Source organism: Nicotiana sylvestris, chromosome 9 (assembly GCF_000393655.2).
Source record: "Nicotiana sylvestris chromosome 9, ASM39365v2, whole genome shotgun sequence".
Lineage (NCBI taxonomy): Eukaryota > Viridiplantae > Streptophyta > Magnoliopsida > Solanales > Solanaceae > Nicotiana > Nicotiana sylvestris.
In genome coordinates, this window is record NC_091065.1 from 116,919,466 (window position 1) to 116,991,554 (window position 72,089).

The 72,089-nt window shown below is 40.0% G+C and overlaps 4 protein-coding genes across 4 annotated transcripts; 1 reads left to right on the plus strand and 3 right to left on the minus strand.

Annotated features, from left to right (window-relative positions):
* Positions 1–17,143: 17,143 nt before the first annotated feature.
* On the minus strand, positions 17,144–17,731 carry LOC138878101 (uncharacterized). The gene is made up of 2 exons (XM_070157758.1): positions 17,500–17,731; positions 17,144–17,406 (listed from the first exon to the last, which is right to left on the minus strand). The coding sequence occupies exons 1-2, from the start codon at positions 17,729–17,731 to the stop codon at positions 17,144–17,146; spliced, it is 495 nt and encodes a 164-aa protein (XP_070013859.1).
* A 4-nt stretch (positions 17,732–17,735) lies between these two features.
* Positions 17,736–18,206, minus strand: LOC138878102 (uncharacterized). Its single transcript, XM_070157759.1, has one exon. The coding sequence runs from the start codon at positions 18,204–18,206 to the stop codon at positions 17,736–17,738; it is 471 nt and encodes a 156-aa protein (XP_070013860.1).
* Positions 18,207–33,436: 15,230 nt separating this feature from the next.
* On the minus strand, positions 33,437–33,877 carry LOC138878103 (uncharacterized). The gene has a single exon (XM_070157761.1). It carries the CDS (start codon positions 33,875–33,877, stop codon positions 33,437–33,439), a length of 441 nt encoding a protein of 146 aa, XP_070013862.1.
* Positions 33,878–53,646: 19,769 nt separating this feature from the next.
* Positions 53,647–57,475, plus strand: LOC104245662 (zinc finger CCCH domain-containing protein 30-like). The gene is made up of 2 exons (XM_009801301.2): positions 53,647–54,040; positions 54,944–57,475. Exon 2 carries the CDS (start codon positions 54,955–54,957, stop codon positions 57,136–57,138), a length of 2,184 nt encoding a protein of 727 aa, XP_009799603.1. The 5' UTR covers positions 53,647–54,040; positions 54,944–54,954; the 3' UTR covers positions 57,139–57,475.
* The last annotated feature ends 14,614 nt before the right edge of the window (positions 57,476–72,089 follow it).

The window sequence follows — 72,089 nt, forward strand, 5'->3', positions numbered from 1 at the left end:
GGTGTATATATTGTGTATTTTTTGCTCTTAGGTCCTTAGGGGCTTTTTATTTATTTTTTATTCCCAAGAAGAGTCTAGGAGGGTCCCTAGGGTTAGCTTGATGGGTATTGGGTATTGAACTTAATGAGCTAATCTGAATTGGGTCAAAAATTGGGCTCTAAAACTCCTATAATTGTGGTCTAACACCTTAGTTAACTCCATTTAATTAATGATAAAATACTACATAATGCAAAAACTAATTTTAATTAATTACTAAACCATGAAATTATATTTTTTTGTATTTTTCCAAGATTATATAAAGATAAAAATAGGGTACTATTTTTGTATTTATTTATTTAAATTTATGAAAGATACGTGAACTAACATATTTTTGTAATTTTTATTTTTTGTGACGAAATAAAGTAAAAGAGTCAAAAATAGTTGAGATAAAGATATTAGGCCTAAACTAAATATTTACATGCTAAAATATAAAAAATCTTGGGGAGGGTCAAAAATTACATATCTACAATTTTGAATTGAGGTTTAGTTTGTTTGTAGGAGTGGAAAAGGTTAAAGCTTTGTAGGGTTTAAGCAATTGGGGCTGGCGGAAAAAAAAAGGATGAATCCAAATTGGGAACTTAGGGATTGTTGTAATCGTGATAAAAAAATTCTTTCTTGCTACCATTGGTGTCTTCACCGCCGTCATTCTTGCCGTGCGTCTCTCTTTCTATACGTTTTTTTTTATTTTTTACGGGGAAGAGAATGACATGTATCAAAGTAGAGAGAGAAAGAAAATAGTGTAACTGAATAGCGTATTTAGTTGCTTAGGGATAGGAGGTAACCAAAATTAGATATTTTGCTATAAAACATTAAAAGATATTTATAGAATATAATTTTTCTAAATGGTATTTTTTAAAAATAAATAAGGTGTTAATCTTTGCTATATTAGGTAAAAATTCCTTGAATTAAATGTCTTTTGTTAGCATTAGTATTAATTTGATTTTGGTATGGGCTTTATTTGACTTACTAACATTTATGGGCAATAAAACTTATTGGAATAACAAGAATTATAAGTCCAAGCATGAAACAATATGCTAAAAGATAAAACTCTGGAAAAAATTTAAGAAATATTTATAAGCTACACTATCATATTTATTTTCTTGGTTAGTAAATAATATTTTTATGTATTAAATATATTTAAAACTTCTATACATGTAACGTTGGCTTGGTTTGATATTTTTTGGTTAAAACCAAACCAAACCAAAATGGTCGGATTTTTTCCAACACCAAACAAAATCAAACCGAACCGTAATCGGATTTTTTCGATCGGTTTGACAATTATCGATTTGGTGCAGTTTATCGGTTTCTTTTGCACACCCCTAATGCTGGTTATGCCTTTTCCTTTCCAATTCTGCACATCTTTTTGAACGGAGTCAACACTTGTAGAAAAAAGAATGAAAACCTGAATCAAACAGTTAATAAAAAAACGTACAAGTTCTTTGACAGCTTAGTTTAGTTTGATATTAAATTTAAAAGAAAAACTTTCAATAATATTAGTTTAGTTTTGTATCTTCCAAAAAACAAACCAGCTCACATAAATATTTATCTTTGTAGAGATATGTTTAAAACTTTATAAATTTTAAGCCATGAAAAAGTTGTAAAAACATATTCATTGTACTTGTTTAAGTTCTTAAAACTATATTGAAGTTATTCTAGTGATATATGTTGTTTCAATCATTTAGCTCTGTTAAGTATGAAAGTATAGACTATATAAGTATGAGATTATAAGGTTGTTGTTTGACTTATGAAATTGAATAATTATCATGTCTCATGGTGAAATTTATCAATACAGATTTTTCAATTGATTATAGATTCATCAATCCATTCGATTATTGCTAAATATATATTTTGTATTTACTTGATTATATATTAGTGAAACTTATTTATATTTAATTTGATATACACACTAATAGGAGCAACCGCTTTTTGATTGGTTGGATGTCTATGATCATGTATAATAGTAACATTTGTATTGAATAACCAATGACTAATTCCATCATTTGACATTTTGACTTAGTATTGAAATAGCAAGTCATGTGTCATGCCTTATTCTTTTAAAGAAAAAAAAATAGGTATATTTATCAATTTTTAATGATGCAATATCATCCTTATAATAATGGTTATTGTTATTTAACTCTTTTTAAGGTTCAATGGCAAGAAACCTCCACCTCAAACCCTGAGGCTGTTTTTCCGAATCACCAAGAAAGTAAAAAAAAAAAAAATGGAAAACTCTTGGGAGGGGTGAAAAAAAGAAGTCTTGAAATTGGCATTAATTCGGAGTATCAATCTTCAGATAAATTAATCCTTGGAAACTTGGTCGAGTTCCTCATATAACAAATACTGAGTGTTTATCCTTAAAATCGGATAACAATTAAACTTAGAAGTGATTTTAAGGATACGTAATTTCACCTAGTATTAGTTGATAAATAAAATGATTAATATTGCAAATAAACAACAAAATAAAGCAAACCAGTATTAAAATGCAATTCAGCCCTCGAGCTAGGTCGCCCTCGAACTGAGAGTAAAATTATGAAATGAACTAATGAACAAGAGAATATAAGAGAGAAAGAGTATTGTATTGATTTAATATGCGTGAATGTAAGATGATTACAAATGGTTAAGACCCTCTTTATATAGTAGAGAAATCTTATTTACGGTACAATTCTAATTACAGAAGGAAATCACATGATTAGCTAAACAACCGCTCTTGATTTGATCTGTTCCGAGATTTTCGCCATTATCCACGACCAATAACGGATATCTCGTCTTTCCGTTATTATGCTATCTTTCGTTTTGTTTGATGTCTACCCCATTCGATCTCGATCATTACCGGTCTCGATCTCGACAGGTACCTCAAACACCGAACTCGGTATCTTATCCTCATACTTTGGTCTGTCAAGCCATGGGGTTTATCCTCGATCCATCCCCTAGTCTTGGTTAATTAGTAAAATTGGGTGGACCCGGTTTTAACCGTATACAGATAGTCCCCTTATTTTTTGGGATGTAATGACAAGAAACGAATTGAGTTTCTGAACCGGGCCTTGGTTTACCATGACATAAGCATTGTGACACAAGCGGTAGTGGTGACCGAAACGTCTCATCGGTTCAATTTCCTAGGCATTTAAGGCGCATCAGTTGCCGATCAGCCACTAGCAACTTTGAACCGTCGCCGTAAAACCCATAAATAGGCCTCTCTCCTACTTTTTCAAACTTTACTTTTGATCTTTTCTTCTCTAATCTTCAAAGATCTTTGCATTTTCTAAGTTCTTCTTCTGCAAATCTTCAAGTTTCATTGCTAGCTTCTTCTTAAAATGCCAGATATCCTAATCCCTATTCTTCCTCGTTCAAAAATGGCTAAGACCTCTAAGACTGTCCCTCACAAAGAAACTGCCTCTTCAACAAAGTCCGCTGGCGTCACCGCCGCGGCGAAACATCCCCTTGCGGACTTCATTCTGACAAAGTGTACCACTGCTGCTGATTTCAAGGTGGAGAACACACCCTCGACACCGGGCCAATGTGAACCCATGTTGAGGTACATGTGTACGATCATCAAACGTCTCCTTGAGAAGGTGAAAGAGGAGTGCAACTGGGTAGGCAAGGATGTAGTAGTGCCTAGCCCCGAAGAATCCATCACTACTTACAAGGAAAGGTACTGAGTGTCTCTACCTACCCCTTCACAATAAGTCCCCTAGACCCTATCATTGTTGCCTTTTGCAAGAGGTACGATGTCACTTTGGGCCAAATCCACCCATCGTTTTGGAGGATCGTGATGCTCATCAGTTTCTTTGTAAGCAAGATCGAGGGACATCCTTTTAACCTCGATCACCTCATGCGTTTCTATGGTCCCCAGCTTTATCGTGGAGACATGATCAAGCTTTATCGCCGAGCCACTAAACCCCCATTCTCGAGTATAGATGAGACTTGAGATCGAGGTTGGATGGGTAGGTTTATCTTAATAAAGGCTTCGAATCTAATCCCTGTCGAAGATATGTCGTTCCCTAAAAAGTGGAACATGAAACGTAAGTACTACTTAACCTTTTGAATATCTATTTTTGCAATTCTGTTTTCTCGTCTTCCCCTCATCTATTTTTTTTGTGTGTTGAAGCTAAGGCCGTTGTTCCGGAAATGATCCCCGACCTAAGGCAATGGGTCGAGGGATTGGTGTTATAAAAAACTTATTCCGAGCGAGCTTGGATGGAGTTGTCAAGGGGCCGATAGGAGGCCTGTAACCATGGTAAGTTTCTTTCCTTGGAAAGGTTTTCAATCGGCTTTGTTATTGTACTTACTCATCTTTTTCATTTTGTAGGCCTTGGGAAAGACGTGCCAATGAGGCCCCCCTCTGCTGAAGAAGAGGCACTCATTTCCCCGTCTGCCCCGAAGTAGGGCAAAGAGAAGAAAAGAAAGGAGGCTCCGAGTTCCCCAAGCCAAGAAAAGAAAAGACCGGCCAGAAGGCCCTGTAAGCCTAGGGAGGATGTTACCCATATAACTCTGGAATCCGCTCACCAACTATTGGATGAGACTGAGGATGAAGACGACGAAGAAGAAGATTCTGGGTTGGTGCCTCGTGTGCGAGCTGGCACCGAGGTTCAAAGAACCATTGGACATGCAGGAGTCGTAGCTGCTTCGCCGCGATCTGATGAGCCAGAGCCGGAAAGAGTTGAAGATGCCTCATCTCGAGGTGGGGAGACCACCAAAGAGGTGGTCGAGGCTGGTGTAGAAACCAAGCTCGAGGCTCCCCGAAATGAAGATGATGCCTCTAAAGACCCACTTGGGGCAATAGTGATCGGGGACTCCTCCTCATTCCCTCCAGTTCCGAATTCAATGATACGTGATTCTCATGCTGCAGAGATGTCACAAAGAGGGGGCTCACATAGGGGAAGATTTTTTCCGTGGCTATTTTGCTGATGTAGAAGATATCATCGGTTTGGGTGATTTGAGCATACCAAGAAAGAGCTTGAATGAGGCTTCCTTGAGCTATACACTGACCAACCAATTCTCGGCCCCCAGCATTGACCCCGATCGTAAGCGGCCTCTTATTCGATCCCGGAAGATACTCATTTTTTCTCTACCCCCATAAGGGTGGCGAGCTATCTTCGATGCTTGGTTACCGAAGAGGATCAAGCAAAAATGAATGCAGTGGACGTTGCCTATTTGTTCAATGAGGCTCAGCATGCTCTGAATCAGGTAAGTTCAAGGGCACTATCTTTTTATGACTTTGAATTGTATATATCAGTAACACTTTCTTCCTTTGTCGTAGGATTCAGTGCTGCATCATGAAGCCTTTCTCCTAATCAGAGAGGAATGCAAGGTCGAAGTCCAAGGTCTCACTGAGAAATGCAATACTTACAAGCTTCTTAGTGAGAAGCTTTAGGTAGACCTGGTGGAGGCTCGAAATGTGCATGAAGAAATGGCCGAGCAGGTATTTTGAGTTCTTCATAATAGTGAGGATGAGTCGGAAATAATAACTAAAAATCACATTCCGCAGGTTCGACAAAGGCTCGAACAGATCAAGGGCCTTCAAGAGCAAATAGATAAAGTGTGAGCCCAGGCCAAACAGTTCAAGGGATGTATGGATATTTTGGCTGCACAAAAGGAGATCGTTCAAGCATAGCTGGATTCTGCCAAGTCATAGCTTTGATATGTAAGGGACAATGCCTCGATCCAGGTGAAGAAGGTCTAGGAGCTCGAGTCCAATTTGGCCAACTTGGCCAAGGAGCTCGAGGTTGACAGATCTGAAGTGGTCGCGGTCAATACTAAGGCCTAGGCTACTGCGGCTCAATACAAAGTTGAAGCTGAAGCCACCCTCGATCAGGCCAAGGGCATGGTAGATCATTCAAATGAAAGGCTCGAAGGGAGGCTCTCGAGGGGGTTCTTGCTCAAAGTTTTGACATATCTACTGAACTCGAGATTGCCAAGGCTGAGGAAGAAAAGGCTCAAAAGTTAGCATTTGCCTATAAGGATTCCAAGGATGTGAGCGGATTTGGTGGAGAAGACTCTGAGGGCGAAGAAGCTGCTCCCAAAGAAGACTAGGCATTTAGGATTAGTAGTGTTTCTTTAAGGTCGTTTTGGTATTTGTAAGAAGTTCAGATTGGGCCATGCCGGCTTTGTAAATTTTTTGATACACAAAGGATCTTCTTTCCCTTGTCATTTTTGTTTTATTTATGCCTTATGAAATTACATCCATAGGTTCGAAACTTAGGCAATTTGGACCGAAATCGAACTAATGTTGAGTGAGTGCTCGCTCGAACTCGAAGTAGGGTAACCCTTAGGTTTTTTAATTGAGCGAGGATGATTCCTCGAACTTAAAAATGAAAGATGGCCCTTAGGCTTTCGTATTAGGCCGATGTGGCCTTGGTGAAAAGATTGGCTTTTTTCCCTTTTTGGCTTAAAAAGTTCATTGTTAATTATAAAGATTTGTTATGCCTTAGCATGAAATAAGGAATTGTTTGAGAGTTCAAACAAGTTTGTATTCATTCAGGTACTCGAGGCTTGATATTATCGAAGCCCTTTGTCATTTTGGCGAGGGTAGACTTTTAACCGGTTTATAAGAATATTCGAAGGCCTAATTTATTACGAAATTCGGACGTCTCTGAACCGTGTTAATTCGGCCATAGCCTTTTTATTTGGGACTTGCCCTTTGGGATTATTATTCCGTTTCACTTCAAGCTTGACCGAAGTGTCAGTCCTCAAGTGGGGTGGCAGTGGCCTGTAAAAATCGAGGGTCGCCTTTTAAGGTCTTATGGTCTCAAAGTTTTTATAATTCGATCTCGTTTGTTTTTCGGACGGTAGTCCTCGAGCGTGGGGTTCCATTATGATCGGCTCTTAAGCTTGTTTACACAATAGATCAAGAGTATGAAATTGTAAAGTAGAAAAAAATTTCTAAGGCATGAGATGTCGGCAGGGGAAAATACTTCTTTTAATAGATGATTATACATGCGTACATGTTTGATGTTAGGGCTCGAGTAACCTATATGGGAATGGTTCATTTGACCATTTGGCCCATACAAAATTTACCTATCGAGACCCCGTTGTTTCGAAGTAATTTCCTTGCAACAAAGTTGACATTCGAGGGCAATGCCCCTCAGTATTCGAGGTTGATTGTAAAGAAGCCTCGGATACTGTTGAATTATTCTAAGTTAGCACGATCAATGATATCCTAGTTAAAAACCTCACCGGAAAACCCAATTGGGACAAAATTGGTCTAAGGGAAAAAGAGTGCAACGCATGCTTCAGACCTAAAGACTTCGTGCTGAAGGATCCATCGTCGTTCCTGATCGAACACCTGCAATTGGTTAGCTTAAAATATAAATAAAAATGGAGAAGGTCGTACCTTAGCAGTAGTATCTCTTTAGGAATGATATGTTCCAATTGTTTGGTAGTTGTTTTCCGTTCATCGTGCCGAGCTTGTAGGATCCCTTTCCGATAATATCGAGGACCTGGTATGGTCCCTCCCAGTTTGGACCCAATTTTCCTTCATTGTGGTTTCGAGTTTTGAGGGTGACTTTCCTTAGCACCAAGTCCCCTATTTTAAAGTGTCGAAGATTGGTTCTCGGTTGTAGTACCTCTCTATCCGCTATTTTTGTGCGTCCAATCAAATGAGGGCGGCCTCGCATCTTTCATCCAACAATTCTAGGCTTGTGTTCATGGCCTCGTTATTTGATTCTTCTGTTGCATATCAAAACTTGAGGCTCGATTCCCCGACCTCGATCGGGATAAGAGCTTTGGCACCATAGACTAAAGAGAACGGTGTTGCCCCCATATAGGATTTTGATGTTGTGCGGTACACCCTAAGAACCTCGGGCAATATTTCTCTCCATTTTTCCTTAGAGTCGATCAATCTTTTCTTAAGATTTTGAATGATGGTTTTGTTGGTCAATCCGGCTTGTTCGTTCCCGTTGGGATGGTATGGAGTTGATAGAATCCTTTTGATCTTGTGATCCTCGAGAAATTTAGTTACTTTGCTGCTGATGAATTGCTTTCCGATGTCGCACACAATCTCGGCAGGCATCCCGAATCGACATATAATGTGGTCCCAAATGAAGTCTATGACTTTTTTTCTATGACTTTCTTGAAAGCATGTGCCTCAATCCATTTAGAAAAATAATCATAAATAAAGTAAACTGAGCTTTACTTGGGGTCGATGGTAGAGGGCCGACGATATCCATTCCCCATTTCATAAACGGTCATGAGGATAAGACCGAGTGGAGCTGCTCCCCGGGTTGGTGAATCATTGGTGCATATCGCTGACATTTGTTGCACTTTTGAATGAACTCTTTTGTATTTTTCCATATCAGCTCAATATTACCCTGCTCTGATAACTTTGTGGACCAGTGATTCGGCACCGGAGTGGTTCCCACAAGTGCCTTCGTGACTTTCCCATAGGACGTAGTCGATGTCTCCTGGCCTCAAACATATCGCCAATGGCCCATCGAACATCCTCCTCAATAGCGTTCCATACTCGGCCAAAGTGAACAGTGCTACCTTCGTGCGTAGAGTCCTCGACTCCTTCGGATCTGATGGGAGCTTCTCGTTCTTCAGATATTCAATGTACTTGTTTCTCCAATCCCAAGTCAAACTTGTAGGGTTTATTTCGACGTGGCCCTCTTTGATTACTGATCTTGAGAGTTATACGACAGTCCCCGAGTTAAGCTGGTCATCTTTGATCGATGACCCCAAGTTTGTAAGGGCATCGACCTTGCTATTTTGCTCTCGAGGTATGTGTTATAAAGTCCAATCCTTAAATCGATGTAAAGTTACCTATAGCTTGTCTAAGTACCTCTGCATTCGATCTTCTCGGATTTCGAAGGTTCTGTTGACTTGGTTTACTACAAGTAGGGAATCACATTTGGCCTCGATGACCTCTGCTTCCAAGCTTTTAGCCAGCTCGAGACCTGCAATCATGACCTCATACTCGGCCTCATTGTTAGTTAACTTTGAAGTTTTGATAGATTGTCTAATTGTGTTACCCGTGGGCGGCTTCAAAACGATGCTCAGTCCGGACCCTTTCACGTTCGAAGCGTCGTTCGTGAAGAGGGTCCATACCCCCGATGATGTACCCGATTTTAATAACAGTTCTTTTTTGACCTCGGGTACGAGGGATGGCATGAAGTCAGCCATGAAGTTTTCCAAGATTTGAGACTTGATGGCTATTCGGGGTTGGTACTCAATATCGTACCCACTGAGTTCTACGGCCTATTTGGCCAATTGACCCGAACGTTCGGGTTTATGCAAAATATTTTGAAGGGGATAGGTAGTTACAACACATATTGGGTGACATTAGAAATACGATTTTAATTTCCTAGAGGCGCTGATTAAAGCAAACGCTAATTTTTCTACGTGAGGATACCTAGTTTCGGCCTCGCCTAAGGTCCGACTAACATAGTATACAAGGAATTATGTACCTTGTTCTTCTCGGACTAGGACCCCACTTACCGCTATTTTCGAGACCGCCAAGTATTAGTAAAGTTGCTCGTTCGCTTTGGGGGGTGTGAAGCATGGGAAGGCTTGACAGGTATCATTTAAGTTCTTCTAAGGCTTGTTGGCATTCCGGGGTCCATGGAAAATTGCTCTTCTTCTTAAGTAGTGAGAAATACCGCTGACTTCTATCTGAGGACCTCGAGATAAATCGCCCTAGGGCGGCTATGCGCCCGGTCAGCCTCTACACGGCCTTCATATTATTTTGTGACTTTGATATTCTCGATAGATTTGATTTTATCGGGGTTGATCTCGATCCCCCTATTAGACACCATGAAGCCGAGAACTTGCCCGAGTGACCCCGAATGCACATTTTTCTATCGTTAGTATATCGAAAGTCTCCTGCAAATGTTTCAAATGGTCCTCTGCTCACATGGACTTAACTAGCATGTCATCAATATAAACTTCCATAGATTTCCCTATTTGTTCTTTGAATATTCGATTTACTAAGCATTGATAAGTTGCACCAGTATTCTTTAATCCGAACGACATTACATTATAACAATAGGTGTCGTATTTAGTGATAAATGAAGTCTTTTCCTGATCCTCCGGGTTCATCTGTATTTTATTGTACCTGAAGTAGGCATCGAGAAAACTGAGAATCTCGTGGTCGGCCGTGGCATCAATCATGCGATCAATGTTCTGCAAAGGAAAAGAATCCTTAGGGCAGGCCTTGTTCAAGTCCTTACAGTCTATGCACATTCTAAGTTTATTTTCCTTCTTAGAGACTACCACTATGTTTGCTAAACATTCAGGATATTTTGCTTCTGATGTCGCCCAAACTCACACCACAAATATTGGCAGTGAGGCGGTCGAAACAATAATAAAACCCAATGCGAGTCGGGGTCGAATCCTCAGGGAGGTACAATTGGAATTAGGTATATATTTAGTGCAATTGTATGATGTGCCTCAAATTACACTTCCACATTCTTGTTTGTTGTTTTTATATTCTACTTTAAGCTATTGATTGCAAATATGAAACTAGGAGACAATATTTTTAGTTTTGGTTGTTTTTCAAATGATAAAAGATCTAGGGTCATGACTTCCACCTAGGTGGCTACCTAAAGTGGTTGTAAACTCTAGGGCAAGTTTGATTAGTCGGGGGTGTAATATAGCAATCACACGCGATTACCCACTCTATACCTCTCGGTAGTTTGAGTGATTTTGCCATATTTGGCTTTTTCAAGTCCAAATAGGTATTGCACAAAACAAGTGATATATGCTCAAGTCGGGTCGTACTATCTCTAGATTGACCCTTTAATTGGGGCTATCAATTTCTTGAATTCAGCCCAATTTCTTGTTAGCCAAGTGTTCCTAGACTTAGTCTCTCTTTCTCAAATAGAGACTAAGCCAAATAGGCATGAATCAATGTTTGCAACCATTAATTCTTGAATTCAAGCATGAACTTGGCTAAATATCACTAACCAAATCAAAAACAAGTCCTAAATCAAATACTCATTAAGTACCCACACTAGGGTTGGGCCACAACCCTAGCTAGAAATTTAGCTACTCATGAAAAATGAAGAAATACAAAAAGAAATTAAGATAGAATAAATAATAATTGATTAGAGGAAGAAAATCTAATGTTTCGAGGTTAATCTAGTACAAAAATTACTCAAAACAGAAATGAAAACGGCTCAGGTGCTCTCCCAAAACTAAACTTAACCTAAAAATGATAAAAAGTTATATATATACTAAGCTGAAAATATCTGACAAAAATGTCCCTGCGGAGATTGTGCTGACCGCACATTTCTGAGTGCGGCTGCACTCTTGCTTCTGCACCCGCACAGTTATAGTGCGGTCCGCATTCCTTGAACTTGAGCTCTGGCATTTGCTGGACTTTTGCGGACCGCACAAAATAAGTGTTGTCGCGCTCTTGATTATGCGGTCGCACAAATATGGTGCGGACAACATTTCTTCTGTAAAGTTTCATCTCCCTGGCCTTTGTCTTCTGCGGACTGCATAATTTTGAGTGCGGACGCACAATTATGGTGCGGTCCGTATGCCTTCAGCCTTCCAAATACCCAACTCTCTAAATCTCCTTGTCTGCGGCAGTACAATAATTGTGTGGTCCGCACTGTAGACCTTTTTGCCCTGTTTTGGTTCTTGTTCACTTTTGACTCCTTTATGAGTTGATTTTGACTTCTTTGGCTCATTCCCAATATTCCCATACAAAAGCATATTTCATTAGTTCTCGAGAATACCTTTGAGCATTTTTGAGCTAAAACACAAGTAAAAGAAAGCAAATAAGCGGTCAAAATTCCTATTTATCAACTCCCCCAAACTTAAGCTTTTGCTTGTCCTCAAGCAATTAAAGTAATTCCCACCTCCACTAGACAAAAGGGAAATTTTAGCTGGCCTAGGGTGAATCAATCATACATCGATTGGGACCAACAATTACCCACAACACATATGAATTATCAACAACGCAATGATTTGACTTTTTGAGTACAATAGTTCTAATGTGACACTAGAGCATCAAGAGTTAACTCTATTCATCAAGGAAGCTCACTCTTTCATGTAGATCATTGTGGATCCCAAACTCCTCCTCCTCTACTCTCCATTAACAAATCTCACTTTAGAAAGTAACACTCGAACCAAAGATTGTGAAAAGTTTGCTCATCTCTCTCAAAAGAATGCCACAAGTCCGGCTCTAAGTACCATAAGCTTGACCCTCATGTAAATCACAACTAATGTAAGCTCACTCAACTTGAAATCATGTAGGGATTTTTTAATGAAGGCTTTTTGGATCAAGGTATGTTTTGATGAAATAGAAGGTTCATCTTTCCTTAAGCACTCCATTTTCTCATTTTGGCTCATACTTTGTTGACTCTTTAAGTCAATTTCTTTTTCCTCGGGGGAACTAGAGAGACGTAACGTCACTCTTTCTTGGTTATGACAATCATTTTTATCCTTTTCTCTTTACTCCATGCCTTTCATTATTATTTTCTTTGAATCCCTTCAACTTTCTACCTTATTCACTTTCTTTTTGGCATTTTTTTCTTTTTGTTATTTCTTGTTTTCTTTGCCTTCCCTTTCCTTCATTTCTTTCTCTTCTCCTCGTCTCTTCCCCAAACTTATGTTTTTGCCAATTATTTCTCAAGAATGCTAAGGAAGATTGGTGCCAAGAGAGGGTCATTACAAAACGGATAAAGGCTTGTAACATGGTTATTGAAAGAAAAAGGGTTTAGGCTCAAATGGGTTGACTAGGGATATCACATTTGTGTGCTATGGATGATTTCAAACTTCAAATCGGATCAAGTAGAGCCTACATTCATTTTTCAAGCCAATCTACACTTAGAATTTCGCCTAAAAAACATTCAGGGCAAGTTCTAGACTATAAGCATGGGTACTTGGAATTGCAATTCAAGACCTCACCTCTCATGTTGTTGGATTGCTAAAGAGAACGGAGTCGAAGGGCCACAACAACCCTAGTTAAGATTGAAAATCCAAATGGCTCGACTGAACCACTCAATGACTACTTAAGTCAACACAAGAGCCAAAAGGTCACAACTAAAGTTATTTTCTGCCAACAACTTGTTTTTAACCATACGATCATAGGTAAATGTGTTGGTACCAAGTGAAGCATGCTTGAGATCCTTTTATTCATTACTACTATATTTTCCTAAACATAAAAGGAAACGGACTCAATCCCTTAAGAAGGTTTTCACGCCATTCATCGTTGGGAAGAGCCACCCGGTTCACACAAAATTCACCTTTGGAAAGAACCGTGACATTAAGAAAATCAAAGGCTTATTGTTCACACAAAATGTAAAAAGAAGCTAACAAATTAAAAAGAATCTACTAAAATAAATAAGAAGTTAAACTACTAAGGAAAAACAAACTAAATAAGTTATGAGTAAACTACTGAAAGTAAAATAAATATACAAAATGAAGTAAAGTGAATATATATAAGGAAAATGAATATATACATCAAATAGGGAGAATATATACATACCAAAGAGAAAATAAAGATAAAGGAAAACTAGTGTAATAGTTATTACATGCCAAATGTCAATGTCAATCAATCAAAATAGACCACCCCCTAAATGAAAATAAGCATTGTCCTCAATGCTTAACAAAAATAAGAAGAGTGAAGAAAACTCCCTATGTGGTATCGGTCTCCATGGCATCCACAGCACCCTCGGGCTCCTCTAGATGTATCTCATCATCACCTGGCTGAGGGACAACAGGGTTGCTGAGCATCTGGATCATCTTCTCAGCGATGTGGGCAGTCGCAACCGGCTCCTCAGACTGGCCGGCTGCTATATGTGATGCCTCTAGTACTGCTGTTGCTGCCTCTGCTGTTGGGGCTGAAGGTGCTCCCTCCATAAGTAAGTCCACTGGAATCTACGATAGATGTGATCTTTTAAATATCTTTGCTCAGCTTCTCCATCGGCTTCTTCGATGCCTGAGACCTCCGCATCTTCTTGACCTGTTTGCCCAAATCCTTAATGACCTTCCCATGCATCACTAGAATCTCTATAATGGTCTTCTGGTTGTCCAAAATCTTCTTCAATATTTCCTTCACTGATGGAGGTAAAATGTGGCTCTACTGGGGCAGAGGACTGTGCTGCAACAGCACTGGATATGTCAGTCAGCTTTGTAGTAGCTGCCTGCATCTAGTTGTTGAGACTCGCCAATATCTGGGAGACTCACAGCGTAATCTGAGGATATGTAGATGAGGTTGGAACTGATAGTCTGGCAGAGGAAGATGGTGGCATGTCTACTGTCCCGGTGAAAGGGTCGGCTGCTATGAGAGGTAATATAGATGCTGAAGGCTCAGCAGCCGAATCAGTAACCACTATCGCTGGCTCCTCAGACTGGCCAGTGGAGGCAGTAAGCTTACCCTTGAATTTTGGGTTGTCAGCTCCCTCAAGGTAGTACTATGAGAAAGGCTTTTTTGCCTTTACTTCGGTATCATAATGTCTCGGCTCCACCTTTTGTCCTTGAAGTATTCTGTGAGGAAGTTCAGGTACGGATATGATCTTTCACCCTTTTGGATAGCTAAGTGATATTGGTGGACATGATGGTACCAATATTAATCGGATACCCAGCCATAATGGATGCCACCAAAACTACACGGGGAAGTGGGAGGTTGTTCTCATTGAGTCATGGATCAATGCGGTTGCACAGGAATGTCTGCCACCATTTTGCTTCAAAGTTTAGAGGGTGGCTCGGACTATTGGAACCCCTGCTGTGAGCCACAAAGGTGTTGACCCTCGGATTGCCAGAATCTCATCTAGCCACGGACGAGTTGCATCACCCATAGCTAGCTTTTCCAAGTATTGCACTGTTTCTACTTCTTCAAACCCCCTCATATGAGTTCGGTGCACATGAATCAAAGCGAATTTTCAGATTTCACACTTTTGTCACCTTGGTACCCTTTTTGATGTGAGCTACATATGCATAGAATTCCTTGACCAGGTTCTCATTTGCATCTATGACGTTGTAGGTGAACCATTTTCATCCTTTTTGCTCCTGGAATTGTCTAAGGACATTGGGGTTCTACTTGCTCAAATCCTTCATCAAGAATTGTCACTCAAGAGTGAGTGACCTCTGCGGCCACCATTCTCTAAATTTTGCAAAGGCATTGGCACTGACAAATTTGCCTTCCCATAGCTCTAGGCTCCTTGGCCTCTCTAAACCTCCCACTGTAGTATCAGCCCCTCTCCCATCATCTGGGACATCATCATCATCATCTAAATTGATTGGAGCAACTGGAGTATGTGAGGAAGAGGGCTCAGAAGCTTTACTACTCTCTTCCGAACCTTCTGAAGAACTGGCAGGAGACGATGATTCGTCTACCAAGTGGAATCTACCCGAGACTTGCTGTGATTGGGCTTCCGGCTGTGCTTGGAGAGTTCGGGAGCTCTGTTGGCAGTAACTTTCTTGCTTATTGCTATTTGGATGGCAAGTGGCAGGTTACTCTTACCTCGACCTCAGCCTCGGGAGGGTTTTGCCTTCCCTTTAGATTTATCTCCTCTGCCCCGAGATCTAGCCATTATCTACAACATATAAGTAATAGAAAGCAGTTAGAATTGAAGCTCAGATGCATGCTGGATAGTTGCAATAAAGTAGACTCAAAAAAGGCAGTGCAGACTCACAAAAAGTGAGTGTAACCACATACTACCGAGTGCGGACGGCACAGAAGTGAGTGCGGCCACAGATTGCCGAGTGCAGACCGCACAAAAGTGAGTGCGGCGGCACAGCCCCAGGTTCAGACTACTGAGTCTCTGATGTTTCATCAATACGGACAACACAAAAGTGAATGCGACCGCACAAGTCCACTGCGGACTGAACAATTTTAAGTGCCGCCGCACAATTCATTCACACACATGCCCTAACTCAGAGAGCTGCGGACCGCACAAAAGTGTGTGCGGCCGCAAAGCTCAAAGTACGGACCGCACAAAAATGATTGCGGCCGCACAATTTAAATTTATGCGACACTGGTTTTAGGATTCATGCAATTTTGTTCACAAATTCGACATGGTTTGAGCAATTAAACATGATTAGCTACTTACCCAGGGCCCAATTAACACATACAAAGCTACCCATTTGATTTTGAAGCACATAATAAGGACATTTGACATTTATAGGCCAAAAATTTACTAAACTAATCAAAGAAAACAAGAACACAATTTAAGAAGAAAGAACAAAAATCTAACATGGATTGAACATACCAGTAGTGAATGATGCAGGTGATGATCTAACTTGAAAAATTAAGAGAAGATTTAGAGCTACTGAGATATGCATTGTGTTTGCTAGACTTCAGGGTTCAAATAGCATATAGCGTAAACAGTTGAGAAAAGCTATATTTATACTTTTGACCAGCCGAGCCCAGAACTAACCTGAGTGCAGCCGCACAAGTTTAAGTGTGGTCCGCACTCCTTACCTGTACATCTAAAGAATTGTTGCGGTCCGCACAAAAGTGAGTGCGGCTGCAAAATTTGTGCAAACCGCACAATTTTGTATGTGACCGCAATTTGTTAAGGAATTTTGACATGCCAAACTTTAGAGACCATGCATTTGTGATCTTCCAGTTATGCGATCGCCTCTGGTGCGGTCTGCACTTTTGTGATACTTAGCCAAATTTTTCATGCACAGTCCCTGCAATGCACACCCATTCCTGCATGCACTTCAAAACTAGTTAGCACAAAACAAAGCATATCTAATATAAAGAAGAAAACTAAGAAAAAGAAAAAGACACATGGGTTGCCTCCCAAGAAGAGCCTGATTTAACGTCGCGGCACGACGCAGATTACCAATCACTTGAAATGAAGAACCACTACAATGTGACCATCATCAACCTTGCCAAGATAATGCTTAACCCGGTGTCCATTGACTCTAAAAACCTGATCATTCTTATTTTTTAAATCTAGAGCACTAAAGGGGTTACATTCACCACTTCAAAGGGGCCACTCCATTTTGACTTCAACTTGCCCGGGAACATCCGTAACCGGAAATTGAACAATAGCACAAGATCACCTTCTTTAAACTCCTTGTTATGAATGTACTTGTCATGGAGGTACTTCATCTTCTCCTTGTAAAGGTACGAACTTGTGTAGGCATGATACCAGAATTCATCAAGCTCATTCAAATGGGCCACTCTTAGGTTTGCGGCGACATCCTACTCAAGGTTCAACTTTTTCAAAACCCACATGGCCTTATGCTCAAGTTCTACTGAAATATGACACGCCTTCCCAAACACTAATCGATATGAATACATCCCAATCGACGTCTTGTAGGCCGTCCTATAAGCCCAAAGAGCATCATCGAGTTTTCTTGACCAATCCGTCCGGTTGGCATTCACAGTCTTTGACAGAATACTTTTGATCTCCCAGTTGGAGACTTCAACTTGTCCACTTGCTTGAGGATGGTAGGGGGTCAAGACTTTATGAGTGACACCATACTTGGTGAGTAAGGTATCAAAAGCCCGGTTGCAAAAATGCGAACTCCCATCACTAATAATGGCCCTAGGAGTACCAAACCTTGTAAAGATGTTTTTCTTCAAAAATGCCACCTTACTTCTAGCTTCATTGTTGGGTAAAGCTATGGCTTCAACCCATTTTGACACATAGTCCACATCTACCAAAATGTAAGTATTTCCACAAGAGCTCAAGAATGGTCCCATGAAATCAATACCCCAAACATCAAAGATATCAATCTCCAAGATGGTGGTGAGGGGCATCTCATTCTTCCTTATAAATCCCACCATCCATTTAGCATTTATCACAATGCTTTACAAGCTCACTAGCATTCTTGTAGAGAGTAGGCCAATAAAATCCGCAACTCAACACTTTTGTTGCCGTTTTCGCTCCACCTTGATGACCACCATATGGTGAAGAGTGGAAAGCCTCAAGAATTCCTATTTGTTCTTCTTCCGGCACACATCGCCGAATCACACCATCGGTATACATCCGAAAAAGATATGGCTCATACCAATAATAGTTCAAGCAATCCCGTTTGAGATTCTTCCTTTGGTATGAAGAGAAATCATTCTGTACAATGTCGCTCCCAAGATAATTGGCTAGATCAGCAAACCATGGCATCCCGGTCATTGAAACAGCTAGGAGTTGCTCGTCGAGAAATGAATCATTGATCTCAAGGCCGTCATGTGGCCTCCCCTCCTCCTCCAAGCGGGACAAGTGGTCCGGTATCACGCCCCAAACTTGGGGAGGCGTGGCTGGCATCGGTGCCGCACTGGCCTGAGAGAACCACTCTGCAACTCTTTTTTTCTTTGTAATTATCATGGGCCAACATGGTCACAACTTGTAATGTATAACTATAAATGGGCAACACTGTATCATTGTACCATATTTCTTAAAACATGAATACCTATGGGTCGTTAAGGCCTCTGACATACTGTACAAAATAAACCTCTATCTACAAAGCCTCTAAGATTATTTGACATCAAATGGGACAGGGTACCGGCCTACCCATAAGTTTGTAGCAAAACTCTGACATGATGACTCATAGATTCGGCTACACTCCGAATGTGGTCGAGTCTTACCTATCTTTCGTTGAATTATGACCTTGTCTACAATGAGGGCTTGTCAAACTGATTGTCTATACCTGCAGGCATGAATGCAGCGTCCCCAACAAAAGGACGTCACTACGAATAATGTACTGAGTATGTAAGGCAGAACTGAAACATAACAGTGAGTCAACATTAACTAGAGACATATAAGAACCAACCTGAATCTCTGGAGTGCCACCATATATGATTATACTTACATATATAATGCTTCTCTTTGAGACTATTCCTATTATCCGTATCGTATGATGCACGACTGCCCAACTGATCAGTGGTAACTGTCTGACCGGCCGTCGCGCACTGGTAAATGTATGACTGCCTATCCGGTTGTAAATAATGATACATAACGGCCTAACCGGTGGTAACTGCCCGACCGGCCGTAGCCCGATGGTAAATGCATGTCTGCCCAATCGGTCGTAGCACGGTGGTAAATGCATGTCTGCCCAACCGGCCATAGCACGGAAGTAAATGCATGTCTGCCCAACCGGCCGTAGCATGATGGTAAATAAATATGTATGACTGCACAACCGGCTGTAGTTCGATGGTAAATGCATGACTGCCCGACCGGTCATAGCTCGATGATAAATGTATATGCATGAAGATGCATGTATCGCTATATCATAAACATTAACATCTTTATCATATACCTCAATAGGGAACTAGATACATACTTAGACATGCTTGAATATCACTTTACGTGAATAAATAACATAGACATCCTTAACTGCTAAGAGTAGAACCACTTATAGAATATCATTACGTTTACGTATCGTTACTTGGATCATGCCCAAAAGAAAGAAAGATTAGCCTTAACATACCTGAGCCGATTCTCTAGACAATCCCTCTAACACACGTTAATTGTGATAACATGTAACGGCGGATCGAAGTAGGGGAAAATCTATATGATATTCTTGTTGAAGTAACTCACGTTACTATGAAGATAGATATATTTCTCTTTTGAATTTGATCCTAATCTTGTATAACTTTTGTTGAATTTTAGAAGTTTTTCATGGTTTTATCGAAGATGCTATGAAATCACATTACTTAATAAGAGCTTCCCATCCAACCTTAATAAGGTAATGATACTTCTTTAATATTGTTTGTCGGTGGGCCCCACTTGTGGCTTAGTTGGCAAAGAAATTCTTTAAATTTTTGCCACCTTTTATGTGACTTTAAGAGTCACCTTTTCCTAAGGCAAGAGCTGCCACGTGATGTTTTATCCAAAAACCTTAATTAATTAGCTAATCTCCCACCAAAAATTATTAATTACCCCAATTATCTCAAATTACTTAAAATACTACTCACTTTTAACATACTTTATACATCTTACTATCATGGTCATGTGGTACCATATAAAATCAATACATACACTATTATTTCATTAAAACATCCATGTAAAAAATGCACATATTTTCTCAACTTCTAGTTTTCCTAATCTCATATAAAAAGTAAAAAAAATTTGTACGTTTAATTCTTAAAATGGCAAAATGATAACCTTATTTTCTTGTGAGAAAATAATTTTTATCTTTACAATAAAGAAAATCTCATAAACTTTCTCATATTATGTGTATAATTCAAAGTACTAATATTGATAAGTATATAAAATCATTTTTTTCCAAACTATTTTACAAAAATGTTCCACTCAAATTACCATATCAAATGTATAAACTGTATCAATGTTGACATACGGAGTCTTATAATAACATAGTCACAAATCTTTTATAACCTCATGAATCATCTTAATCCCTTCAAGCCCATATGGATTACTACGACTTATACCAATATTAAAGTACGAGATGTAACATCCGCCACTTGATTTTCACTACCCTTGCGGTCTTGAATCTCTAGATCAAAATCATGCAATAGAAGCACCCACCGCATTAACCTTGCCTTGGAATCTTTCTTGCTCATCAAATACTGAAGCGGTGCATGGGCTATGCGAACAATCACCTTAGTACCCATCAAATACGGCCGGAACTTCTCCATAGCAAAAACAATAGCAAGTAGCTCATTTTCGGTCACTGTGTAGTTGACTTGGGCATCATTCATGGTCTTGCTAGCATAGTATATCGGATGGAAGATTTTGTTGATTTTTTGCCCCAACACCGCTCCAACCGAAACATCACTAGCGTCACACATGAGCTCAAAAGGCAAACTCCAATCCGGTGCGGTGATAATATGAGTAGTAATCAACTTGAACTTAAGCAATTTGAATGCCTTCATACAATCTTCATTGAAATGGAACTTGGCATCCTTCTCCAAAAGTTTGCACAATGGGTTCACCACCTTGGAAAAGTCCTTGATGAATCGGAGATAGAAACCCGCATGGCCCAAGAAGCTCCTCACTCCCTTCATGGATGTAGGGGAGGGAGTTTGGAGATCACCTATATCTCTGCCTTGTCGACCTCTATACCATGCTTTGAAATTTTGTGGCCAAGGAAAATGCCTTCCTCGACCATGAAGTGACACTTCTCCCAGTTCAATACCAAATTTGTGTCCTCACATCTAGCCAATACCCTATCTAAATTATTCAAACAATCTTCAAATGAATTCCCAACCACAAAAAAATTATCTATAAAGATCTCAAGAATATTCTCCACCATGTCGGTGAAAATAGTCATCATACATCGTTGAAAAGTCGTCGGTGCATTACACAACCCAAATGGCATCCGCGAGAATGTGAAAGTACCATAGTGACAAGTGAAAATGGTCTTCTCTTGGTCCTCATGAGCAATAAGGATTTGATTGTAGCTGGAGTATCCATCAAGAAAGCAATAAAAAGCACGTCCGGTCAACCTATCAAGCATTTGGTCAAGAAATGGAAGCAGGAAATGATCTTTCCGAGTGACTTTGTTGAGTTTCCTATAGTCCATGCACACTCTCCAACTGGTGACGGTTCTTATTGGGATCAATTCATTCTTGTCATTTGTTACAACAGTCATGCCCCCTTTCTTTGGGACACATTGCACCGGAGAGGTCCACAAGCTATCAGAAATGGAGCAAACAACCCCGACATCCAACCACTTGATTATCTCCTTCTTCACCACCTCTTGCATTGCTTCATTTAGCCTCCTTTTATGTTCAGCGGAGGGTTTGGCACCCCCCCTCCAAAATAATCTTGTGCATGAAAAAGGTGGGGCTTATGCCACGGATATCCACCAAAGTCCATCCGATTGCTCTTTTCCTCCTTTGTAGCTCTCCAATGTGGACTCTACCTCCATGTTAGTTAAGCAAGAATAAAGGATAACCGATAAAGTAGAAGAAGGGCCAAGGAATTCATACCTGAGATGTGGAGGCAATGGTTTTAACTCCAAAGTGGGAGGTTCCTCGATTGAGGGCTTTGTTGGAGGAGTCTTTCGCTTTTCAAGATCCAAAGATAGCTTGCGGGGCTCATAAGTGTACGACCCCATGCCTTGTAATGCATTCACACACTCCACATAGACTTATTTCTCCTCAATATCATCAAGATTGAGCAAAACGGCTTCCAAATTATCCTCAACATTTATTGTGGCACTAGCATCATCAACAATCACGTCGGTGACCAAATCCACGAACGAACACATTTCATTACTATTCGGTTGCCTCATAGATCTGCACATATGGAAGACCACCTTTTTGTCACCCACCTGAAAGGTGAGCTCACCGGCTTACACATCAACAAGAGCCTTCCCTATAGAAAGGAAAGGCCTACCCAAAATGATAGGCACCTCGTAGTCCACTTCACAATCAAGAATCACAAAGTCTTTTGGGAGGATGAACTTGTCAACTCGAACCAGCACATTATCAATAATACCCAAAGGCATCTTCATTTTTCTATCTTCCATTTGCAACCTCATGGATGTGGGTCTTGGTTGCCCAATTCCTAAAGTTTTGAACACCGAATAGGGCATCAAGTTGATACTTTCCCCAAGATCACATAATGCTTTGGCAAAATCGGCACACCCAATAGTTTAAGGGATTGTGAAAGCACTCGGATCTTCTAACTTAGGAGCCATTGAGTGCACATATAATGATCCGGTTGGTCGTTTTGAGAATTAACACCCTGATCCCCTATTAATTGCTTTTCCCATGTTTATTTCTACTATTGTAAGTTAATGGGAGGATTCATTTGGAGTTTCGAAGTGTTTTGGGATACTTAGTCCTTAAATGAGAGCTTAAGCTTTAGAATTTGGATCGTAGTCAGAGCAGTGTGGAGACGGCCTCAGAATGGAGTTTCGTCAGTTCTGTTAGCTCCGTCGAGTGATTTCAGGCTTAGGGGCGTGTTCGGATTGTGTTTTGGATGTCCGTAGTTTATCCAATTCCGAAAGTTGGAATAGCTCTGGAGTGTTAAATGTGACTTGTGTGCAAAATTGGGAGTCAATCGGGCATGGTTTGGTTGGTTTCGGCATCGATTATAAAATTCTTGGGATTTCAAATTCATTAGGCTTAGATTTGAGGGTGATTCATGGTTTTAGCATTGTTTGATGTGATTTGAGGGTTGGACTAAGTTTGGATAATGTTTTAGGATTGGTTGGCATGTATAGTTGAGGTACCGAGGGCCTCGGGTGAGTTTCGGGTGTTTAACGGAATTGGATTTGGACTTAGGCATTTTTTGTTATTGTTGATCCTGTCATAACCGCACCTGCGTATATGGGACCACAGGTGTGGTGCCACAGAAGCGGCTTGATGATCGCAGAAGAGGAAATAGGCTAGGGCTTCAAGAACTGCAGGTGCGGCTGGGTGACCGCAAATGCGGAACTGCAGATGCGATCAAGTGATTGCAGATGCGTCCCCAGCCCGGTTAAGTGAATTTCGCACTTGTGATACCTTTTTCTCAGGTGCATCCCCCTGACCGTAGATGTGGTAATCGCTAGGCAAAAATAAGAAATTTTGAGGGTCTGAAGTTCATAACACCAAATTTGATTTTTAGCTCGGGAGAAGGCGATTTTGAGAGGATTTTGAAGAGGAAATAAGTGGGTAACGATTCCTAATCCCTTTCTAGTTGTATTCCATTAATCTAATCTTAGTTTTGTCATTTAATTTCGGATTTGGGGTGAAAAATTTGAAGAAATGAGGAAAAGTTCCCCAACTTAAAATCTGAGTTTTGAGGGATATTTTGGCGTCGGATTTTGATAATTTTTGTTCGAGTGTGCTCGTGAGTGAATGGGTGTTCATAATACGTAATTTTTACCCGATTCTGAGACGTGATCCCGGAGAGGATTTTTGGGCGTTTTTCTATTTTCTTATCTTAGTTTCGATTCCTTTAGTTAAATCCGTTGTTTGTAGTTATATTTATATTATGAAATTTATTTGATTAGATTTGGGCCACTCGGAGTTGGATACTCGTGAAAAGAGCGTGATTTCGGATTGATTTTGAGCCGGTTCGAGGTACGTGGCTTGCCTAACCTTGTGTGGGGAAAGCTCCCCTTAGGATTTTGGTACTGTTGTTATATGAGTGTCGTGTACATGAGGTGACGAGTGCCTACACGTGATAATTATTGAAAAACCCTATTTTCATTAAGTAAATATCTGTATTTTTCTTGTAATTGAGCAATACTTGTACTTGAAGTCTCTTGTTTAGTTTAGGAAAATCATGCTTATGTGATTTAATTGTCTTACCTGCTTTAACTGCTTACTTGGATTCTGTGCAGCATGTTTAGCGTAGAAATTCCTGTTTATTCTCGAATAGAATTGTAGATTCTTTTTGAGACTATTGTATATTTACTTTGGGACTACAGGATGATATCTCAGGAGATCCCCCATGCATGTTTACTTTGGGACTACAGATCGGTATTCCAGGAGATCCGTCTGCACTTTTACATTTGGGACTACGGGACGACATTTCGGGAGATTCCCCTGTACTGAATATTTACTTTGGGACTACTGATAACTAGGGATTTTAACGTGTTTCATGCTCCTTCTTGCTTATGATTTTATTATAAATTGTTACAAAATAGTCCCAAAAGGCTCATAAGTTGTGCTTGATTGTAGGTTTGATCGACAAAGTGACGAAATGTCAAAGATCGTGGCAAAAGAAGTGAAACCTTCTCAAGTATCAAAGACAAGGCAATCTAAGAGCAAAAAAAGGGCCTAGTGCGGCCACATTCGACTTTGTGCGGTCCGCACTAGGTGGTTCAGAGAGTTGAAAAAATGGGCTTCAATTTTGCGGTCCGCGGTGGAGGCTCGGCGACCGCGCTATCATTATGTGCGGTCCGCGGAAGAGAGATTTAGAGAGGTGAAATTTGCCATGGTCCAAGCTGCGCGGTCTGCAGTCATACTTGTGCGGACCGCATTAGAGATCTCCGCGGCCGCGGTCCATTATACGCGGTTCGCGGAGCCCAAGTTCAAAGAGCCCATAATTGAAGTCCAAGAGCCTAGCCCAGCCGTGATCCATTTTATGCGTCCCGCTCTGACTCCGCAGGGGTATTTTTTTCCAGATTTTCCAGCCTAGTATAAATAGAAGATTTTGCCATTTTTAGGTCATCAGTTATTTTCCAGAACGTAGCTGCGCTCGTGAGAAGCTATTGTGTAGCCATTTTTGGCATCTTAACTTAGCTTTTACGATAGATTCTCTGTATTTACATTAGCTTTTAAATTAATATGTCTTGTTCTTCATCTATTTCTCTATTTTCTCCTTCAAGCATGAGTTGTTAAACCCATTAGCTAAGGTCGTGGCTCAACCCTAGTGTGGGTAATTGATGGGTGTTGCCATCTATTGTTAGATTGACTATGTGTGTTTGTTATTTGGGTCAATTTTATGGTTTAATCTATGAATTGGTGGTTACAAATACTGGTTTGTGCTAAGTAGACTTGGTTCTTCTTGAGAAAGAGAGCCTAAGTCTCCAAAATTGACCCAACAAGGAATTTGGATGGACTCAAGAGAATTGATAGTCCCAATTGAAGGGTTAAACCTCGAGAGAGTAATTACCCAACTTGAACTCTAGCTGCTTGAGCTAATTTGCCTACCCATTTGGTCTCGAGAGAGTCAATTGGGCAAAACCACTCTCTCTACCGAGAGGTGTGAGAGTGGGTAAAATTATGCAACGGTTATAGGATATTTCCCCATTCATATCAATCGAACCTTAGAAGCATTTACCCGTCAATTAGCCACCTAGGTGAAAGTCACTACCCTAGTACCTTTCTACCCATTAGATTCAACTCTAGCAATTTTCTTATTAGCATAATTTAGTTCTAATTAGTAATTGATAATATTAGTTTGTTAAAGAAAATACAAAAGATGTTTGGAAGTGACATTTGGAACAATTACACAACTCTAGTCTTGATAGATACTCGACTCCATTCCTATTGATTTAGTTTATGCCTTTTTGATTTCCTATTGGTCTATATATAACTTTACATTTAGTTACTTTTATCGCGCTTTTTATCTTTCCTTTGGTCTGTATATAAAGTTTACATTATTGTATATATTCATTCCTCATTGTATATTCAATTCCCCTATTGTATATATTCTTTCTATTTTCGCAAAATTTTTCGTTTTTAGCTCTTAATTATATTTGTAGCTTTTTGTTTCGTTTTTGACGCTTTCAATAAGCCTTTGGTTTTTTTAATGCCACGGTTCTTTCCAAAGGTGGAGCATTGTGTGAACCGGGTGGCTCTTCTCGATGATGGATGGCATAACAACCTTCTTAAGGGTTTGAGTCCATTTTTGTTTTTTGATTTGGTAGTTTATAGTTAAGGGTACCTCAAGCAAAGCTTCACTTGGGCCTAGAACATTTGTCTTTGATCCCATGGTCAAAGACAAAATGTTGTGTTTAGGATGGTGAAAGTCGTGACCTTGAGACTCTTGTGTTGACCAACAATCATCAAGTGGTCTTTCAGGACCATTGTGTGCTCAATCGTGTCTAAGGTTGTTGTGGGCTCCCGACTATATGTCTTTAGCAATCCTTTAGCTCGTGTGATGAGAAATCGAATTGCGAGTCCAAGTCCTGAGCCAATTGTCTAGAACTTGTCTTGAATGTCTGTTGAGGCGAAATCTTAAGTGAAATTTGACTTGAGAAGTGATTATAGGCTCTTCTTGATCCAAATGATAGTTGAACAATTCCATAGCCTACCAATGATATAATCCCTAGTTAACCCTTTTGAGCCTTAAGCCTTTTTCTTCTAAGAACCAATGCTATAAGCCTATACCCATTCGAAAATATACCCTCTCTTGGCACCCGATCTTTCCTTGAGCAATGACAAAAGTCTAAGTTGGGGGGAGAGACGAGAAAGGGAACAAAGTGGTAAAAGGTACAAAAGTGAAGAAAAGGAAGGCAATGAAAAAAAAAGAAAAAGAAAAAGAAAGCCCAATGTGAAAGAATAAAAAGGGATTCAAGAAAAGCAAAAGAGAAAAAGGTGTGAAAAAGGAGAAACGTTTTGAATTGCATAAGAAAGAGCGACAATGTGCCTCTCTAACCCCTTAGAAAGAAGTGAGATACTCAAAGAGTCAAGAGAATTGTGCCAAATGAATAAAAGAAGTGTTTAAGGGAAGATGAAACCCATTTAGACCAAAACATTCCCTACCCTGAACCAAAAGCCTTCACATTGACTCCACAAAAGCCCTATATGATCTTGAGTTGGATAACGCTTGCATTAGTGGATACTTACATGAGGGGCAAGCATATGGTACTTAGAGCCGGACTTGTGACCTTTCCTTGAGAGAGACGAGTGAATTCCCATTAACCTCGATTTGTGTTCTAATACTCTAAAAAGGTGAGGTTTGCTTAGGGAGAGTTGAGGATGTGTGAGTTTGGATTCCACAATGACCTAAGTAATTGAGAGAGTTCTTTGATGTAATGAGTCAACTCTTAATGCTCTTGTGTCACACTTGATCCATGGTTTTTCAAAGTTTAAATGTTGTTAATGATTCATTCGTATTGAGGGAAATTGTTAGTCCCAATTTATGCTTGTTGAGATTACTTTAGGATAGCTGAAATACTTGGATTTTCCCTTAAGGGGTGGGTCTTATTTTGTTTGCTTGAGGACAAGCAAAGGCTTAAGTTTGGGGGAGTTGATAACTAGGGATTTTAACGTGTTTCATGCTCCTTCTTGCTTATGCTTTTATTATAAATTGTTACAAAATAGTCCCAAAAGGCTCATAAGTTGTGCTTGATTGCAGGTTTGATCGACAAAGTGACAAAATGTCAAAAATCGGTGCAAAAGGAGTGAAACCTGCTCAAGTATCAAAGACAAGGCAATCTGAGAGCAAAAAAAGGGCCTAGTACGGCCGCATTTGACGTTGTGCGGTCCGCACTAGGTGGTTCAGAGAGTTGGTAAAAATGGGCTTCAGGTAACGCGGCCGTAGTACATATTTCGCGGTCCGTGGTGGAGGCTCCGCGGTCGCGCTATCATTATGTGCGATCCGCAGAAGAGAGATTTAGAGAGGTGAAATTTGCCATGGTCCAAGCTGCGCGGTCCGCAATCATACTTGTGCGGACCGCATTAAAGATCTCCGCGGCCGTGGTCCATTATACGCGGTCCGCGAAGCCCAAGTTCAGAGAGCCCAGAATTGAAGTCCAAGAGCCTAGCTGGTCGCGGTCCATTTTATGCTGCCTGCGCTGACCCCGCAGGGGTATTTTTGTCCAATTTTTCCAGCCTAGTATAAATAGAACATTTTGCCATTTTTAGGTCATCTGTTATTTTCCAAAACATAGTTGCGCTCGTGAGAAGCTATTATGTAGCCATTTTTGGCATCTTAACTTAGATTTTACGATAAATTCTCTGTATTTACATTAACTTTTAAATTAATATGTCTTGATCTTCATCTATTTCTCTATTTTCTCCTTCAAGCATGAGTAGCTAAACCCATTAGCTAGGGTTGTGGCTCAACCTTAGTGTGGGTAATTGATGGGTGTTGCCATCTATTGTTAGATTGACTATGAGTGTTTGTTATTTGGGTCAATTTTATGGTTTAATTTATGAATTGGTGGTTGCAAACACTGGTTTGTGCTAAGTTGACTTGGCTCTTCTTGAGAAAGAGAGCCTACGTCTCCAAAATTGACCCAACAAGGAATTGGGATGGACTCAAGAGATTCCCCTGCATATTTATGATTCGGACTAGGGGACGATATCTTGGGAGATCCTCTGCACATTTACGTTTGGGACTATAGGACGATATCCTGGGAGATCCCCTATTGCTATCTCTGTGTACTGAGTATATTTTGTCTGTGATTTTACTCTTTATCAACCGTTAGTATTTTCAATTATACTGTCGCACTTTATATTGTTTTACCTTGTCTTATATATATATATAACCGTAGGGCCCTGACCTTCCTTGTCACTACTTGACCGAGGTTAGGGTTGGCACTTACTGGGTACCGTTGTGGTGTACTCATGCCCTTTCCTGCACATGTTTTTCGTGTGCAGATCCAGGTTCTTCTGCTCAGCCATACTATCAGTGAGGCAAGATGATTTTCAAAGACTTCGAGGTATATCTGCCGCGTTCGCAGACCGAGAAGTCCCTCTCTATTCTCTCTTTTAACTACAGACCTTCTGTAATCACTTTATTTAGACTTCTGGAGTTAGAACATTATGTAATTCCTCTGGTTTGTGATTCATGAGATTCCGGGTTTTGGGAGTGTTAATATTGGCCGAGAGTGTTATTATTGTATATGCCGAGTGACATTTTAAAACTTCTCTATTATGTTACCTGTAAATTGCTAGTTTTGTATCTTTATTTCCTTTTTCTACAAATTGTTAGGCTTACCCAGTCGTAGAGACTAGGTTCCATCACGACAGTTCACGGAGGGAGAACTTGGGTTGTGACAACACAATTTCACTCACTTGACGTGTCATATTGATTGTCTTACAATTCATCGATCTCTTCTTGGTTACCAAATCCTTCATAAATTTTGCATATCCTGCATTTGTTACAATGCCTCAACCAATGACACATTAATCGACAAACTCTTCATCATATCAATAAAATTTTTGAATTGGTTTTCACTGTTTTGCTTTGCAAGACTTTGAGCGTATGGAGGAGGAGGCCTTGGCATTGGTGCCTTAGCCTTTGGCACTACCGGTTTTGGCATGTCAATCACGTATTCCCTAGACGGGTTCACTTCTTCTTGCGTCTTCTCCACACTTTCATCAATATCAATTCTCACTTCTTCATTAGTTTGAACCACATTGCTTGGGATTACATCTTCTTGAACCACAACATCTTCATCCACGATTTTTCTTTGATTTGAGGTGGTTGAATCTCCACCTTTTTCACTTCTAGTAGTCATGGCCATAGCATGTCCCATATTATTTCCACCATTCGGGTTCACCACCGTATCACTAGGTAGTGCCCTCTTAGAAAGAGTGTTCAAAGCTAGCGAGATTTATCCTAATTGAACCTCCTAATTGCAAATAGAAGTGTTGTGAGAGGCTAATTGAGAATCGGAGTCGGCATTCTTATCCATCATCTGTTTAAACATATTCTCAATTCTACCCATTTTATTATTAGAGGAGCTCGGACTTTGGGAAGGATAGGGGTGGATTGCTCGGTTGTTGGAACATTGGAGGCCTTTGAAAACCCGCCCCCCGATGGTTGTTGTTGTTCAACCCTCCTTGATTATTGCCTCCCCAATTGCTTTGATTGTTGCCACCCCAATTGCCTTGATGATTACCTCCCCAATTGCCTTGGTTACCTTGATTGTTCCAATTGCTTTGATTATTATTGCCACCACTCCAATTGCCTTGGTGGCCTTGGTTGTTCCAATTTCCTTGATTTCCTTGTGACCTCCATTATTGTTGATTTTGTCCTTGAGCATTGTTTCTTTGGCCTAGATAATTGTTGACATGTTGAACTTCTTCTTATTGCTCATTAAACGAATCACCTTGATCATAACCACTATCATCTTGCATGAATTGTTCCGGACGACTTTGCATTTGTTGACCTTGTTATTGTCTCTTGTTCATCATCATATTTACACCTTCCATTGCATTCACTTGTTTCAGCCCTTGAACTTGTTGAAGCTGAGCTTTGGCCAGTTGGTTCATTGTGGTTGTCAACTCAGCAATAACTTTCCCATAATCATTAACTCATTGTGTAGGTGAATAACATTAGGTTCACCTTGCGGAACATTGGCTCTACTTTTCCACACCGCTGAGGTATCCGCCATCTCATCAAGTATTTCGTAAGCTTTGGCATACGGCGTGTTCATGAAGTTCCCACTGGCGAGTTGATTAACCACACATTGATTTGTTGTGTTGATCCCCCTGTAGAAGGTTTGTTGGATCATGGCCTTGGTCATATCATTATTTGGGCACTCGTTAACCATGGTACAATATCTTTCCCAAATATCAGGCAATGGCTCATTGGGTTCTTGCTTGAATGCAAGAATCTCATCCCGAAGTGTCGCCATATATCCCGGAGAGAAGAATTTGGAAATGAATTTTTCCTCCAACTCATTCCAAGTGTGGATGGAATGATTGGACAATTTCTCTAACTAGTCCATTGCTTTTCCCCGAAGAGAAAAGGGAAATAGCCTCAACCTCAGCGCGTCTTTAGAGACATTTGTTTGCTTGCTGCCCCAACAAGTATCGACAAATCCCTTGAGATGCTTGTAGGCACTTGGATTCGGAGCCCCGATGAATAATCCTTGTTGCTTAATTAGTTTAAGCATCACGTTGGTGATTTGGAAGTTGCCCGCCCTAATGCGGGGCTGGACTATAGCACTTGCATAACCCTCATTCGGTAACTGTCAGTGGGCTGCCGCTCTTGGTGGAAGTGGGGGAGGGACAAGATTATTATCTTGAGGTGGGCGGCCTCATCTATTTGCTTGAGGTTCAAGAGTAACCTCATCCATTTGGTCATCGTCCACCCCCCCCCCCAATGGCACATTTCTGATGGGCTCGTTGTTGAGAGCCATTCTTGTACCTATAATAAATTCAAAAATAAAGTTAGTGACTCAGAAGGAAAAGAAGACAGAGTACACAAAAACCTAGACATATAGCTAAATCCGTTTAACTCCCCGACAATGACACCAAAAATTAACGTCGCCCAAACTCACACCACAAATATAGGTAGTGAGGCAGTCGAAGCAATAATAAAACCCACGAGTCGGGGTTGAATCCTCAGGGAGTTAGAATTGGGATTAGGTATATATTTAGTGCAATGTATGATGTGCCTCAAATTACACTTTCACATTCTTGTTTGTTGTTTCTATATTCTACTTTAAGTTGTTGACTGCAAATATGAAACTAGGAGACAATATTTTTGGTTTTGATTGTTTTTCAAATTATAAAAGATCTAGGGTCGTGACTTCCACCTAGGTGGCTACCTAATGGGTTGAAAACTTTAGGTAAAGTTTGATTAGTCGGGGGGGATAATATAACAATCACACACGATTATCCACTCTATACCTCTTGGTAGTTTGAGTGATTTTGCCCAATTTGGCTTTTTCAAGTCCAAATGGGTATTGCTCAAAACAAGTGATACATGCTCAAGTCGGGTCTTACTATCTCTATATTTGACCCTTTAATTGGGGCTATCAATTTCTTGAATTCACCCCAATTTCTTGTTAGCCAAGTGTTCTCAAGTGGAGACTAAGTCAAATAAGCATGAATCAATGTTTGCAACCATTAATTCTTGAATTCAAACATGAACTTGGCTAAATATCACTAACCAACTCACAAACAAGCCCTAAATCAGACACCTATTAAGTATCGACACTAGGGTTGAGCCACAACCGTAGCTAGAAGTTTAGCTACTCATAAAAAATAAAAAATACAAGAAGAAATTAAGATAGAATGCATAACAATTGATTAGAGGAAGAACATCTAATGTTTAGAGGTTAATCTAGTACAAAAATTACTCAAAATGGTAAAGAAAGCGGCTCAGATGCTCTCCCAAAATTAAACTTAACCTAAAAATGACAAAAAGTTCTATTTATACTAAGCTGAAAATATCTGACATAAATGCCCATGCGGAGGTTGTGCAGACCGCAGTTGCACTCTTTCTTCTACGGCCGCACAGTTATAGTGTTGTCCGCATTCCTTGAAATTGAGCTTTGGCTTTGCTGTACTTCTTCGGACCGCACAAAACTAAGTGCGGCCGCGCTCTTGATTATGCGGCTGCGTAAATATGGTGCGGGCCGCATTTCTTCTTTAAACTTAAAGTTTCATCTCTCTGGTCTTTGTCTTCTGCGGACCACATGATTTTGAGTACGGTCGCACTTGTCCTTCTACAGTCACACAATTATGGTGCGATCCGCATGCCTTAAGTCTTCCAAAAACCCAACTCTCTGAATCTTCTTGTCTGCGGCCGCACAATAATTGTGCAGTTCACATTGTAGGCCTTTTTACCCTGTTTTAGTTCTTGTTCACTTTTGACTCCTTTATGAGTTAATTTTGACTTCTCTGGCTCGTTTCCCAATATTCATGTACAAAAGCATATTTCATTAGTTCTAGGGAATACCTTTGAGCATCTTTTAGCTAAAATGCAAGTAAAAGAGAGCAAATAAGCGGTCAAAATCCCTACTTATCAACTTCCCGAATTGACCCTATTTTGAGAAGTTTAGTTACCTCGTTCTTGATGAATGTATGCTTAACCTCGGACTGGGGTCTTCTCTTTTGCTTTACTTGACAGAACTTCGAGTCCAAGCTTAGTCAATGGGAGGTGATCTATGGTGGGATCTCTGTCATATCGAGATGGGACCAAGCAAAATAATGTATGTTATCTAAAAGGAATTGAATACGTTTTTTCCTGAGCTCGGGAGTTAACCCCGTGCCCAGGTATACCTTTCAATCGGGAAGATGCTCGATTAGTATGATTTGTTCCAGCTCTTTGACCGTCGATTTCGTTGCGTCAATATCATTGGGGATTATGAAGGTTTGAGGTATCATATAATCATTATCCTCGATAGTTTCCTGTTCCTCTTATCGGGCCGAGGCCAGTGACTGTGGTTGCTGTTTGACTTCCTACTTTCCATTTGACTCTGATCCTTTCGTTGATGAAAGCACTGATACCGGTATCACTTCGTCGATTGCAAACATTTCTTTGGCGGCGAGTTGTTCACCGTACACCATTTTGGCTCCTCCCGATGTTGGGAACTTCAGGACTTGATGAAGGGTCGAGGGCACTACCCTCATGTTATGGATCCAAGGCCTTCCAAGTAGTGCGTTGTACCTCATGTCACCCTTGATCACATGGAACTTCGTTTCTTGGATAGTCCCGGCCACATTTACTAGCAAAATGATTTCCCCTTTGGTGGTTTCACTTGCCATGTTGAAGTCGTTAAGTACTTGAGCTGCAGGCACAATTTGATCTTGTAGGACAAGTTGCTCTACAACCCTTGATCGAATAATGTTTGCCAAGCTACCTGGATCAATCAACACACGTTTAACTTGAATTTTATTCATAAGGATAGATATTACCAGTGTGTTGTTGTGAGGTTGTTCGATCCCTTCTCCATCCTTGTTGTTGAAAGACAAGGTCTCTTTTGGTAAGTAGTCCCGAGTCCATTTTTCTCTTGTAATCGTCACCTTGGTGCGTTTACCGGTCCTTGAGGAATATCGACCCCTCTAACGATCATGTGAATCATGTGTTGTGTCTCTTCTTACTCGCTCTATCTATTTGAATCTCTGATTTTAAAGCGGTTCTTGGCCCGATCACTTAAAAATTGTCGAAGGTTCCTCTCGTTGAACAACCGGGCTACTTCCTCCCTTAGTTGTCTGCAATCTTCTGTTTATGGCCATGGGTGCCATGATACTTTCATATTTGGTTTAGGTTTCTTTGGACCGGATCGATTTGCAGAGGTCGAGGCCACCTGGTATCTTTGATATGCCCAATGGCTATGGCGGAAGCATCTACGCTGAAGTTATATTCTAACAGTCGAGGTGCTTCTTTGGACTCGACATCCCTATCAAAACCACTCTTGCTCATGAGTCCTCGGGAGCTTTGTCCTCGATCATTCCTCCTATCATTCCAAACAGGGTTATGTCCAGATCCCATATTTCTTCGATCTCTCCCGTATGGCTGATATCAGTCTCTATTTGATCGTGATTCCCGATCGGCATCCCTTTTAACTCTATCCACGAGCCTGTTGGGATAAATTGAACAAATTGGAGCCCCAGTTGATTGTCTTCGACCCTAATCTTCGACTGATATCGATTATGTATATCGGACCAAGTGACGGCTGGATATTCGATCAAATTCTACTTTAATTGTTGTGAAGCTATGGAATTTCGTTTGTTGAGACCTTGAGTGAAGGCTTGAATATCCTAATCATCGGTGACCGGTGGCAAATCCATCCGTTCTATTTGAAATTGAGATTCGAATTCCCTGAGCATCTCGTTGTCTTTTTGCCTTACCTTGATTAGGTCCGACTTTCTAGTTGCAACCTTAATGGCTCCAGTGTGCGCCTTTACAAAGGAATCTACAAGTATAACAAATGAATCATTAGAATTAGGTGGTAAATTATGGTACCATATAATGGCACCCTTTGATAGAGTTTCCCCGAATTTCTTCAGCAACACGGATTCAATCTCGTCATCTTCCAAGTCATTTCCTTTAATGGCGCACGTATAAGAGGTGACGTGTTTGTTTGGATTTGTCATCCCGTTATACTTCGGAATCTCGGGCATACGGAACTTCTTTGGGATTGGCTTCAGAGCCGCATTTGGGGGGAAAGGTTTTTGGAAAAACATTTTGGAATCAAGTCCTTTCAATATCGGTAGTGTCCCCAGGATTTGGTCGACCCCAGAGTTATAAATTTCTACCTTCTTGTCATTTTCCTCGATCTTCTTTTCCCTTGTCTTGATCCGCTTTTGTATAGGACCAAATTTGGTAACCAAGGTAACTGATAAGCAAGACAAAAGACAGGGTCGACCACGATACAACGACTGAAGGTTGTCCTCATAAAGGCTGACGCAGAAGCGGACAGTTGAGATAGGATAGTAACGGTAACTTAGGTTCAGAGGTGGACATAAAGAATATTCCTTTGGATATTCTTTATGCTGTACTTTTTAGGGTTTTTGGGGAATGTCCCTTATAAATAGGAAGAGATAGGGAACAAAGAGGGGATCTGCCTTTCTGAACTGGAACATATTGTAAAAGTTGAAAGAAGAATATACGAAAGAGTTGTCTTATTCATTTATTCAAGCACACGTTGTTCAATCATATCCATAAATCTCAAAATCCCATATACATTTCACCTCTCGCTTTTCCACGTCGCCGCCAGAGAAAAGGAACAACCCAATCATATAATCATTGGGTGATAGTTCCTTTCCCATTATAATCCTTGTCATTACTTACATTTATTATACACTTATGTTATTACATATATTGTCAATCATAGCATATTAAGTTCACTGTTTAATGCTCCTGAACTCTACTCATTATACAAGAGCTTTATTATATTTGGTCTAAAATTTACTAAGTTCAACTAAGATTTGCCCTTTTAATTTATCATTAATTGGTTTAGCATTTATTTGCTCAAACAATTTGGTGCCGTCTGTGGGGAGGTTTTAGTTGAAACTATAGTTCTTTCTAGATCATAAAAAAAGGACAACCATCTCTTCTTCGTTTGCACAAACTAACGATGGCAGGAAAAGGAGATGCAAGACTGAAAGCAATAGCATGTGTCACTACCAACATCTTGAACACCATCAATGAAGATGGTAGGGAAGACAATGATAATGTGATACCAAACGCTACGCCCAGGCAAAGTGTTTCACCTCCCCCTCACGAAAGCGTGACAGCTTCACGCGAAAGGGGAGCCTCTACGTCTACAGCTGAAGAAGCACCACCAACAGTGAAAAAATTACTGGAAGAGTGGCTGACAAGCACTCTAAAAAATATACTTGATAGACCTGCTCAAAGGGAGAACAGAAACACCGCGCAAGCAGATATCATAACAACCACTGGCGAGCAGCCCACTCCTCAAACAATTAACACTTACCCCACTGTTGATGCAGGTACTGATGCTCTCGCAGCTGTTCTAAAGAAAATGGAAGAAATGGAAAATGAAAACAAGGCGCTCCGCGACCAGATGAGGGAGCATCAAGAAAGGGTCGATAAGATACAGGCACCCCAAAGTTGCTACCAAAACGAGACGTTGGTCGATTCGTCGAACAACCGTACAGCGAGGAAGCAGCTTCACATGCCATTCCCAAAACCTTCAAAATGCCACTGTACTTGAAGATATACGATGGTACTACAGAACCCGAAGATCACATCATCTACTACACCATAGCGGTGAAGGGAAACGATCTTTCGAAGGAGAAAGTACCATCAGTATTACTGAAAAATTCAGCAAAACCTTAACGATGGGAGCCTTAACCTGGTATTCACAACTGCTGGTGCGGTTAATACCAACATGCGAGGAAATGGCTGACAAGTTTGTCACCGCCCATGCAGGGTCTAAAAAGGCGGAAGCCATAATGAATTACATATTCGGCGTTAGGCAATCGCCTGGCGAGGGACTCGGGGACTTCCTCGCCTGGTTTAATAGGGTAAGAATGAGCCTACCAAATGTATCAGAAGGGATGGCGGTAGCGGTCTTCCAAAATGGAATAAGCAAGAACGGGTCGAGAGCAACCAGAAAACTATTAAGCAGTCTCATGAAATACCCTCCCACCACTTGGGAAGAAATCTACAATGCCTATTGCGCCGAGGTGAGAGCCGACGAGGACGTCCTTAACGGTCTGATCCAACGGCTGACGTCAATTCAAGCAGAATCAAGGAAAGATCATCACAGCGACAGTCGAAGGGATCAGTCGGTCCCCCGTCTCAACCGAGAAAGACATCAGCCTTAAGTCAAAACAGCCATCCCACCGTCTCCTCGACAGATGGAAGGGCCGCCTAGGCCGCACATAGGGACTCAGTGAAAAGAAAGAGGTATGCCTTCACTCTTATCTGCTCACAATTTTTGTGTTTCCCCTTCAGAAATAGTGTATGCACTAGAGAAGCTTGGCACGAAGGTGAAATGGCCACAAAAGATGAAGTCCGACCCAAGTACTTGGAAGTCGAACGTCCTCTGTGAATTTCACTAGGAGAAGGGTCACAAAACGGATGACTGCATAGCTCTACGAAGAGAGGTAGTAAACATGCTGAACCAAGGGCACCTGAGGGAACTGATGAGCGATCGTGGACGAGCACTCTTTGCCTGCGGACGTGAACAACACCAGGGACCTCCAAAGCCACCCTCCCCTGCTCACACCATCCAAATGATCATAGGTGGAGGCGATGAAGCAATGATCAACCATGTGAAGTTCATCACTACACATAAACTGAAACGGTCGATCACCCACGAACGATATGACGACCTCAGAGACAGTATCATCTTCGATAAGTCGGATAACGACGGTTTGACTTTCCCTTATTTCGATACTCTTGTTATTACTTTACGTATTTCATATACTGATATAAGCAGAATAATGATAGACAACGGAAGCGGAGCGTGTATTATCCACCCTCGAGTCCTCGCACAAATGAGACTCGAAGACAAGATAGTACCGCATTGCATAACACTAACAGGTTTTAACAATGCAGTTGAGCGAACCTCTGGAGTGATAATGCTACATGTTCTGGCTGGGGGAGTCACCCTAGAAACAACATTACATGTCATGAACCAAGACACAACTTACAACGCCATCATAGGGTGACCATGGATACACACCATGAGGGCTATCTCATCAAGACTCTATCAAGTAATCAAGTTCCTTACTCCATAGGGAATATTCAATATCCAGGGCGAACAACGCACTGCCCAAGAATGCTATCGTATCGCCCAAGATTGCATGTACACCCAACAACTAAAGGGAACAAACGCAGAGTCATAGCAATTACCAACGTCGGGGACCGGACTCGACATACAAACAGACGTCATCAAGGACCCCTACATCGCGGAAGCCGCTGAGTCAACGGTAGAAGATCTCGATCCCGTCTAACTAAACAACAATGACATCAGCAAAAAGGCTTACATTGGACATAAACTCTCAGAACCAGGTAAATTTCACAAGTTTTTAATTGACAATGCCGATCTGTTCGCTTTTTCCCATGCAGATATGTCGGGTATCTCGAAAGACATTGCCACACACAAGCTGAACGTTGACCCACTCTATCCACCAGTGCGGCAAATAAGAAGGAAATTCAACACCGCAATCAACGAGGCCGTAAGTGATGAAATGGATAAGCTCCTCGCCAATGGTTCCATCCGGGAATCAAAATACCCCCAATGGGTCGCCAATGTGGTCATGGTAAAAAAAAAGAAAAAGGGGAAATGGCGGATGTGCGTAGATTTCACAAACATAAACAAGGAATGCCCAAAAGACTTCTTTCCATTGCCGCACATCGACCAGCTCATCGACGCAACAGTAGGACACGAATTGCTAAGCTTCTTCGATGCCTACTCGGGTTACAACCAAATCCTCATGGAGGAGGAAGACCAAGAGAAAACTACTTTCATCACCCATCAGGGAACGTACTGCTATAGAGTCATGTCATTCGGTTTGAAGAATGCGGGGGCAACGTACCAAAGGTTGGTCACCAAAATGTTTAAAGATCAACTCGGCAAAACAATGGAAGTTTAAATCGATGACATCCTGGTCAAATCAAAAAGGAAAGAGGACCGCATCGACCACCTGAAAGAAGCCTTTGGTATATTGAGGCGGTACGGCATGAATCAAAACTCCAAAAAATGCGCCTTAGGCGTAACCTCGGGCAAATTTCTCGGTTTCGTGGTATCACAAAGAGGCGTCGAAGTCAATCCAGATCAAATCAAAGCCATTGAAGGAATACCTGAAGTGTTAACCAGCAAGAAACATGTGTAAAAACTGACTGTCCGTATAGCCGCCCTATCAAGATTCATCTTGCGGTCATCCGACAGATGCCACAAATTCTTCAACGTGCTGAAAAAAGACAACGGGCTCCAGTGGAATTCAAATCGATGCCATAAGAGAACTAAAGGCATACTTGTCCTCGCCCCCACTACTTGCCAAAGCAGAGCCCGGCAAATGCCTCATAGTATATTTGGCCGTCTCAGAAGTCGCGATAAGTGCAGTGCTAGTCCGCGAGAACAAAGGTACAAAATCTCCAATTTATTATATTATCAAAACCCTGGTCGACGTCGAAACGAGGTACCCCTACCTCGAGAAGTTGGCCTTAGCACTGGTTATAACTTCACGAAAGCTTAGACCCTATTTTCAGTGTCACCCCATAACGGTGGTGACGACCTTCCCTCTGCGGAGCATCCTACATAAACCCGAATTGTCGGGAAGACGGACAAGTGGGCCATAGAACTGAGCGAGCACGATATAACATATCAACCCGAACAACGATAAAATCGCAAGTACTCGCCGACTTCGTCACCGATTTCAGTGCCAAAATAATGCCCGAGGTCGAGCAGGAAGCTTCTCATACCTCCCCTAGCAACCCGACCTTTGGGTCTTTTACACCGATAGTGCATCCAATGCATCGGGATATGGACTGGGACTCGTACTTGAGGTCCCAATAGGGGAAGTTATCCGCCAGTCCATACGGTGCCCCGATATGACTAACAATGAGGCCGAGTATGAGGCCGTGATTGTAGGGTTAAAGATAGCTCTCAAATATGTAGCATGACGAATCATCCTCAGATGCGACTCACAACTCGGCGTCAACCAAGTTACAGAAACTTTCCAAATCAAAGAGCAAAAGCTACAAAAGTAAAAATAATTCACAAACTACTGCCAGAATTTGATAAACGACTCAACCAGATACCTCGAGCTCAAAACATAGAGGAAAATGGCCTCGCCAAACTAGCAGTAACCACCAGAAATATCATTAAAGAAAACGTGGTCACCCTCCTCCACTCATCAACAGACCAACTCGAGGTACATTCCATAAATTTGACTTGGGACTGGCGCAACCGCATCATGTCATATTTGCAGGAGGGAGTACTCCCACAAAACAAAAAAGAAGCCAAAAAGCTTTGAATACAGGCGGCCAAGTACATCATCATAAATCAAGACCTATACAAGAGAACGTTCGGGGGGCCCTTGGCGAAATGCTTAGGGCAGAATCAAACAAGGCGCGTGCTCGAAAAAGTGCACGAATGTCATTGTGGCGCCCATACAGGCAACTGAGTCCTCGTTAGATGTCTCATTCGGGCAGGCTATTACTGGCCCATTATGAAAAAGGAAGCCGTAGATTACGTCAAGAGGTGCAAGCAGTGCCAAAAGTACGCACCTATGATACATCAAGCGGGCGACAACCTCCACTCTGTCACTTCACCATAGCCATTCATTCATCAAATGGGGAATGGAAATCGTCGGACCCCTCCCAGCAGGGCGAGGTAAGATACGTTTTATTTTGGTTTTAACTGACTACTATTCCAAATGGGTGGAAGGAGGTGTGTGCACCCAAATACGTGAATAGAAAGTCATCACATTCATATGGAGGAACTTCATATGCCGCTTCGACATCCCCAAAGAAATCAGCTGTGATAATGGGCCCCAATTCACCGGGAAAAAGACCACTGAGTTCTTCGAAAAATGGCACATCAAGTGAATACTCTCCATGCCATATCATCTCGCTAGCAACGGTCAAGTCGAATCCTCCAACAAAACAATATTGAGTATCTTAAAGAAAAAGCTCGAGGACGCCAAAGGGTTAACGCCAGAGGTACTATGGGCCTAGCACACCACGCCGAAAACAAGCACAAGCGAAAAGCCATATTCACTAGTCTACGGGACTGACGCCATGATACCTGTTGAGGTCGGAGAACCTAGCCTGAGATACTCCAATGAAAGCAGACAAAACAACGACGAGAACAGAAAACAAGACCTAGACGAGGCAGAAGAACGAAAAGACATGGCTTACGTAAAAATGGTAGCCCAAAAACAACAAGCAGAAAGGTACTAAAACAAAAAGGCTAAAATACGACCACTCAAAGTCGGAGACTATGTTCTCAAGGCCAAAACACAGGCAAGCAAAGACCCAAAAGAGGGCAAACTAGGAAACAATTGGGACGGGCCATACAAAATCACAACAGTAGCAAGCAAATGAGCATTCCAACTAGAAACAATGGAAGGAAAACTACTACAAAACAATTGGAATGTTGCCCACCTCAAATGCTTCAACTTCTAAAAAAGGATTCCCCTCAAGTCGTACTCTTTTTCCCTCACCCGGGTTTTGTCCCAATTAGGTTTTCTCGGAGAGGTTATTAACGAGGCAACGAAGGGGATATCTTGAAGTTCAAAGTATAATTCATCGCCTCGCCTGCCGATTGCTTCTCCAGGCCAAACGATGAAGGGACTAGATACATGGAAACTTCCCCAATATATGTATGAAATGGACATGTACAGTATTCTCCAGTGAATGAAATAAAGCAACATTTTGAACTCTCCACCAAGATATTCTCCAATGAGTAAAATAAAGCAATATTTTACTCTCCATCATTTTTTGCATCCAACATTCGACCTCGCTCGAATTACTGAACATTCGACCTCGCTCGAATTACTTTACACTCAGCCTTGCTCGAATTACTTTAAGATCTGCAACCGACTACGCCAAAACATTACACATAAGCAGCCGAAAATTTAGGGACTTCACCTCACAACAAACAAAAATAACAATTCATAGATACACAACAAAAAGGTAATCATTCCATTAAAATTGTTATGTTACAAAACTTTTTACAAAGGGTTCGAAGACGCCCTCACAAAAATAGCAAGACAAAACAAAATAAATACAACGGCCCTATGCCGCGTCATCCCCCACGACATACTTCTTATTATACCAAGAATCGGAGGCGAGCATTTCTGCATCATCATCGACATCATCCCCGCTAGGTGTACTGGGATCATAACCACAGGTTGCACGTGCTTTAATACGAACACCCTCGAGTTCTGCCTCGGAAACCTTCTCGTTGGCCTTCAGGGACTTGCACACATCAAGATGAGCCTCGATATGAACCCACATCTCATACAAATCTCGCGACACGATGGGATCAATAGAAGTATGAGACGTGGACGGCTGCGACTGCTGTCACACTTCCTTTGCCTTTAAAGCAACAACCTTTTCATTCAATCCGGACAACTCTGCCTTCAGATCTTGGATCCGCTCTTCTAACCTCGCTACCTTGAGTGCTGACGTCTCCACCTCATTATCCAGCTCAGACCTATAAATGCGTAGGGAATCATCCAGGGCCGCTGCTTCAGATATGGCAGCCACCCTATCTTTTTTAGCACGAGCCAATTCATCGACTTTAACACTCAACTCACCCCTCAGATCAACAGCCTCCACTTCTCTTCACCTAAGCTTAGTAGTTAAAGAGGCCACCCGTGCCTGAAGATCGGCATTCTCGGCCATCACCCCCTTGTTCACCTCGAGCTCATCATCCTTGGCCTTAAGAGCCACCTCAAGTTCACTGCATCGACCTATGGCCTTCACCAACTCATCATCTCGCTCCTTTAGCTCTTTGATTTTCTGTGCCAACTCTTCCTCCTTCTGTTTAAGCCCGTCGCGAAATAGCTGAAAATCGCTATCTTGAGTGAAGACGTCGGCCAACGTATGGTGCTTGGTGCGGTACTCTTTGTACTTGGAGGCCACGTTCTTAAAAGCGGTTGTCCTCCGTCCATCCCTCCAATTGTGCTCGATCTCCATAATCAGAGTCTGACATGTAGAGGAAAGAAAATCAGCATAAGCAGGTTACGCATGCGAAACAAATCCTAACAGGAAAAGGAAAAAAACACTTACTCACAAAGCCATGCCAAATATACTCCGCGATAGTTCTACATCACTCATCGCCTGAAGCGCCGCGTTCTCAGAAGCAGCGCACAAGGAGGAGAAGGACGACACTGCCTGCTTAGAGTTCGCCAAAAGATCATAATTCACGGGAATGATCACGGGTCGGTTAGGACCCTCCATCCTCACTTTCACGCGGGTATTTTTCTCCAAAAAGGCCCGCACCTCTTCGGGATCGATGTTCGAGCCTGAACCATCATCCTCTGCGAGCATCGCCCCATCCCCTTCGGCTGCCGATGACGCGCCACCTTCAACAGCCCGTGTATGTTCCCCGCCTTAACATATCCCCTTGGCCCTAGGGACCTCCCCGCCATAATGACATCCGCCATAAAAATAGCCCCTGCATCTAGCATAGGCGAGGACGCCACTCTCGAAGCAACGACCTTCTTCTTTTCAGCGCTTGTGGCGACGACCTTCCTTAGCTCTGCCCTCCTCCTCTTTATCGACGGCGACTCCTCCCTGTTAGAGGACTCATCTACAAGGTGGTAGACAGGCCAGGAAGAGATCTCGTCCCGTACAGCGACATCCCGAGGAGAGGGGTCCCTTGTTGACAAAGTTTGAGTACGACCTCCTCGGGCGAACTCAGCCAAAGTAAATTGCATCCCTGCCAATGCATTGGCCTAGAGAAATGCCGGCACTGGAGCTTTTTTTTGGAAGGCTGTCGACCTGTCACCACAAAGAGGTCGTATCAATAAATAACAGCAAATAGCTGAAGGTCGACACAAAAGTAACACTTACTAGATGGAACCTTCGGTCCAAAGCATTTGTAGAAAACCGCCCAATCTCGGGTCCCCACCATATGAGGTAACATGCGAGCCACCCAGTCCTCAATGCCGATGATGGGAAAGGGTGCATGCCTCTCAGCTTCACAGAGAAATCACAGATGAATAAAAATCAAAAGGGATGAAAGAAGATAATAAACGTATGTCATCAACACCTATGATTATGATTCCACTGATTAGGAAATCCAGCAGGGTCCGACACCAAGTGCTCGGTTTTGACAAAAAAGTAATTATGCCAAAACTTCCAGCTCGCCCTATCATCCATTCCAACTATTAGCCCCCTAGACCCGCGATGTCGCAGGTGTATCATGGTGCCTCTGTGAAAGCTTGGTGAAAACAAATGTAATAGGTGGCGGATGTCGACCTCGCAACCAACCAACTCTGCGTACTTTATCAGCAGAAAAAAAGCTTTATACAAATACGGAGACAGCTGTGCCGGGCAAATGTTGTAAAACCGATAAAACTCCTCCGCCAACGGAAGAAGAGGGAGAGTATAACCAATTACGAAAGGATAAACATAAAAAGCACAGTACCCAGGTCTATGGATCTCCACGATGTCGCCCCCAGCTGGAACCATCTCGACGTGAGAACGAATATGATATGCATATCGGAGTTCATCTATATAAGACGGCCCGGTTTCGGAGATCACCGGAATGGGAGAAGGAGCGGGTTTCTTGTGGAAATCGCTTCTGGATAAGGGTTTCTAGGAAGTATCTCTTCTACAGTAAGAAAACTCTCACCCTCCTCAGCCACGAGATCCTCACCACCGGAAGGAGGGGCCACCAACAAAGGAGTGGCGTCAGAAACTTCGTCATGTATGCGAATGGTTCGGGACATCTCGACAACAAAAGGTGTGCTATTAAACCTAAAGAAAGAGGTGATGACTAAACAGGAAAGTGAAAAACGGAATCGTAGAAACAAAGCTGATAACAAGAACTGGTAAAATAGGATCAAAGGAAGATAATGTACATGCAAGGAGGGAAATGGCGGAAACTTCTAAAAAAACGAAACCCTCATCTATTTATAGGGCTAGAAGGCGCGAGAATCGAAGCGAAGGATTGTCAATGGCACTAAAACCAAAGCGACAAGCACGCAGACGCTATCTCGGAAAGATGCGTAATAATGACGCGCGTGGCAGTGATGTCACATCATGGTAACCATACCAATCATGACTCTACTGGTTGTGTCGTTCTCTCGATCTTGGTCGACCCGGCATGATTTAATAGCTAAATTCTCCCATGACGAAAATGTGATGTCCGCTTATCGAGAACGTGCAGGGCTACGACCTCAACAAGCGGATGGACTAATTGTATAGGTTCAAATTTGGTAACCAAGATAACGGATAAGAAAGACAAAGTACGGGGTTGACCACGATACAACGACTGAAGGTCGTCCTCATAAAGGCTGACGCCAGAAGCGGGCAGCTGAGATAGGATAGTAATAGTAACTTAGGTTCAAAAGTGGACATAAAAATATTCCTTTAGATATTCTTTATGCTGTACTTTTTAGGGTATTTGGGGATTGTCCTTTATAAATAGGAAGAGATAGGGAACAAAGAGAGGAAATGCCTTTTTGAACTGGAACATGTTGTAAAAGTTGAAAGAAGAATATACGAAAGAGTTGTCTTATTCATTTATTCAAGCACACGTTGTTCAATATTTATCCATAAATCTCAAGATCCCATATGAATTATGACCTGTCACTTTTCCACGTTGGCGTCAGAGAAAAGGAACATCCCAATCATATAATCATTGGGTGATAGTTCCTTTCCCATTATAATCCTTGTCATTACTTACATTTATTATACACTTATGTTATTATATGTATTGTCAATCATAGCATATTAAGTCCACTGTTTAATGCTCTTGAACTCAACTCGTTATACAAGAGCTTTATTTTATTCGGTCTATAATTTATTATGTTCAACTAAGACTCGCCCTTTTAACTTATCATTAATTGGTTTAACATTTATTTGCTCAAACAGCTTTGTCAGTTCCTTGAGCATTTTTACAATAGCGGGATTAGTCTTTGATTCTCCTTCATTCGATCTCTCTGGCACCAATTCGGCTCTATGAACAACTGTCACACCTCCTTTTTCCGCTCCCGCGGGGGTACAGGAGTTTTTTCCAATTAAAGGATAGTCGAAACGGGATTTATTTCTTTATTTCAGAGTCGCCACTTGGGAGATTTAGGGTGTCCCAAGTCACCTATTTTAATCCCGAATCGAGGAAAAGAATGACTCTGTATTACAGTCTGCGCACCAGAAATCCGGATAAGGAATTCTGTTAACCCGGGAGAAGGTGTTAGGCATTCCCGAGTTCCGTGGTTCTAGCACGGTCGCTTAACTGTTATATTCGGCTTGATTATCTAATATAATACGTATTATAAACTTATGTGCAAATTTTATCCCTTAGCCGCTTTTATTATTCTTTTTATTTATTGTTATTATTTTACGAAAAATTGCAACATTGTGAAAACGTATTTCAAATCACGTCGCAATCAATTGCACCCGTGGTTATTCGACACATTTCGACTCCGTTGAGATTTAGATTTGGGTTACATAAATGCACACCCGTATTTAAGGAAATAACATTATTAAATACGCGCCTAGAGCGACTAGCGTGTCATTATTTTGGGTAGGGCCGTGAAATTTGCTAAAACGGCTCCTCCCTAATTCTAAGCAATTAACTGTACATTTATTGAGGGCCCCGAAATCTATACATTTCATTAAGCGAGGCTCATCTCATTTATTTTAAATGGACAAATCTTAAAGCGACTACATTTTTTCTATAAAAATTAGTCTCTAAAATAAAGAAAGAAAAATCCTAATTAATTACTAGCTTTTATAATTTTAAGAAAACATGACATGCTAATTGCTTGGTTAATACAAATATTGATGAAAAAAAATTTACTCTTAATTTCGAAATTTTAAATAAAATAAAAATTCAACAACTAATATTCAAAATAAACAAATATAGCTAGATTAAAACTCAGCATTGTTATTATTATTTTTTTTAAAAAAAAAATATTATTGAGATTAATTATTCACAATCATTTGAAACTAGATTTAACCATAATTACTAAAGCTTATTAGAAAGTTTATTAGACTTAAACGTTCTTCTAATCTTGCTTAAGCTCAAGTCATGCCTTAATGCCTAATTTACGATGTTTAATTTAAATTCATGTTTTAACTAAATTTAGCTACTTGTTCATGATCAACCTACAATCTTGAAGCCTTCATAGTTAGTGAATTAACCTGTTTTGCCGAACTGATTTATTACAGACTAACTTATGATATTATTTTCTTATTCCAGCTAATTATTTAGTAATTCATGAAATAGCTTAAATACAATCAACAAAAGAAACAAAGAAAAAAAACGAAATTAAAACTTCAAATTTTCATTCTTCATATGTATTCATGCTTCATATTTCGGATTACAATAACCAGCTTTTCAATTGTGTACCTGATATTGGAAGCAAAAGAAAATGAATATGAGAATCAGCAGCAGCAGTAAAATCAGTACAACACAGCAACAATAGCCCAGCAACAGTAACAAACCAGTGGAGTAGTAATCCAAAAAAAAAACAAAATCTTCCAGCTTTGATGAAACAACAATTAATTCTGATTTCAAACAACAAAAGAAAGCAGAATATTTTTTTTAGTGTTTTTTTTTATTTTGAAAGCTTAAATATTTTTCGGAATTTTCTATCTCTTAAATGTTCAGCCCTTTTCTCTCTCTTATTTTCAGATTTGTTTCTCTCTCTCGTATCTGTGTATTTTTTTTTCTATCTCTCTGTATATCTTTTTTTGATTTCAAGACTTCACATATATAACTCATCCCATAAACCTTTTAATTAATTAAAATCAATACTTTTTCTCTACCCAACCCATTATCTTTCCACTCATCCCCATTACATTAAATAAACATATCACACCACCCCATTATATTTTGTCCCCCATGCTTTATTTAAAATAATGCAAGATTCCCCTTTAATTTAAATCTTGTCCCCCCTTTATATTAAATAATCATATCACAACCCACCCCATTTCATTTTGTCCCCCATGCTTCAAATAAACAATTTCAAAATGTACAATTCCTAAACTACCCCTTCCGACCTTACTGAAATTACCAAACTACCCCTGAACGTATTACAAATTTACCAAACTACCCATCAGCTATAACACATCAATTAATCAAACTTAACCAAAATATAGACAATATGATCAATTTCTAACAATGTTCAAACAACAATATGAACACGGATGAACATCATAACAACAATATCACATGAACATGATTTTAACAACATTTCAACAACAAATCACATGAACACAAATTGAACAACCAAGAACAACTAAAATTTGATTGAACAATATTTTTAGCAACAACAAACCTATTTTTCGGATTTAAACAACAACAACAATCAAACAAGTATATTTAGATTCTTAAATTCAATAATATTGAACTTAAAATCAACTCTAACAACATTACAACAAACAATTCTTATATTAAACTTTAAACAAGATTATGAGACCAATTCAAGAAATAATCACAAATGATAAACAAGAAATCAAACTATACAAAATTCGGATTCAAGATCATCCAAACAAAGTATGAACATGAATGAATCTATTTTAACACAACAAACATGACGGATTAAACGATTAAATCAATATATTCCTTTAACACAACTAAATTCTTTAAACAAATAACAAGATCGACGAAGAAACAATTATGAACTTAAACTTGAACTTAACAATACTAACAATTTCTAACAATACATAAACACATGAAACAAATTGAAGAAATAGTTAATTAAATTTCAATTTGAATCTAACAAACAACAAACTAACAAATATTCACTTAAACAATAATACAAACATGAAATGAATATGAAAACAACTAATTAAACTTCTATTTTGAAATCTGAAAATTAATTTAACAAACAACATGAACACACTAGAAAATTATTTCAATGATGAACAACGAACAAAACAAGGATTAAATCGTTTAACGATTTTGGATCCGGAGAATATCAAACAAAAATATGGACAAAAATAAAACTCAAAAACAACTAACCGAAGATGAATCAACGAAGAACTTTGATTGTAAACAAATCTGTCCGAGCCTCGACCAAAGCTCGAACAAATGACGACGAAGACGAAGAGAAGATGAAGCAGCCCGTAGCTACTGCCGCGACGAGCAGCAGCAACAGTCCGTCCAACACCTGCTGCGACGAGCAGCAGCAGCACGACGTCAAAACAGCAGCAACGGCGGCGACAGGCAGCAGCAGTCCGGCGGCGACAGGCAGCAACTGGTTGATCATGGCAGCGGCAGTCCGTCGAGGAGGATGACGGGAAGACGACGCACCGGCAGAAGCAGCGGGGAGCAGAAACGGGCAGCAGTGCGCACAACGGAGGTTTGACGAAGAAGATGAAGCAACGGAGAAACCATGGATGACGTCGACAGAAAAGATGAAGACGTGAAGATGGAGGGGAAGCCATGGTTGGGGTGTAAGGGGGGCAGCCATGGTTGTGTTTTTTTAGCTTGGGGAAGATGATGAAAAGAGAGAAAGAGAAGAAAGGGGGGGGGCGGATTGGTTAGGTCTTTTTAGGGTTTTTTTTTTTTTTTGTGTTGTTTGTAAGATAATAGGATGTTGGGTTATGGACTGGGTCGACCCAGTTCGAAATGGACTGGGTCGTAGGGAAGATTGAGCCATTTTTTGGGCCTATGGCTTGAAATCGAAGAAGAGGCCCAATTCCGACTTTCTTTATATTTTCGCTCTCTTTTCTTCTTTTATTTCTCTAAAACTAAATTATAAAAATACTTAAACTATTATTAAGAACTAAATTAAGTTATAAAAGTGCAAATTAACTCTCAATAACAATTAACGCACAATTAAGTATTAATTAAGCATAAAATTGTATATTTGGACATTAAATGCTAAAAATGCAAACGATGCCTATTTTTGTAATTTTTAATTTTTGTAAAACAAATTTAATCACTAACAATTGTAGAATTAAATCCTATATGCAAAATGCGACATATTTTTGTATTTTTTATTAATTTAGCAAATAAACATGCACAGACAAATGCAAATAATTATTCAAAATATCACAAAATATCACAAAATTGCACATCAAAGAAAAATCATTTTATTTTTGAATTTTTTGGGAGTAATTCTCATATTGGGCAAAAATCACGTGCTTACAACAATTCTAGTGATGGCTCGAGCTCGATCCTGCTTGGTGCACGATTCCGATTTTGGAGTTGTGCTATTGTAGCTTGTTGAGTCTGCATATCTTAAATATCATTTAAAGGATAATTCCGCCTTCTTCACCGTTCTATGCATACTGATCGGATGTTCGAGCGTCCTTGCGGATGCTATTTTCAGGGTCGACGCCCAAATTCCCATTAATAGCAATATGGGAGCTCATATCGACTGGGTCTATGGCCGACGGTCCATCGGGGTTGACTGGAGGTAATTTGTTTCCCGGGGCGACTATGTTTTCATTCTCGCCATGAAGACCAAGGCTGTTGTTAGTGTGTGTGGGTGATACTTGGGAGTTTGACATGTTGATCCTAAAATCAAAGACACTTTAAAGAACAAGCGTAAAATAATATGTGTTACGAAAATTGTACCAGGCAATCACTATTATCCTTAGTCCCACGGTGGACGCCAATCTGTTTATCCTTAAAATCGGATAACAATTAAACTTATAAGTGGTTTTAAGGATACGTAATTTCACCTAGCACCAATTGATAAATATGATGATTAATAGTGGAAATAAACAACAAAATAGAGCAAACCGGTATTGAAATGCAGTTCAGCCCTCGAGCTAGGTCGCCTTCGAACTAAGAGTAGAATTATGAAATGAAATAATGAACAAAAGAATATAAGAGAGAAAGAATATTGTATTGCTTTGACATGCGTGAATGTAAGATGATTACAAATGGTTAAGACCCTCTTTATATATTATAGGAATCCTATTTACGGTATAATTCTAATTATAGAAGAAAATCCCATGATTAGCTAAACAACCGCCCTTGATTTGATCTGTTCCGAGATTTTCGTCATTATCCTCAACCAGTAACAGATATCTCGCCTTTCTGTTATTATGCTATCTTTGGTTTCGTTCGATATCTATCTCGTTCGATCTCGATCTTGAGAGGTACCTCGAACTCCGAACTCGATATCTTATCCTCGTAGCTCGATTTGTCAAGCCATGGGGCTGATCCTCGATCCACCCCCCTAGTTTTGGTTAATTAGTAAAATTGGGTGGGCCCGATTTTAATCATATACACTGCGTAATAAAATACTTTGATCAATCTACAAAGTTAAATTAGGGAATGGGTTAGAAATGAAAAATTAGAGAGTTCGAGCAAGTTGAGAAGAACTAAAGAAGCACTAATTGCTCTTGCATTAAAATATTACTTCTCGTTCAGTTTCAAATTGTGATTTTCTTTTTTTCTTCTAAAGTGAAGGCCAAATATAGAATATAGGCTGCTTTGGCAGCTAATTATAATATGTACACAAATTTAAGATTTTCAGAATTTTAGTTTACGATGAGGATGTTAAGGTGGATGTGCGGGCAAACTAGGATGGATAAAATTAAGAATGGTGATATTTAGAAGAAGGTGCATGTGGCTCCCATTGATGACAAGATGCGGGAAGTGAGACTGAGATGATTCAGGCATGTTCAGAGGAGAAGCCCAGATGCGCCGGTAAAGAGATGTGAGCAACTGGTTGTGGAGGGCACGAGAAGAGGTAGATGTCAACCTAAGAAGTATTGGGGAGAGGTGATCAGGCAGGATATGACGAGGCTTCAGATTTCCGAGGACATGACACTAGATAGGGAGATGTAGAGGTCAAGTATTAGGGTTGTAGGTTAAGAGGTAGTTTGAATCTTTCTTTACTTTGTAACATTGTGAGACCAGTCTGGTAGGGGTTCTGTCTAAGATAGTTAGTGACAATGTTGTGTCTTACTATTTCACTTTTCAGCGCATGAACTATTTACTAGCTATCGCTTTTGCTTTGCATCTTTCTTCTGAATTTCATGTTGTTCCTGTTTTTCATATGATTTCTTTGCTGATACTAATATTGTCTCCTTTTGTCTTTTTGTTTTCTTGAGCCGATGGTCTTTTGGAAACAACCTCTCTATTCCTTCGGGATAAGGGTAAGGTTTGCATACACATTACCCTCCCCAAATTCAAGTAGTAGAATTTTACTGGATTATTGTAGTTTACTATTAATTTGGGTCAGGAATTGCTCTTGCGACCCCAAACTATACTTTCTTCTTAGGTACATGTATTCATTGATTGTCAATTCGTGTGAGATAAAGAGTATGAGAAGATTTATACTTAATGAATTTGATTTTTAAAATTTTTGATATTGAATTGTTTGGACTCTTTGAAACTATGAGTTCAAAATTATAATATTATTAACTTTAATAAATTTTAGAAATTGTTAATGTTTTGTATCACACGATTGAGTTTGTTTGAAGTCGTAGCTAATAAGTTACATCAGCAAATGAAACTGTCCGATCCCATCTGTTGTGAGCTCTAAGCTCCAAAGGGTAAATTTAATATTTGAGACAATTTTTTTATCGAAGTGAGTTTTTTTGGGATATTTTATGTAATTTATTTGGTTGACTATCTAAATTTTTATTTTATTAGAGTATAGTTCTCTAACTTGTAATTTCCTTCCTATTTCCCTTCTCTTCCCTCATATGTACAATATATTGTATATGTTTTAAATAATCCAAGTATTAAGTGAGACAATTTTTCTTTTTTTCTAAACGAAAAAGGAAAAGGAAAATACTAAAATTTTAAATTCATGACACTGATTTAATCGTATGTTGTTCCCTTTGCACACTTGTGATGTTGTGATTAGATTCTATCGGACGTCCCCGAGAGGACACTTGTGAGTAATTTGCTATATTTTGTATTGTAGCTGGGCAATAAAAGTAAATTAGGAGAAATATGAGGACCTTTTAGCTAAAAGCACCTCTAAATTTTTCCTCTTTTGCCGCGTGTCTGATTATATATCCTTTTACCTTTTCTTTCGATTCTGACTCGAGAATTATAGCCTGTTTCGCCAAGTTTATTTTTGGCCAAAAGTGCATTTTTATTTTACCAAAAATATTTTTAACCAAAAATTGAGGTGTTTGGCCAAGCTTCTGGAAGGAAAAAAGTGCTTTTGAGGAGAAGCAGAAATAGTTTTGGAGAAACAGAAAAAAGTAGCTTTTCTCCAAAAGCACTTTTTTGAGAAGCACTTCTGAGAAAAATATATTTATAAGCAGTTTTTTAAAGCTTGGCCAAACACTAATTGCTGTTCAGAAGTATTTTTTAAAATAATTAGCCAAATACAAACTGATTCTCGCTAAAAGTACTTTTAGGAAAAATAAAAAAGCACTTTTCAAAATAAGGAGATTTTTGGAGCCTAGGCCAAACGGGCTATTAAACCACAATTGACTATCGCACTCACGTCCGCTCCTCAACTCTACTATTACCCATCCAACCGGTAACTTTCACCGGCCAAACCCGTCCCCACTCCCTCACTTTCAAATATCACTTCGATTTCATTTGACTCTCATTTCCACTTCATTTCATTTCGCGTTAATTTCAACACTATTTCATTTCGCATTTGCATTTCATTTGCATTTCAATTTTATACTTCCCTCTTTTCTCTCTCTCTCTCTCTATTACAGAACTCCGCCTTGAGAGTTCATACTCTGCTTCTCGATCTTTCTCTCTCTTTTCACTTTCTCTCTCATTTCCAATGGTGTATATACAGAATCACTAATTTATATATTTTTGTAGATATATTACAAACACAGAGTTTTTGGAGTTTCAATGGAGACGATTAGCTTATTTAGCTTCGGCGATTTTTCATCTACTGCTGTTTTCTCAACTTCTAAGGAGTTTTGAATAATAAACGGTATTTGGAAACTCTGTTGTGGTGGATCTACAAAAACTAACTACAGCTGTTGGATTTGTGCTTTGATTTCTGGTAAGATTTGAGTTGAATGATTGAGATCGAATTTGTAAATACTAGTATTTTAGTTTCCTTATTGCTGTTATGTTGTATTGACTCTGGTTGACTGTCTGTGAAATCTGCTGAGATTATGTCAGTAAATTCTAGTTTATAGCTGAAGTATTCTTGCCGAAATTTGTTTGATATACTTGGATAATGTTATGTTGATCTATGTTGTTGTTCTTCTCTTGTGATAATTTGTTATGTAAAGATGTGATATTTTGAAGTTATGGAGTGAATATTTTTTAGGGATGATCAGCTGTAGAATATAGTATTTGGTATAAGATGCGATTCTCTTTATATTTTTTCTCTATTGATTTGTGTATAAAGGGTTTGCTTTGGTGTAGCTGATGAACTGCGTCAAGAAAACAAAAAGATAAGAAATCACACTCTTGGTATTATTTTCGTTTTTGCTGAAATAAGTCTATCTACTTCAGGATACGTTGAAGTTAGTAAATTATTCGGCTTTTTTTTTCTTCTTTATCCCATTTTTAGCGAAAGAAGAGCATATTTTGTCTATTTTAGGAGCTGCTGCATTGTCATGTCTCTGTATTCATTAGCTTCTGAGAGGGTTAGGTTCTTTTTGTTGTACCTACTATGGCTATTTTCCTGTTATCTTTTTCCATTATCTTTTTGCCTTTAGTCTCCAAACTCTTAAATTTGGGGTTCAGTTCCATAGATTTTCTTTGGTGTTTTAGGAAGATTCAAGTTATTTGATGCTGTCAGTCTGGTGTATTCTTGAATTAGATTTTTAATGGTATTCAATTTTGTTCAAAATTGTTTATGAACTCCATCTGATTCTAGAAATATGATGCTTGAAGATTTTACTTAATTTGTTATTGAAATCTTCTTTCTAATTCTGTGTGTTTTGACTTGCAGTTGGCTGAAGCATGTGCACTGGCCCAGAAAGACCCAATTCTAGTTCATCTACCAACCAATCCATTACTGATTCTAAATCTAGTATGAAGGGTATTGCTAAACTCACGGTTGAGACTGAAGATTCTTTTTCTAGTTTGCTTGAACTTGCTGCAAATAATGATCTTGAAGGTTTTAAAAGATCTGTTGAGCGCGATGCTTCTGCTATTGATGAGGTGGGCCTATGGTTGGTTCGCAAGAAAGGCGCAAAGCAGATTGTTAATGAGGAAAGAACTCCTTTAATGGTAGCAGCCACATATGGAAGCTTAGATGTTTTGAAATTGATTATCTCTAATCCAGTGGTTGATGTTAATCGTGCTTGTGGTCCTAACAAGTGCACAGCTCTTCACTGTGCAACATCTGGTGGTTCTGTCAATGCTGTTGATGTAGTTAAGTTTCTGCTATCAGCTGGTGCCGATCCTAATATTGAGGATTCTAATGGTCAGCGGCCAGTGGATGTGATTGTTGTTCCTCCAAAGCTTCATGGTGCTAGAGCTTCTCTTGAAGAACTGCTTCTGAAAAATTCATCTGATGGTTCAGTTGGTGAGTGCAAATTGAGAGTATCTGTCACTACTTCAAATGGATCCTCTCCCGTTCTATCCTCATCACCAGAGAATGGATCTCCATTTTCACCATCCGATTCCTTGTGTTCCCCTATGACATCAAAGTTCAGTGATATCCCTGCTAATTCTGCACCAGAGAAAAAAGAATATCCAATAGATCCATCTCTCCCTGATATCAAGAACAGTATCTATTCGACAGATGAGTTCCGCATGTTCTCTTTCAAAGTCCGGCCTTGTTCTAGGGCCTATTCTCATGACTGGACAGAGTGCCCATTTGTCCACCCAGGGGAGAACGCTCGCAGAAGAGATCCAAGGAAGTACCATTATAGCTGTGTGCCTTGTCCTGAATTTCGCAAGGGTGCATGCCGGCGGGGTGATATGTGTGAATATGCTCATGGGGTGTTTGAGTGCTGGCTGCACCCTGCTCAGTACCGAACGCGCCTGTGCAAGGATGGTACAAGTTGTGCAAGGCGCGTCTGCTTTTTTGCCCATACTTCTGAGGAGCTTAGGCCCTTGTATGTTTCTACTGGATCTGCAGTTCCATCTCCTCGGTCAGCTGCTTCTGCAGCTACTGTGATGGACATGGCTGCAGCACTGAACCTTTTTCCTGGCTCGCCCTCAGCACACTCTGTGATGTCTCCTCCTGCTTTCAACCAACCCATGTCCCCTACTGCCAATGGAATGTCTCATCCGTCTGCACCATGGCCTCAGCCAAATGTCCCCGCTCTTCATCTACCTGGAAGCAATCTACAGTCCAGCCGCCTGAGGTCTTCCCTTAGTGCACGTGACATTCCGCCTGAGGATTTCAACATGTTGCATGATTTTGATGCACAGCAACTAGTTCTGAATGACATGGCTTGTTATTCACAGCCACATCCTAACTCTTTGAACCGATCTGGTCGGTCCAATACACTAACTCCTTCAAATCTTGAAGAGCTATTTTCTGCCGAGATTACCTCTTCTCCGCGGTATTCTGATCAGGCAGCGGCTTCTGGTGTTTTCTCCCCATCACATATGTCGGCTTTCTTTAATCAGTTCCAACAACAGCAGAGCATGCTTTCCCCAATTAACACTAATGTCTTTTCTCCGAAAAACATGGAGCATCCTCTTTTGCAGGCTTCTTTTGGTGTTTCATCACCTGGAAGGATGTCCCCAAGAAGCATGGAGCCCATCTCACCTATGAGCGCTCGCCTTTCAGCATTTGCACAGCGTGAGAAGCAGCAGCAACAGTTGCGCAGCCTCAGCTCCCGTGATCTTGGTTCCAATAATGCCTCCATTGTTGGATCCCCAGTAGGTAATTCTTGGTCGAATTGGGGCTCTCCCACCGGAAAGGTTGACTGGTCTGTGAATGGAAGTGGAGTTGGACGCATGCGCCGATCATCTTCTTTTGAGCAGCTCAACAATGGAGAGGAGCCTGACCTATCATGGGTGCAATCTCTTGTCAAGGAATCACCATCTGAGATGAAAGAGAAGCAGGCAGCTCCCATTTCGGGTACTGTGCCATCCGGTGAGAGTCTGAGCAAAGTTGATTCAGTTGATCATTCAGTTTTAGGAGCTTGGCTCGAGCAGATGCAACTTGATCAGCTTGTAGCATAGCAAGACAACGATTAATTCATTATCGCATTTAGCCAAACAAATCAAATTCATAGGGTAGTATATATTATTTTGGTGGGTACAACTTTTTGTTGATGGGAGGCGAAAGTTTGGGAGAAGCAGGGAAAAAAATTCTAGGGGGGAAGGCAATCATAACTTTCCAATTATGTTTTCTATTCAATTCTAATCGTTCATTTGTTTACAGCAAGAGTTTCAAGTTGTCTGGGCTGTATTAAAGATAACTCAGTCCAGGTTTGTTGAATTCATCCTTGTATTTTTCCATAATCCTAGGTCTATTTTTTGTCACTCCCAAATGAAACTATGTTGCCTTATAGTTTTATTTCCCTGCTTCTTTATTTCTCCTGAACAAAGCACCATTAACATTTTCAAGGTCCCTAGTTCGGATTTTCTGGTGTTTGGTAGGAATGGAATGTCTTTGATGATGTAAAACACAGCAAAAATGTTTACTGTTGTTTCATTTTAATAAAGTAGTGCTTTTTAATTAACGCATTGCGTGATTTGTATATATTATTAGTACATTATCGCACCATCTGCTCTACCCACTCATTAAAGAATGGCTTTTAGATTGTGGAGTAAATGAGGTGGGTAGGGTCCAACAGGTGGATGTTGATTGGTATTTGAGGATAAAATTCTAGAGTTCTCCAAACATAGGTTGCATCATTAGATGGTGACGGATGGTGACAAAGGTTGATATTTTTCTTATTTCTCTAGTTAATATTTTTTTCAAGACTTCTAAATTTTGGGCTAAAATAGTAAATGATCACAGCCACTGACCTAGTCATCAAATGACATTGAGGAAAAGTGGTGGGTGAAGTTGGGCAGAATTATTTAATTGTGGGGTTGGGTGTTGGGGTATTTGCTATTGACGGAGTCTTTCATTTTTGATAGTGAAATGTGGAGACAAGAAATAGGACTCTTGCCTTGAATGGTCGGCAAATAAACAAATGATCTCTACCTTTTCTTTATAGTCCAGAAAAATAGCCTTGTAGTAGTTGGAAACTTGTTAAACATCCTAAATATAAAGGACAAAAGAGGTGCATGACATGTTTTATGCAAAAAAGATGAAGGGGAAGCTCACTCTTGGGTTCGCCACGTCTCAAAATCTGGTAGGATGCAACATCTTTTTTTTTTGTTCTGTTTATATTCTCTCTATATATGTATATATATCGAAGTGCCAAAATTCCGTTCGTTTTCTTACTCTTAAAAATTAAAAATAAATTTCAGGTTATGCGAACCTATTTTTTTTTTTTTGGGTCAGTTAACAAAAAAATGACCTTTTTTCTTTTAAATTTAGAAATAATTTGACTTAAACTTTCAATTATACCCTCATTGAGAAGTTTTTATTGCTGTACAAATACTTTGACATGTTTAATATCACAAGTTTCAAAAGAATTTTAGCTACACAATTATTATACTTATCTAGGATTATAATTTAAGTTTTAATTTTTTTCTTAAACTCCATATCAAGTCAAATATAACATAGAGTAGTTTACAAGAGTTTTAACCTTGGTGGTATGAGTTGCAGTGCTGGTGTGATCGCGGTTGATCTTGCCAAGGACTTGTTGCAAGCGCACAGAAATACCTATAAACAGCCTTGTAGTGGTTGGAAAATTGTTAAACTTGTCTCTTGAAATTTTGTTGCTTTCGGTTATTGCAGTAACATTTTTAGAAGAATAAGTTGCTTAGTTTTAGGATAAATTTTAATTTTAAATTTTGATTAGATTGTTTAAGTTGGTTGAAATATTTTAGGTTTTTTGAATTTTAAATTATGTGGATTTTTTGTTCCTAATTGGCTATTTAAAGCCTTGTTATGCTTAATAAAATATTGAAAGACATTTTCAATCAATACTTTTAGGGTATATTTGGTATGAAGGAAAACATTTTCCGGAAAATGTTTTCCAATTTTTCATGGAAAACATTTTCCTTATGAAATCATTTTCCTCCAAATTGGAGGAAAATGTTTTCCTTATTAAGAGAAGGGAAAACATTTTCCAAAACTCCTTCTCAACCTTCCCCACCCTAACCAACCTACCCCACCACCTCTCCAAAAAAAACCCCGCCCCGCACAAAACAAAAGTTTTTTATTTTTATTTTTACTTTTTTTTTGTAATTTCAGATTTCTATTTTTTCGTTTTTCGGCACACACTCCCCCCCGGAAAAACAATAATTTTTTAAATATTTTTTCAGTTTTAGTTTTTTCATCTTTCGGCTTACATGTTCAAAATTTTACAAGTTCCAAAGTTATGAGTTCAGAGGTTTATGTGTTTGGAAGTTTACAGGCTTAGAAATTATAAAGTTTACGGGTTCGAAAATTCGGGATTTTGAAAGTTTAGCGGTTCGAAAGTTTATGAAATTTGTGGGTTCGGAAGGTTGTTGGTTCGAAAGTTTATTGCTTCATGTTTATTGTATCTAAATTATTTATGAATACTCTTGAGAAGTTATTTTCCTTAGATTTGCGTACCAAACACCGGAAAATAAATAAAATTACTATTTGTTTTCCAAGCAAACATTTTCTTGGAAAATATTTTCCGTTATACCAAACACACCCTTATTCTTTTTACTGCCTTATCTTTTAAAAAACCAACATTGTCAGTGGTGAGAACATTACTCTCGGAGCCACATGCATCCAAGTGGTGTCAACCGTCAAAAAATCACATTGTTTAGCTCGGTAATTATTTTTTAAAATATGTATATATACTATATAACGACATCCCTTGATTTCTTGATAATTTTGACTCTCCTTAATGAAAATTTCGACCCCACCACTGACTCAGAGTTGGTATTTCGGTAATAAGTTGTTATGCTGTCTAACGAAGGGCGAAATATAAGCTTGTGCATGCTGTTAGGACACATTGGGAGGCTAATGATAAGGCGTTACCAATAAAAGGATGATGCTGAGAAAACTCGCCGGGGTTTCTTTGTCAAGAGATCTCTTTGGCAGTCGCTGGTGGAGCGCTTATAAGATGAATATCACTACGAGCAGCTTGCGTTAATTGAGAAGATATTCAATAAAGGCCGTATATTCCAGATTTCAAGTTAGCCCTTATTATCATTTCTGCATATATACATGCGAGTGGAAGGGCTGTTATTGATGAGTCTGGAAAAGAGTTTGAAGCTGACGCAGGTTCACAAAGTTTGGCAGATTGCATTTGGAAGTGGCTTTAAATTAATGTAATAGTAACAGGCCTAGCTAATGATCCCATAAATGGTATCTCATGTATTCATCGTTTATTATTTATCTATTTCATAAGTTTCGTAATCCTCTCAAGAGTTTAGTCTAGTCCCAAGACAGAGTCCAGTTTATCTTGGTTAGCTGGCCTTGGGCGAGACAGAGGTGGACCTATGTTGTAAAGAGAGGGGTCACCGGCACCTGAAATAGGCAAAAATTTAGTGTATGCATATACAGTAATATATTAGTAATGACACTTTATATATAAAACCAATTTTAATTGAATGTAAAAGTGCATCCGCGACCTTCAAATTGTGGGTCCTCATCTAGGGTGAGATAATACGGGTTGTGGTTGGTAGATGACCTAGGATTACAGGACAAGGTTGTACTAAAGACTTTTCACCGTTGCTTGGTTCTGGACGTTGTGTTTAGTGGTGGCAAAATGGTTAAAAGAAAACAGTCATTCACCTATATTATCCATTAAAATATGAGTTGAATAATGACTTTTTTAAAAATGAATCAAATATGGATAAGAACTATATTAGTCACTTAGAAAATTGATAACTAATGAGTTTAACTTTTACATTTGTAAAACCTCAAAAGTGATCATATTCAAGAAGTTATGGATAATATGAATATCCATATTATCCGCCGGTTAACCCATTTTTTGTCTGTATTTGTTGGGTTCAAACACACACGAAAGTATATGCGATCGACAAGTAATAAAGTGATAAGAAAATATCGTTCCCACGAGGATTTATGATCAACTCTTGTCCAATCTAAGCTATTTATAAATTTAATGCTCAAGTAAGTGTGAAGAAAGTGATTGTGATTTTTGTAACTAAAGTACTACGAACTAATAAGCAAGCAAGAAAATACACTACTAGAAATCCGGAAAAAAGCGACCAAAATTTGGCGACCAAAATTGGTCTGTCAAGAAAAACGACCAAAGTTAGTTGCTAAATTGGAGAAAATAATTAAATAATTATTCTAAATACATTAGCGACCAAGGTTGGTCGCTTTTTGGTCGATAATTTTGTCAAAATGTTGACCAGACTGGTCAGACTTGCTTGGTCAAAAAAATACTGAGATTAGCGACCAACGTTGATTGCTAAAGTGGGACCCACATGTAAAATTTTAATAATTATAATATTATTTAAAAAAATTATAAAATATAAATAAATATAATTTAAAATTAGCGACCAAAGTTGGTCTCTCATTAAAAGATAAGCAGATAGAGACCAACTTTGGTCGCTAATATGAGTTCCAGTTATAAAATTTTAATAATTATATTATTATTTAAATTTTTTTATAAAACATAAATAAATATAATTCAAAAGTTTTCAATTATATTATTATTTTAAATATTATATAAAATATAAATAAATCTGATTTAATTTTAGTGACCAACTTTGGTCGCTAAATATAATTTCTGGAAAAGTAGTGACCAAAGATGGTCTCTTTTCAGGTCAACATTGGTCAAAATTAAAAATCACTTTTGTATTTGCTATCTAAATAATATACATGTAAGCCGTTAACACTTTTGTAATACAAGGGATGAATACACTAAAATATACTCTAACATGCTATATATGCAGTTAAGTAGTACAACGAAGCGTGCGTGTGTGTCTATATATATATATATATATATAAGAACATGAAGCGCTCGAAACACAAGGCCAGGTTCTTAACATGCTATATATGCAGTTAAGTAGTACAACGATGCATGTATATATATTAAAAACAAAACGTCTCGACTTATATCAATTAGTATGTTATAATTGATTCATCGACTTATAACCTAGTGATGAATGAATGTAATTCATTAACTCCGTTACAATAAGTCGATGAATCAATTATAACATATTAATTGATATAAGTCGAGATGTTTAATTTTTAATCAATACTATATATATATATATATAGCTTATATACTATATACTATATTATACTATATATATCGAATATACCTTGTAGTATAATGTATTATATAATACACTATACACTTAGTATATATAATACACTATACTATATATATAATATAGTGTATTATACTTATATATATATATAACTTTGGTCGCTATTTTGGTAGCAAAATAAGTTTTGACTGTTTGACCAAAATAGCGATCAAAGTTGGTCGCTATTGTTTGACCGTTTGACCAAAATAACGACCAAAGTTGGTCGCTATTTCTAAAAAAAATTAAATTACTTTTAATTCAATTTATAATTATGTACATATGTAGTATAGTATAGTATATATATAAAAGCTATATTCGATATAATATTAGCTAATGCACTAATACTTAGTGCATAGTATAGTGTGTGTGTGTATATATATATACATATAGTACTATATATACTAGCACTAATATATATAGTACTAATGCACTAATACTTAGTGCATACTATATATATATACACTATACATATTAGGGCTTAAAATCAGTAGGCATATTAGGGCCCTTAACAGACAGTTAAATTAAATTAACAGGCTTAAAATCAGACAGTTAAACAGACAGTTAAACAGACAGTTAAATTAAATTAACAGGCTTAAAATCAGTAGGCATATTAGGGCCCTTACTTCTGAGTTACAAAAATAAAAACTACATATCTTATGTGTTCTGATATTCGCCTGGACATCATGTGTTAGGATACTGTTTAACAATATTGCCCTTATTTGTACTTGAGTCGTGCTGTTTACATGCATTATCTGTGAAGGTGAACCTGAGCCTCTTATCTGCTATTTCATGCTTTTATTTGTTAAAGTCCTATGTGTTCTTGTTTGTCGCCTTAGTATTTTCTCCTTTAAGCATTAGGGGTCTGTCTAGAACTACCTATAGGTAGAGGTCCTAATTTCCTCCAGGACCATTAAGAAGGGATGGGTAATAGCACGCATAGAGATCGTTAAGCAACACTTGCTTAAATAACTGCTAAGGGGGTAGGAATGGGTATAATGTGATATGATGACTACGCGCTAATGTCACGTGTAGCCCCTCATTGAGGAGTGTTTACCAGGCATTGCGTGGGGTGATACTATAGGCTAACCAACCTAGGACCCTTCTTTCCCATATCCCTTTTGATTAAAACTTTATTTTATATGTACACAACTTGTTCAAATCCTTTGTCTTATTATCTATGTCATACAATGCCCAACATGTTTTATTCGCAATTATTTGTTTTAACTACTTATTTGGACTAATTCACAAGTATAAGTTCGGCTGGGACCCACCGTTGTAGACCGAGAGGGGTGCCTAACACCTTTCCCTCAATATTATTTCGAGCCCTTACCCTAAATCTCAGGTAATGCAAACTAGTCCATGAGTTAATCGCTCTAGGTGCCCTAACGCACCATAATCCGTTAGGTGGCGACTCTTCAAAATACCCAATTCCCAAAAGTAAATGAGTTGTTACCCCCATGTAATGTCGAAACCCGGACTTCTCTCCACGGATGGAAAAAAGGGAGTGCGACAACATGGCAACTCCGCTGGGGAAGACCTTTAGGCTCTTACCATAACAAACTTATTCTTTTGAATTAGTTCAAGCATGCTTTATCTCTTACCCTTTCCCCTTGTTTTAATTTAACTGTCTGTTTTCTTTTAAGCATTTATGTTCCTTTTATTTTTGAAACTGACTTGTCTCTTTGTTTTCTTTTTCTGTAACTGTCTTTTCAATTATTTAAATACTATATTTATTTTTCTTACGTGCAAATACTTGACTACATGCTATTAATTGTTGCATATATCATGCTCCACATCGTATTCCACTCGTGCGTATCAAATCCTATAGCAACGCTTAATGAGTGGTTGCGCTCTTCCTATTTACTACCCTTCAATTCGGAAATGATTATTTGCAGTAAAACCAGTCGATCAATGGTGCAGTCGACGGTTCCGTGCCTTCCCCCTCAAGTTGTCTGCTTGAGGGTACCAGTCTAAAACCCATAGTAGCCTTACTCTGTTCAAAATTATGCATGCATCATGGTCAAACCTAGTTGGATCAATATGCTATCCACATAATGAACCTTTAAGATAATCCTTAGCCAAAAGTCCATCGGATTTTCCATAATCCCAACGGACACAACCACGTTTTGTGCATTAATTTGGAGAACTAAATGCCGATATGCTAATCGTAAATGTATAAATAGTCGAGTCTAGTGGGGGTAAGGCTTAGTCCTTTTATTTTTCAGAAAATGAGGCACGAGGTCCCCAGATTTGGTATGGTTATCATCATCCCATCATTGCTGCTAGATTGGTGAGAGGACCTTTTCTCAAGTGACAAGAAACATGTGAGAAAGTACCTGGGTAACTTGCCTTCCTTGCTATATATTGAGCCAAACAATAAGTTGATCAAGGCTACCACTTTATTCTGGGATAGTGAAAGGGTTGTGTTTCATTTTGGCAACATAGAAATGACACAACTTCTAGAAGAAATTGGAGGGTTTGCAGGATTGACTTGGGATAGTCCCGGGTTATTGGTCCCAAAAAACCATACTGGCAAAGGGCTCTTAAAGAGGATGGGTCTAAAGAAGAATGTCGACCTAGTGTGCCTGAAGGAATCTTACATACCTTTTGAATACCTGTATGAGAGGTATGGCCATAACAAATCTTTCCGTACCTACCATGATGAGATCTCTCTCACTTCTCTGGGTCACATCCACCGCAGAGTGTTCATATTCATTGTATGCTTCTTAGGCCTGATAGTATGCCCAATGAAAAAGGGAAGAATCCATACTAGGTTGGCCATGGTCGCCAAGACTTTGATGGAAGGGATTAATGGACAGACATATACCATAGTCCCCATGATCATAGATGACATCTACAAGGCTCTAGAGAGCTGCCAAAGAGGGGTCAAGCATTTCGAGTGTTGTAACTTGTTGCTGCAGTTATGGTTGTTGGAACATTTCCAAAAGGGCCACTATCGCCAAGAATTTCCGCGAAGGGCTTGGAATGACCATATTGCCTTCCATCACCCCAAGTAGATGACTTATATTCCAGACAGATTTACTCAGCCAGAAAGTGCCAAAGAATGGGTAGAGTTCTTCGACAATCTGATCGATGAACAAGTGCAATGGATGTTTGAATGGTTCCCGACAGATGAATTCATCATCAGATCCAGAGACACTCCACACTTGGTGCTGATTGGGTTGAGAGGGATATACCCTTATGTCCCTATCTGAATTATGAGGCAAGCAGGTAGGAAACAAGTTGTACCTTGGGCTGCCAAGATGAGCCATTTCAGGGCAGACTTTCAAGATGACGACGTCCCTTACAAGTGCTAAGCTCAGCACATGTGGCATTGAAAAATCATTGTGGAAAAGAACATCGTTGAGCCAGACAGGTATCATGCAGGATGTGAGCCTCTCTACCCAGCATGGTTGGAGGACAATCTAAAAGGAATAGTGATGCCAGGAGCCGGTCGAGGGAATAGGATCATAGATGAAGAAGCTGAGGCTCAAGTCAAATACAACAGGCTGCGCAAGAGGGTCCACGACTCTGAGAATGAGCACCGAGAAATACATGAGAGGAATATGAGATTGATCGAAGAATGGAAAGAAATGACAGTCACTTCCAATAGGAAGTTGGAATATCTGGAGCGAGGAATAGTGGAGCTGGAAGGTAAAGTCATAAAAAGGATCGATGATTGCCAAAACACTGAAGGAGCTGAAGGAGGACATCTGGCCAGAGCCTACTTGCTACTGGGTCTGCGCGAGCTGGGGGAAGTCCGTCTGGGACCAAATAGGCTAGATTTATTTGCTTTCCCAAATGTAATAAGGCCAAATTGCCAGTGGTGACTTATTTTTATTATCTTAGTGTTGTTTTGGGATTCGTCTATTTTTATATTATGAAATAAAGCATTTATTGGCATTTAAAGTTCTCCAAATTTATTTGTTGCTAGGCTACCTCGAGCACAACGAGGTTCCCAAAGTAGAACACGAATTCATATTTTCGCAATATGTGTTTAAATACTGAAAATATTTCAGGATCCTCACTGACTTGTTACCTTTTTTTTATTTTGTTTTTTCTTTATTTTGATTATTCTCATCCCCTTAGGTTGGTTCACTCATACTGGCCTCATCAGCGTATCATACCACATCTAGAGGCCCTCCACCTCCTCCTCCTTCAAACAATACAAAAGGAAGAGGAAAAGCAAAAATGGACGACTTAAGTGGTATCCTAAAGGAGAATATTGAGAACGCAGAAACCTCAGATGGCCATAGTACTCCGGCCCCAAATGATCTAGTCTTGAGACTGGAACAAAAGATACTGGAACTGCAAGGAGAACTTGAGCAGGTTCGCAACTTGGCAAACCTGTCAGTTGTCACTCACCTTAAATGTCCCCGACATCCACCAACAAAACACAAAGAACCCAGCATCTCCCCAAAACACACAAAACCAATATCCACAAAATCCTCCCGCACCAAATCAATATGTAACTCCACCCCAAAATCTCAATCCATTGCCAATATCGACTCCACCGCAACATCACCCTCAACCAATTTAGTACCCACCAACCTCCACTTACCACACTCCCCAAAACACACCACAACCCATTCTCGATCCCTAAAACTCCACCAATGACCATCACTACTCCCAAGTTCCTGGCACCCATCAAAGCAACCCTATATAGGTAGAAACTGTACCTCACTCTATCCAACCCATATCTTATACACCGGAATCCTCCGAAAAAGACCTGCTCATTAAAAACATGGCTGAAGAACTCAAGAAGTTGACAAGCCGAGGTGTCGAAGGCAGCAAAGGAATAGAAGGTTTGAATTATGAAGACCTATGCATACATCCGGATATAGAACTATCGGAGGGGTACAAACCTCCCAAGTTCGATATGTTCGACGACACAGGTGATCCTAGGGTTCACCTAAGGACCTATTGTGACAAGCTTGTTGGGGTCGGGAAAGATGAAAAGATCCGGATGAAGCTCTTTATGAGGAGTCTTATTGGGGATGCTTTGTCCTGGTATATCATCCAAGATCCAAAGAAATGGTCCAATTGGGTAGGTATGGCCTCAAATTTCATGGAACGGTTCAGGTTCAACATAGAGAATGCACCGGATGTTTTCTACATTCAGAATATTAAGAAGAAACCTACTGAGACTTTCTGTGAGTATGCTACTCGGTGGAGGTCGGAAGCGGCCAAGGTCAGGCCATCTTTGGATGAAGAACAGATGAACAAATTCTTCATCAAAGCACATGATCCACAATATTATGAAAGGTTGATGGTTATCGAAAATCATAAATTATCTGATATCATCAAACTCGGAGAAAGAATCGAAGAAGGGATCAAGAGAGGGATGGTAACGAATTTTGAGGCACTACAGGCCATAAATAAAATATTACAATCAGGCGGCATATCAAAGAAGAGAGATGTTGGGGCAGTAATGGTGGCCCAAGACCCGAAATCTCTACTTACATATCAAACACCTCCACCCACATATAAAACCCCTAAACCCACATACCAAGCACCACCGCCCACATATCAACCCTCATCTCCCAGATATTCCCAACCAGCTGCTATCTACCACACCTATAACTCCTAACCATCCTATTTCCTATCACCTCCAACCCGCCAAAACTTTCCAAGACCAAGACCCAACTTCGACCTCAAGCCATCTAGACAATACACCGCTATTGCTGAGCCCATCGACCAGTTGTATGAAAGGTTGAAAGCCGCAGGTTATGTCACTCCAGTTCCCGCTATAGCAATAGAAAACCCATCCCAATGGGTCATTCCCAACAAAACTTGTGCGTACCATTCTGGCATGAAGGGGCACACCATTGTAGAGTGCCGAACACTGAATGATAAGATCCAGTCGCTGATTGACAATGAGGTCATACAGGCAAAGAAATCCGCACCTAGTGTCCTCAACAACCCCCTCCTTGATCATAGAGGTGATGGTGTACATGTGATAGAGACAAACGAAGAATGGGACCCTGAGGGGTCAATTGGGCTTATTCGAGAAGGTGATGACTTTAAAGTTGCAGTCACACTTACTCCTATTGTAGTACATACTCAGTCACCAATCGAGGTTAAGGTAACTGCATCAGTTCCATTCGAGATGGAGGTGGCTCCGCCTATAGCCACCTCCACTCCATTTGAAGTAGAAGTGGTCACACCTTTCATTATGACAGTATCGACCACACCTCCATTCAACTCAAAAGCAATACCCTGGGATTATGTCATCGAAGCTTGGTGAAAGGGAAAGGCAAAAATGGAGGAATCCGATGCTGCACAAGGAATGACTAGGACTGGAAGAATCTATACACCTAAACATTTGGGAGGACCAAGTAAGGATGCCACTACCAGACAGCCTGTCATTGAAACAAGGCCAGATGACCTGTGGAGGAAAGTACAAACAAAGGAGTATTCCATTGTTGGCCATCTGAACAAAACCCCAGCTCAGATATCCATCCTGTCACTGTTGCAAAATTTAGAGGCACATAAGAACGCTTTAATGAAAGTGTTGAGCGAGAATTATGTACCCAATAATATCACTGGCGGAGAAATGGACAACATGGTTGGGAAAGTACTAGAAAGTCATCATCTTCCACGAAGATGAGCTACCACCTAAGGGGCTGAATCACAATCAAGTATTGCATATTACGGTGCAATTTGAAGACAAGTTCATTGCCAGGGTCTTGGTTGATGGAGGTTCAAGCCTAAATATTTGTCCATTGGACACTCTGAAAAGGTTGGACAAAGGTTTCCATGAAATACGGGTAGGAATCATGAATGTGAAGGCTTTCGATGGGTTCCATAGGGCCACGATCGGGGAAATCAATCTTTGCTTGCAGATGAGGCCAACTTGGTTCGACGTCGAGTTCCAGGTGCTTGACATACCAACCTCATATAATATTCTATTGGGCCGGCCATAGATCCATGCCGCTGGAGCCGTGCCTTCCACACTACATCAAGCCATGAAGTTCGAATGGAATTGTCAGGAGGTGATCATTCACGGAGATGGGAGTAACCCCATTTACACTAGTTAAACCATCCCGAGCCCGCCGAGTCCTTGGGTATCTTGGAAGATTTTACTTCTCTAGCCATTCTAGGCATTTAAGATTTCCAGTAATTTTATTTTAAGATTTACTTGTTTCAAAATAAATGCTCGATTCATCGAGCCGCACTTTTTCTAGATGATTTTTCAGTTTTAATCAAATGTATTCGCTCTTTATTATTCACTACTATCTTTACATTTTTCCTTTCTACATTGTTATTATTACTTTTCGTGATGGACCAGTGATTGTGACATGTAATGAGGCAACGCAATATGATAGTAGTGATTCAGATAAAGAAACTGAGATACCTGAGGAAATTGTCAGGGAGGTTGAAAACTTTGAGAATAAGACTAAGTCCAATCTGGACGAGACCAAAGCAGTAAATTTGGGAGACGCCGAGACCGTCAAGGAGACTCGCATAAACATTCACTTGTCACCAACAGAGAAGGAAGAGTACATTCGCTTCCTAAAAGAGTATGAGGATATTTTCGCATGGTTATATAATGATATGACCGGCTTAAGCACGTCTATAGTGGCTCACAAGTTTCCCACTAATCCCATGTGTCTGCCAGTAAAACAAGAACCTCAGAAAGTTCAAACCAGACATGAGCCTGAAAATCAAGGAGGAAGTTACCAAGCAGATCAAAGCCAAAGTTCTCAGGGTGGTTGAGTACCCAACCTGGTTAGCTAACATTGTGCCAGTTCTAAAGAAGGATGGGAAGGTCAGAGTATGTGTTGACTACTGAGATTTAAACAGATCAAGTCCCAAGGACAACTTCCCACTGCCGAACATACACATTTTGATCGACAACTGCGCCAAGCATGAACTCCAATCCTTTGTGGATTGCTTCGCAGGATATCACCAGATTTGGATGGATGAAGAAGATGCAGAGAAGACAATTTTTATTACACCTTGGGGTGTATACTGTTACAAGATGATGCCATTCGGTTTGAAGAATGCTGGGGCCACTTACATGAGAGCCATGACAACTATCTTCCATGACATGATCCGTAAAGAAATAGAGGTGTATGTGGACGACGTCATTATCAAATCCAAAAAGGCCGCAGATCACATAGCAAACTTGAGAAAGTTCTTTGAGAGGCTAAAGAGGTACAATTTGAAACTAAATCCCGCCAAGTGCGCATTCGGGGTTCCCACAGGAAAATTATTGGGATTCATCGTCAGTCGTCGAGGGATCGAGCTGGGTCCATCTAAAGTTAAGGCTATTCAGGAGTTACCACCACCCAAGAGCAAAAAGAACGTGATGAGCTTCCTAGGATGTCTTAACTATCTCAGCTGCTTCATAGCACAGTACACAGTCATATGTGAACCCATCTTCAAGATGCTGAGGAAAGATGTCGAAACAAGCTGGACAGAGGATTGTCAGAAAGCTTTTGACAAAATCAAGGAGTACCTGTCCACACCACCAGTTCTGGTCCCGCCAGAACCAGGATGACCTTTTCTACTCTATCTATCTGTATTAGATGGAGCCTTCAGATGTGTTTTGGGATAACATGACGAGACAGGAAGAAAAGAGCAAGGCATATATTACTTGAATAAGAAGTTCACACCTTACGAAGCACGGTACTCTATACTAGAGCGCACTTGCTGTGCTTTGACCTGGATAGCTCAGAAATTGAGGCATTACTTCTGTGCCTACACTACGTACCTCATATCCAGGATGGACCCTTTAAAGTATATATTTCAGAAACCCATGCTGACTGGAAAATTGGCCAAATGGCAGATACTATTAAGTGAGTTCGATATCGTCTATGTAACTCAAAAGGCGGTCAAAGGGCAAGCATTGGCAGATCACCTTGCTGAAAATCTGGTGGGAGAGGCATACAAACCTTTGAAGACGTATTTTCCTGATGAAGAAGTATCGTTTGTAGGAGAAGACACTACCGAAGCATACGACGGTTGGAGGATGTTCTTTGATGGAGATGAAAATTTTAGAGGAGTGGGCATTGGAGCAGTTTTGGTATCAGAAATGGGTCAACATTATCCGGTATATGCTAAACTCAGATTTCCTTGTACCAACAATACGGCAGAGTATGAAGCCTACATACTAGGGCTCAACATGGCAGTCGACATGAACATTTAGGAGTTTCTGGTAATCGGTGATTCAGATTTGCTCGTGCACCAGGTACAAGGAGAGTGGGCCACTAAGAATTCCAAGATATTGCCATATCTGCACCATGTACAAGAATTGAGAAAGAGGTTCACGAAGATAGAATTCTGACATGTGCCCAGAATTCAAAATGAGTTTGCCGATGCATTGGCCACTTTGTCATCCATGATACAACATCCAAATAAGAATTACATTGATCCCATTCCGGTGAGGATCCATAATCAGTCGGCATATTGCGCTCATGTTGAAGAAGAAACAGATGGAAAGCCTTGGTTCCATGACATCAAGGAATACTTATCGAAAGGAGAATATCCAGAGCATGCAAATCACACTAAAAAATGCACACTCCGGAGATTGTCCAATCACTTCTTCCATAACAGAGGGAACTTGTACAGAAGAACTCCTGATTTGGGTTTACTAAGGTGTGTCGACGCAAAAGAAGCTTCTAAGCTGCTTGAGGACGTACATGCTAGGACTTGTGGCCCGCACATGAATGGTTTCATCTTGGCTAAGAAGATACTTAGGGCCGGTTACTTTTGGATGACCATGGAAATAGATTGCATCCAGTATGTACGCAAGTGCTTTCAATGCCAGGTGCACGACAATATGATAAAGGTGCCGTCAA

Coding starts and splice junctions, on each gene's coding strand:
- LOC138878102 (XM_070157759.1), bottom strand. CDS start 18,206: ATGCCAGCCACGCCTCCCCAAGTTTGGGGCGTGATACCGGACCACTTG.
- LOC104245662 (XM_009801301.2), top strand. CDS start 54,955: ATGTGCACTGGCCCAGAAAGACCCAATTCTAGTTCATCTACCAACCAA.
- LOC138878101 (XM_070157758.1), bottom strand. CDS start 17,731: ATGGTGGGATTTATAAGGAAGAATGAGATGCCCCTCACCACCATCTTG. Junction 17,407..17,499: donor AAACATCTTTACAAGGTTTG/GTACTCCTAGGG, acceptor TCACTCATAAAG/TCTTGACCCCCTACCATCCT.
- LOC138878103 (XM_070157761.1), bottom strand. CDS start 33,877: ATGAATAAAATTCAAGTTAAACGTGTGTTGATTGATCCAGGTAGCTTG.